Raw genomic sequence first — 72,089 nt, 5'->3', positions numbered from 1 at the left:
GGAAAGCACTCCCCTTAGGTAGAGCACCGCACCTTCTTCTTCAGGTACACCAAAAGCGCCAAACCACCAACTTCAGAGGCCCTCGTCCACCCATGACATCCAGTGAGCTGCTCCGACGAACATCATTCTTGAGCTTCCACAAGCACCTGAGTCTACATGTGGCCCTTACCCTTACACCAACGTCGAAGTGCCATGGGATTGGCACCCGTCTAGGGGGGGGGGTAATGTTAACCCCAAGTCGAGATGGCAGAAAAATGGAGGAAAAAGAGCAAAGACATGCAGGCGGCCTCTAAAGATGAACTGGGGCAAAAATCGCAACCTTGAATGAAAAAGTGCCTCAAAAAACTCGGAAAACTCTTGTAAAAGAGCGCCAGGCTCCCTTCTGTGCCAATTGTAAAATATTAGATGGGTATAGGCTAGAGGCACAAAGCTAGAAGAGGGAAATGGAAAAAGGACCTTGCCACAATGGCCGGTCATGTAAAAAAGGGATGGGTGCCCATGGGATTTTAGGGTTTGTATATATAAAGTTCAAAAAGTGAATAAGAGATCATTCTTTGGTGTGTGGCAACAAGAGTCTTCTCCTTCTTCTCTTCTTCTCATCTTCTTGCTTGTGTGTGCTCTTGAGAGAGGGAGTGTGAGAGTGTGAGGGAGTGAGTGTGTGAGAGTGAGGGATCAAGAGGGTGAAGCTCTTCACCATCTCCTCTTCTCTTCTTCCCTTCTCTTCTCTCTTCTTGTGCACATGGCTATGGAGGATGGAGCTTGGAGGTGGAGGAGGCTTGAGGATGCTTGAGCTAGCATCTAGGATCGTGGAGCTACCGGTGTGTATGAGAGAGGAGGCAACTCATATCGGCACTAAGGTAAGCTCACTACACTCGTAGGATCAAGGACGCGTCGGCTAGGTGAGAGATAGCCATTAGAGCTCACTTGGAACACTTGAAACAATAAGTGGTCCGTGGGTCTTGGCAGTTGAGTGAAAGCTCCCACAGATTCCCACCTTCTTACTTATTTCCTAACTTTCTCCAACACCCATTTAGCTTTGCAAGATTTAATTGCCCCCCCACCTAAGGGGAAATAAAAATTTCTAAACATATTACATCTCCTTATGATCTTGCCAATTGTTAATCCTCACAAAAGTGAGTTCAAGTAAAGTCTTGAAGAGAGATATCCTCCATACATAGATCTCAAGCACATTAATACCACAAGAAATTTCATAAACAAAGTAGATTGGGGTTTAGGTCGATTTTATATACAAGTTAAGGCCAATCGATGATCTAGAGACTAAAATCTAATGCCTTGTATGTTATGACAGCAAAGCATGAATATGATGATGTTAATAGTTGACAAACTCTAATTGATTCAAAACGTAAAAATTGAGCACCACATGACATGCTAAGATAGCTATTTATAGCCATTTAATTAAGCATAATTTTTTTAAGGCCATGGAGTAGTTGGCAACAACAAGGTCACCATGTAAGCTAATAGTAGCTATCTTAGGTTGGCAATAGAGTGGCATGCAGTAAGGAGAAAGACCTTGAAAGTGTGGACGATAGTCTTTAGTGATGGTGACTGATGAGGTAATGATAATGATAGAATATTGATGACTATACTATGGGATAGAGGGATGTAAGGGATAACTATGATGATATAGAAGATCTCATGCCTAACGTAAGTGACATCAAAGGAATAATACCTAATGTAAATGATGCAAGTGTGGAGTCTAATCCCAAGCTATTGAAAGCATAGAAAAGAGAAGCTAAATGATCACTTATTAGAGAGGGAGGGACTAGTAAATTTGAGAATGAGTGGCACCAATAACATGCTCATATGAAACAGAAGGTCATATAATAGGAATAACCAAAGATGCACATTTGACTCTAGAACCTTCTCTAATAGCATTAATATATTGACATTAATCATGGTCTCCATGGTGCTTTACAACTAGATCCTACATAATAGAAGGAGCAATCAAGAGGGGCTTTGATTCATATAAATCAAATAGAAAAATCAAATAGACAAATCAAATAGGCTATACAAACTTAACATTAAGCATATGGTTGAGATGAAGACAATCGTTCACAACTTATCCTAAAAGTGGTATGTTCTCCCTAAGTGGAGGCATGTCTAGCCTCACTAGTTGAATGCTCTAGCCAAGGTGCATCTATTACAAAGTGGACCACGTGGTGAGTCTAGCACTCAAAATATCAAACACAGACAATGTTATGAAGCATAAAAGAATTGAATAAGTTAACAAATTTAGAAATAATAAGAGAAAATACATGATAGGGCCTAACCTCCCCTGCGATTAAAGACATGTTTTTCCATCCTCTATTATGAAATATTGATTACATAGCTCTTCACATTCATACCATATATCTAATTGTGAAGATACTACAAATAGCAATCAAACTACAAAGCTTTAGATATGAAGAGGTTTCTTGTAGTTTGTTGCAATTGATGTATGCCAAATCATGATGTTTTCACATCACCATCGTGTTCGAAACATCCAAAACCTCCAAGGTGACTTCAAAAGCTTTGAATTCCAACTCCAGATGAGGGAGAAATGAAAAAACCAACTTTTTACCCTATTCTTTTATTTTGCATGCATTTCTGCTAGTTTTGTAAAGAAGACTAGGAAAGCTTTACCATATAAAGAAAATAACAAAGCATCCCACATAAAGAAAAAATATTATAATAAATTTATATCTTAAATATAATATTTGATAATATTTGCAATAACTATATTAAATTAAATAAAATGATAATATTAAAGATCAATAATCTAGTTAAAAGTATTATTAAAAAAGCTTAAACTTGTAATTCACAAATAAACTAATGAAAATAACATGTAAATATGTTCTTATATACTACACTTACTATATAGATTCACCTAAAGATCATTTATATTCAATAATTATTTAAAAATGTTAATTTACTTAAATTTGCCTAATAATCTACTCATTGCAACACTAACCATATTAGTTCCCTACCATCTATCTACTAAGCACAATGTGACTAGTGTCACATGTAGTACTTACATGTAACAAGTCACGATTATGTGACAAACATATAATGAGAATCTACAAATAAATAAATATGAAATCATATTATTATTATAGTATCTTCTATAACATCTATTCCATGATCCCATTATATAAGTTGATCTCGATTACATTTGTAGCCTTTTAACCTACAAAAAACCTCACAAAATGATAAGTTTGTTTTCCATAACATCACCGAGTGTATTTCATAGTTGGTATTTACACAATATATGATAAACAAAAGAAGACGATGAAGAGAATATGTTGTCCTTATTTGAGAGAAAATGTCATCTTAGGGTCTCCAATGAAGGAGTTGCATGAGAAGACACCATAGGCTCTCAAGAAAGAAGTATATGAGACATTATGGATTAGCATGCGTTAGTCATGCAACTTATGTGAACTAAGATTTTCATTGTAGCTGTGCAAGATACCTCCAGAGAGAATTAACTGAGCTAATACCATGTGAATATATGTAAAGGTTCACACAAAGAAATCTAACTATATGAACACGACCAAAAAACAATGAATTCACACAAGAACATAAAATGCAAAAGAGAGAGAGGAGATGTATTTGACAAATGAATGAATGTTGGAAATGAACAAATGAAGAAGAAGATACAAATGTGGATGCTCAAGGAGAAAATAAATCTAATAACCATTAACTCTTGTGGGAATAGTTTGAGGGAGATTCCAAGAGAGTGATGTCCTCTTTATATGGATCTTAGTGCAAACGTACTATGAAAACTGATGTAGAGAGGGTAGATTGGATCTAATGGTAGTGACTTGACATAGAGATCAAGGGCTTGTTCAATTATAAAGGCGTTCAGATACACATATGCAGATTGGGTTGATAGCATGTCTCAAAAAAAGATCTACCAGTGGATTCATGTTTTTCCTTAGTGTACTGCAACAATTACATGGAATACCCAAAGGCAACCTATAATTGCTTTTTTGAGTATAGAGCTTGAGTATAAAGGTGTTGCTATGGCAGCATATGAGGTGATATGGCTACAAAAGTTATTGGGTGATTTGGATGTGTAGGGAGATGGTCTAGTTGTCATTCACTGTGACCACATGAGTAACATACAATTATCTAGGAACCCAATGTTCCATGCTAGGACATAGTTGACATTTTCACAAAGGCATTGGGTAAAGAGAAGCTTAAAAAATGTTGAAGCTTACTTGGAGTTGTAGAGATACAATTGAGTTTGAGGGAGAGTGTTGAGATGACCACCTTAACATGTGTAGACATTGATGATATACCACCTAGTTAGATGGATCCATACATCTATACTTAGCATGTTAGTGGTCATTATGACTCTTACATGGCCACTGACTTATCACTTATTATATTTGGTTTACTGCACTTACCTATAGCTAATGATGTCTACCCTCAATTCTAATTTGCATGATGGAGGGAAACATAATCAAAATAGGAACTCCTCTCATGGCATTCCATGTCCCTACAAACAAACTAAAGTTGCTCAAAATCCTTGAGTACCTAAAGGGTGCACTAGACAAGAATCCTAGAGCTAACCTTAGACCCCTGGAAGAGTCATGGAATCACAAAAATGGAAGTGGACCAAGGTGCATAACGTATTGTATAATTGGGCCCTTCTATTTGCATTGACTCTATACCCCACCATTGCTTCCTCTCAACTGGTATTAGAGCAACATTCGTGGAGCTTGTCATTGGAGTGAGGAGCATGAGGAATCAAGTTTTATTGTGAGGTTGAGGATTTTGAGTTTCATTGTGTGACATTTGTGCTTTTACTATCCGAATTGAAAAGAGGTAGTAATCTCACTATTGATTGCTTCATTTGAGTCAAGTCAATGTTTTGGTTTGGGAAGCCATTGAGTCTCAATTTAGGGGTTTCCATAGTCCAATCAAGAAGCATTTGGGCCACCAATGGTGGTCAGATTTAAGTTTAAAAATCTTGGTATTAAAATGCTCAAAAAGAGGTTTTGGTTTATATATCCAATGTATGGTAGCATGGGGGTTGCTTAAGCTTAAGGGCAACTTGTTCTTTGTAAGTAGGGGGTTAGCTTGTGCTCATAAGTAGAGGCTACTTGCCCTTATGTTTGGAAGAATAGGGCATGAAACCTATAAACTAGCTATTTGAGAAGCTTCATTCACACTATAAGAAATCGGAACATGTCATGTTGTGAACGAGCTCTTCCTAAAAACATTTTCACATTGTTTAGAGACTAGAATTGGTTAGTTTGAAAATTGCTTAGCTATATTTTGTTCATATTGTGTATTTTAAACTAGTTACATTGGAGACATAAAGGGTTGTTCATAAATTCTTTTGAGGGCTACTTATGGATGAAAAACATCCCAAAATTCCAAAAAAAGTGTAAAAATGTCACAAGGATTGAGGAGTTCATAGAATATTTTGAATCAAATTTATGTTTTTTAAAATGTTGCCTCACATGCATTTGTTAATGGCCACTTGAAGAGAGGGTAGTTATAGTTTGATGGAAAATACAGCTTTTGTTCCATACACTAGCTAATATATTGTGGTTTTGTGGGAGGTTTTGTATGCTAGAGAGCCTCTTAAGTTGGTCATCCCATCATGGCGATGTATGACAATCATCCTTATTAGGATCGAACAAAGAATATGATCGAATCCTTATTAGGATCGAGCAAAGAATATGATTGGTGACTTTGACTTGACCATTGTTTATGGGATACTACGGTGTTGACTTTCAATGCTTGATCTTGTAGACTTCTACTCGCTCTTCCATGATCTTATTGAGAAATTGGGTCCCTCAATTGCTAACCAAATCCAAGGGACTACCAAAGTGAATGACAAAACAGGTGGGGCAAGGCCATTGGAGCATCGGCTGCTTTGTAGGTTGTCTAGCTAGCTGTATGGGAGCAAGAGGCTCCTCCAAAAAGATCACCTTGTGTATTGCAACCACTTTCTCAGGCTATTTATGCATCTTTTCCTCATGGAAAATGACATCGTGGTTGTAGATAGCCTTGTGGGCTCGCAAATCCCATAGATGATAGCCCATCTCACATGTATCCCCATAACCAAGAAATATGCATTTCACGGACTTAGGATCTAGCTTATTACTCTTGTCCTTGCAAAAATCATAGAATGCCTCACAATCAAAGACATGCACATGAGCATATGATGGAGGTTTCCCAGTTCAAACCTCCTCTACAATCTTGCAATAAATTGTAGCGCAATGGAACTAGTTAATCAAGTATGGGACTAGTTAATCAAGTGTACCATAGTAGTAATTGTCTCAGCCCAAAGGTGCTATGGTAAGCCTGCTTGACTAAGCATATTGCAGACTTAATCCTAAATCATCCTATTCATACGTTCAATAATACCATTCTGGGGAGGGGTATAAGGGGCAATTAACTAAGCTTTCTACCCTGCTCATCGAAAAATTGTTCAAAAGCTTTCAATACATACTTAGCCCCATTATTAGATCTTGGGCATTTTAGCCCATACCTAGACTGGTTCTTAACAAGAGCAAGCCAACATTGAAAGGTAGACAAGACATTCGATTCTTGTTTAAGAGGGTAAGCCTAGACCTTATGTGAGTAATCATTAATGAATGTGACAAAGTCCTTTACACCACCCGACTGACAAGGCATGGGACCACATGCATCCAAATGAACAAGAGCCAAAGGCTCACCCATGTGCTTCATGTGAGACTTCTTATGCATACTACTGTTTACCTGCCATATAAATAATGATCACAAGACTCAAAATACTTATAGTCTAGGGGTAGAAGAGACTTCAAAATGGTAAGCATTTTCATTCCTTTCAAAGACATGTGCCCAACGCAACAATGCCAAAGAGATACATGTGGCATTGCAACCACAACCAAAACATGGTTAACTAACCTACATGCAAACAAAGGATAGAGGGTGCTAGACTTAGCACCATGTGTAATAACAAGATTCCCACGGGAAATCTTCCATGAGAAATCACCAAAAGAGACAACATAACTTGCATCATCCATGGTGCCAATAGAGATAAGGCTCTTTGTGAAAGTCGGTACATGACATATATTATGAAGAGTGAATATGATACTTGAACCAAAACGTAGCTGGACATTACCAATACCAATGATCTCTAATGCCAAGTCATTATCCAAACATACAAATCTAGTCATACTACAATAGGAGTGAAACCACTCTCTATGAGGGGTCGCATAAAAGGAAGCCCCTAAATCTATCGACTAACACTAAGTATATCCTAACAAAGTATCAATGAGTTGTCAAGCATCCAAAGAAGAAGCTTCTAAGATAACATCATCAGATACATCAGGCTACACCACATTAATCTCCTCAATCTTGATACTAGACTTGCTAGGCACAATGATGTGATCATCATTCTTGTCTTGCACTTTACCCTTTTCCTTGCACTTTTCTTCATGCATTTTATGGCCCTATGACAGAGTATGACTTGCTTTCCACAATAATGACAAGTAAGGCTTGACTTATGGCTATGGAACTTACAGTGAGATAGTCCAAGTGTCCTAGACTAAGACCTCTTAGAGTCTTTTCTATGGCCATTTCCATCTTGTCGGCCTCTCACAATCATGCATAGGACGTAGGGAAGCATCCACATTCTTTCTGTTCACCTCTTCTATCGAGAGGGCACTCTCAACATCCTATAATTTCAGCCCACCATCCTTAGCATAGAGAGCCATACGAAAGGTGTCCCATGACTCAGGTAGAGTACCATGCAAAAATAAAGGATGAAAAGTATCCTTGAACTCAATATCCTATGAACCTAAATGGCTAATGATGGAGTGAAACTCGTTCAAGTGTGCAAACATGGAAGTCCCTTCCTTCATGCGAAGGTCCATCAATTGTTTCAACTATACATTTGAGATGCAGGACTCTACTTATCATAAAGATTCTTAATTTGTGTCCAAAGCTCATATGTGGTATGACTTCTAGTTACTACACTGTAGTGAACATGCTTAGAGAGTGATAAAATGGTCATGGACTTGCATAGCTCATCTAGTTCATCCCGATCCTCAGCTGCAATGTTTTCAAGTTTGGCATGCCCATGTTTGAGTGGTCTAATTCACAATTTTTATACTAAAACCTGCCATATCTAGGTCTTCCAATAGCTATAATTGGTCCCATATAGTTCCTCAAAAAATATTGAAGATAGCATTGTCATGAGAATCACTAGACATAATGAGACCAAGTAAGTACACAGAAGGGCAAGATATGCTACTATAATACCTTGCAAATCAGCCCCAAAACCACTGCTAAATTAAGCAAGAAAGAAGAGATACTACCAAAGTAATGAGCTATCCATAACCTGTAAGCAGAGAAGACTATCATGTCCAATTGACTGCCCTCAACTAGAATGCATAAAATTGAAATGACAGGTTGATGTAATCAATTGTAGTAATACACCAAAAACCAACTATGAGCAACCAAGAAGGAAGAAGTGAAGAACAATCGGCACTAAAGATTGTCACAATTGCAGTGTGTCAGTAACCATATATGTAATAGGTATATACATCATGCAGAGGGTAGATCTCAAGGGTAAATGAAGAGAATTGCCAAATACATAACCCACTAAGCAAAAGCTCAATACATAACCTACAAGTATATAAATACCACTGACAACACCCTCATAGACATAAGTACTAAAGAGATCGAATCAGCCCACGAAAGGGTAACTACATTCAATAAATATGGAGAGAGCATGTACATGTCACAATGAGTCCCACTGTCTCACTGTGATAAGCTCAAGCTTAATTGCATAAACCAAATTCTTTTTAGTACATCCAAGTGCCAATGTGGCTCAATACACAAAGACAAGTAGCTTCCACTGAAGCAAAAGTCAAATGCCAAATGAGCAAGCAAATCTCAAAACATAATGTGAATGACATCCAAACATCCAAGATCCATAGAGCATACATTTGGAAGCATAAAACCCAATTTATTCTTCAAGCCCATAACTGCATGAGTCACCGAAGTAACTAATACATGTAACCATAGCCAATATCAATGTAATAGAGCTCAAATCTCAGCTCAATTTAGCCTTGAGAAGATGCTTCACATTGTCAATCTCTGTCTCAATATCATCCATAATGATCAAATCATACACATATATAATAATGACCGCAATATCTACATCACTCTCACATACATAGAGTGAGTGATCACCTTGTCCTCTTTGTGAAATCCAATGCTGTCAATGTATTCTACAATCCTACCATGCCGTGCCCTAGGTGCTTGCTTCAGTCCATACAAGGCCTTACAACACCTACATACATAATCTAGATGATTCTCATTTACATAACCAGGTGGCTGCTCTAGATAAACTTTCTCTTGTAACTCCCCTGCAAGAAGTCATTTTTAACATCCATTTGATGCATGATCCAACCTATTGACGCATCTATCGTTATGACAACCCTTATAGTAGCCATTTCGGCCATTGGAGCAAAGTTCCCCTCATAATCAAACCCTGAGTTTGCACATATCCTTTGACAAGAAACTATACATTATAGTGCTCAATAGATCCATTTGATTTGTGTTTGACCTTGTAAACCTATTTGTAGCCAATAGCTTTCTTGCCTTCAAGTAAGGGCACTAACTTCCATGTATCATTATCCATAAATGCAGCCATTTCTTCATCCATAGCATGATCCCAACACTCATTACCTACTCCATCCTCAAAATAAATGGGTTCCACATATTGCACAACCTTAGCCGTATATGCATATGATGAGTGACATAGCTATCATATGTCAATCACTCTACTTGACCTACGTGGACCTCGATCACTACTAGGTGGTTTAGCATCCTCTTGTGCCTTCTGTACACCAAGTGTTTTAATAGATGGAAACCCAAACTCCTCATCCAAGCTCTGCTTAGAGCCATCTAAATCAACATAAACATGAGAGAAATCTGATGATACATCCGTCACAAGAGGCGCTTCCCCAACTTTCTCTTTATCTTCTTGACATCTGTGATGACTTGGTGGAGTAACCTGTGACCTCTATTTTCCACTCCAAGGTCGATCAATAGAACCATGACTAGGAGACTCTTGTGGTCCACTTAATGTTTGTAACTATTGACTTGTTTTGTGAATAGCCACACTCTCATGCTCATCAACCCCAATTGCATTCTGTCCATTACTATACCAACTACTCATTTCATAAAAAACAACATCCCTGCTAACTCTCAGATCACGTGTAATAGGGTTATAACATCTATATCCCTTTTGCTCAAGAGAATATCCAAAAAATATACAATTTTGGGATCTAATTTACTACACAACTCATGTGCACATAAGGAATACATCCAAATATTTTTAGATGGGACAAATTTAGCTTTCTTCCCTACAAACTTCTCTTCGGGTGTCATACCATATACAATAGCAATGGGTGTCTTGTTCATAATAGCCTAATGTGGATGTCACCTACAATGTTGCCAATGGTCTAGCTATTGAGGTGCATCTAGTGGAGAACCGATTGTATTCCTCTCTAAGGAAATGTTGAGGAGTGGGAGGAGTTGTATCAACAACATAAGGAACCTAAAAGTGGGTCCAAAGGTGAAAAACTAAGTGGATGAGGGAGTTGAAAACACATCACCCCTCAACGTAAGGGCTTTTTACGCCCTTATATTATACTTGGAAAAATCTTCATTTTTTGTGCAACCATATAGCTACCAAAATCATAAATGATGTCATAGATGACTTCCCTTTATGTGGCCATGCTCTAGGAACTCAAGGAACAAAAGATATAACCTGACAGGTCCTTGGAACTTGTGTACAAGAGCCTTGAAAACAAACCACGGTCCCTTCATTTGTCCCCTAATGGCATGCCCCATTGTGGTGCTTCATCATACATCAGGAGCAATTGCTTTAGCCCAATAGCAATGAGACAAGTTTGTTTCTTACATCAATGCACGAGCCACCTCTACAATATGCTTGTTTTTCCAATCAATAACTCCATTTTGTTATGGAGTATATCTAAATGTATACTGTCTATGTATACCATTTTTTTGCAAAAAATAAAAAAAATCATTGGAGAGATATTCTCCTCCTCCATCCGACCTTAGGCATTTAATATGTAGCCCTATCTCCTTCTCAACCAAAACCTTAAAGATTTTAAAGTGAGTAAACACCTCACTTTTCTCACACATGAAGTAAACTGGTACTTTGCGAGTATGATCATCAATGAAAGAAACATGATACTTTCAACTACTCAAAGTTGCAGTCTTTGTAGGACCCCATGCACTTTGTTTCTTCCCAAGCTCAAATAGTTCACATACTCTATGCATCCCATTGACTCTAAACTTAGGTAAGCCATACATAATTTGTTTTGATTGCATGTCTTTTAGTTGTTGCACATTCACATGACCAACTCTCTTATGCCAAATTTCAATATTAGCTGCAATACTTGAACCTTATGCAAATATGGCAGCATCCATTTCAAGTAGATTTAAATCAATAAAGAATCTGCTAGCACATCTGCCTTTTACAATCAACTTGCAATCTTTTTTTAGATCTTCTATATAACAACCATAAGATGTGAACTGAATCTGCAAACCCTGTTCTACTGTGTGATCAATACAAACTAAAGTTTTCATAATGTTTGGTACATGTAGTGAATTAGCCAAGTACTTAGTTTTGCCATGCATACTAAAAGGAATATCTCTAACATGAGTAATGGGGTGAGCTGTATCATCCCTTGTCTCCAACCGGAGACTTTGGACCACAATGCCAATATTCTCTGTTATCATTAGAATTTTGTAGCCTATTAGAATATGCAACTTGTCCTCTTTGACTCCTTATTCCTCGGGATTGTCCTTCTCTTATTTTGTTGTGCATCATAACCTTGACCACGATCAACACCTTGGCCTTTGCCATGACCTTTACCTACTAGTAGACTAAAACACCTATTCAAACTTATTTTTTCTTTGAGAAGAAGAGGAATAGAAACCAAGGTTTTTCTCCTCCAATATCAATATAGAAGTCGAGTTTGCAAAATTAGGGATATCATCCCTCGCATTCATAGATGACTTGAAGCTTTTGTATTCATCTCCAAGTCCATCTAAGCATGCACGCACAGCATCATCATCAGTAACTACCACACTGATAGATCCAAGAACTACCACAATACTCTTGATCTTCAAGGTATAATCATTAATGGACAGGTTCCCTCTTTTCACTTGGTTCAGCTCCCTCTGACTTGAGCTGTAGCTTTTTGGCCTTTGTATTTACTTCAAACATCCTTGCCAAATTATTTCTATGCAATAGTAAGAGTTTTAGATTCTTGCAAATAGCCCATCATAGCATCTTTGACATTGATAGACAACCAATATATGAATTTACTTTGTGTATGTTGCTAATCTTTCTTAGCCTTTAATTATTTTGTAGTAGCATTTCATGTAGGAACTTCAAGTGTTACTGCCATGTGTCCTTCAATGTAATTCCAAACACCTTTGCCCTTCAAGAAATTTGGCATCATGACATTTCATGAAGGATAATTGTTCTTATCAAGCTTCTCACTAACAATCTGGTTGAAGTTGTTAAACATTTTGACAAAATAGAAAACCTTGCAAAAACTCGAAATCTGCAAGTATACACAATCTTTTTCATTGACTACACAATAGTAACTGCAATTTGCAATTTGTATGCAAATGCCTTTTGTGTCTACAACCCAAAAAAAGCCTAAAATCTTACAGATTCAAAATTTGCAATTTATGTGTCTGCAAATGGCGGACATAGTCGAAATTGTAGCATATCAGAAACTGCTATTAGGACCACAGCGGGAGCCAAAATGACCTTGAATGGCAAATATCACAGTGAAGATAGAGCCCTAAAGGCCTATCTACAGTATATACACAGTTCATCTTGCTTATCAAGTTTCACTGCAATTGGAGACTGCAACCTTGCCAGCCTCAAGAGCCTCGTGTGGCTATAACCTAAGACAAAGTGAGCAAGGTGGAAGAGCTTCTTACTTGTTGCTTTCTTGCTTGCATTCGTGCTCCAATGCCTTCACCTCATCCTTCAATCAACCTCCCCAAAACCATAGGATAGCTCTAAGACCATGAAAATAGAAAAGAGGGGAGAGAGGTGAAGCACTCATCAGAGCACACAAAAAAAATAAATCAATGGAGACTTGAGCACACAGAGAGATAGGGTTGAAATCTTCTTCCCCTTCTTTTTTCTTCTTCACTCAAAAGAAGTAAGTCTACAACATGATAGACAGACTAATATGTAAAGTACCACAATGTTTGTACACACAGACATTAAGTGTGAATCCACCAAGAAAGAAGACGTGGCATAATAAATGTGCCATAACCAACCAATGATAGACTACGTGAGTGCACTCTAGCTATAGTATCCTTGGTGTATCCTCATGTTGGTCACCTGACATGCCAATGAATAATATCATGCCACATCACCAATGCATGTAGTGGATGCTAGCTCACATAGAGCTTGACATATCAATAGTAGCTCTCATGATGCTCTTCGTTGATAGCTCTAGAATGTATACATTCGATGCCGTATGCAAAAGTTATGGCCAAAATACATTAGTGCTATCAAGCTACCATAACTGTCCACAACTTCTATAAAACACTATGTATCTACTCAAAATGGATAAAATGGCTGCTCCTTAGCTCAATAAGCACTCAACAAGCCTCAGCTAAGCTAGAAGAAGGAATAAGCTAGAAGAAGGAAAGTCTCAATGCATACCTCGAGAGAAAGAAATAATGACTACCATGAAACCTTGAGTTGAAGCTTTAAATTTGGTCTGAAGTAAAGGATGAATAAGCTCCTTAAATGGTTGGCTTTGATACCTATTGAAGGGAGTGAGCTCAGAGTGGAAGCACATGAGTGGAAGCAAGAGCTATAGTAGCAGGTCATATTTATGACATTGAAGCACAAATTGGTTTTAAAAAGGGGAAATCTTGGTTGTGCACATAACACATGCTGTTTTTCGAATGTCACCAAAAGAATAAAGAATGAAGTGATGGTGATGGCCAATCGTCACCTGCAGTGTATAGGTGTGCGGGTATTATCATTGTAGTAATACACGGGCAGCTAGACACATGCGCCTTTACCCCCAACACTTATATGCATAGATACACCATTCTATGATGAAAGTTGTCTTGGACTGATCTTCTTCTATGATCTACACGATCATATTGACTGAATTTGTCTAGTAAGGAGTATATCTCATGTCCAACCACTATATCTAATAACTGATCTTTGAAAGGAATAGGGAAGTGATTGTTTTTTATTTTAGAATTGAGCTTTCAGAAGTCCACACAAATGCAAATATTTTGTTCCTTTTTGGCATAACTGTAATGGGTGAAATCCATGCACTATTGGCTATTGGGTATATGAAATCAACATCTAGTTGCTTGAGAAGCTATATATTTGTCAAGATGGAATAGTTAGGATTCATTCTAGATTGATGTTTCTAGACTGGCTTGGTACTATGGTCCAAGTTGATATGATGCTAACATATAGTGTTATCAATCCCCTTCAGATGCTTGTACAATCATGCAGACACATCTAGGCTCTTCTTCAATAGGTCACACAAGGACAATAGCTCCTTTTTGGAAAGCCCACTACCCAGTTTAAGATGACACTCAATTTCTTTTGCATCAACGAAGGTCAGTTGTTTCTCACCTTCCAGTTCTCTCAAGGGAGTTAGATCATCTTTTGATGCTCTAGTTTTTGTTGCATTGGGTTGCAACTCTTCTAATGCCTTTGGAGGTTAAAATGGAATGAGAGCCATTTTTTTTGTATCTTAAGTGAAACCATTTCTTGGCTAGATGATTTATCTTCTAATGATGCATCTAGAAATGTTGCATATAGAACAAAACCGAGTTCCTTTTCTTTTGAGAATTTGCTGCACTTTGGTATGGGTCATTGCCACCATCTTTTCTTGAAAAGGGTTGGTGGTTAGGGTGGCAAACAAGATATAAATGAAATCTTAGTTTGCTTAATCCACTTCTTGTACATCCTCCACATACTTTGAAAACCATTAATCAGTCCAAAGAGAATCATCATCATTCCATCCATCATCATGGGATGTTCAATTCTTGGGGTTACTGTAACTTCATTGTCATAGGATCATCTTTTGATTGTGTGGAATCTTTCTCGTCACTTTCATAATCATCCTCTTTAGACCCCATTTCTGCTTCTTGAGTGGCTTTGTAAGAGAAGAACATGCTTTCTATTTCAAGCTCTTCTTCAGTCTCCTACTCTAGGATTGCCATATAATAAGGAGGATAGTGCATCCATGCTTCAATCTCCATGTTAGGCCTCATTTCAAAAGTTATTCTTGAATTAGGCAAGATGACAATTTTCTTTGAAGGAGTTAGAAGAAATCTATGAAAATTTTGATCCATTAACTTTTTGATAACCATGCAGTTTTAGGACAATTTTATGGGCTCCTCTGTTGAGGGTTAGGGCTCCCTTGAACCAATCTACTTTCACCCTTTCTTTAAACAACCATGGTATTTCCAATAGGAGGGATAAGAGAACCCATATCTATCTTCTCTTCATCTTAAGTGCTCTTAGCAATTGAGTGCGTTGTACCACTTAAGTGCAGCCCACATGGTATTACTGAAGAACCTCCATTAAACAATGTATTTGCAATAGAACACCTTTCAATTCATAGACCAACCTCTAGAGTGCTAGGGTCCAAGAAGGCATTCACTTCCTCCATAGGATTTAGAGCTTTATTGGTCTTTGATGCATTTGCTAAATTGGCAATCCTCAATCCATGTCTTTTTGTCAAGATACCTTTGAATCCTTTTCTATAGATAGGGGACAACATTAATAGTTGATAGAATGTTAAGTTGGACTAGAATGTGTCAAGGTCCTCAATTAGGTAATATCCTTTATGGTTTTGATTGGCTTTTCTAGATGGCTTGGAAATGGGGTGATACCCATTTTCATTTTCCTTCTTTCTTTAAAAATACCCTATATTTCTACTTCTCATAGGGTTGGAGGCATGTCCACATCTTTTGACTCATGGACCCCCTAGTCCACTTCCTAGAAGGTCTTTGAAGTCCCTTGTTGCACTGGATTGCAATAGGGGACTCTAGAGACCTCTTAGTTCACCTCCTAGATGGTCTTTAGAGTCCCTTCTTGCATTGGATTGCTTTGCGTTGTACTATTATGTGAAGTATTATTCTAGGACTTTGTTGGGAGTTTGGATTTTATTATCTTTTTTGGGAGAAAATTCTCTTTTGGAAATGTTGCTTCTATCCTCTTGGCATGTGTAATAGCAGCTACTTCTAACTCCACTAAATTGGATGTGGATTATTGTACCTTTGGTTGGCTATTAGAAGTGTTGGCATTTATAGGGGTTGGGCTTAGGTAATCTTTTGCAATGTGGCTCTCCCTTTTGCAGCTGCCACACAATGGCCTATAGCCCATTGATTGTTTGAGATTAGAGCTAGGATTAGGGTAGTCTTGGAAAGTGTGGCCTTTCTCTCCACACTAATAATATTCAACTTCTAAGATTTGACTAGTGCAAGATTGTTGTCTTCTATGACTTTGGGATGGGAACCTTCTAGGGCCAAAGTTACACTCAAACTCTCTAGGATTTGGCCCAACGTCTCGGGTTCTCATCTTAGATTCCAACATATTAATCCTTGCTTCCTCTAGTCTCTTTCTCCTATCGCGCATCTTCTTCAAAGAGCAAATATCTTTTGTATGATTCTTGCTCAGGAAATAGGAACACAAGGCTCTTGGTTTTGTTAGTTTTTGGGTACATTCAGTGCCTAAATGTCGTGCTTGATGGTATTCTTTGCACCATGTGTTTGACATAATGGCATCTTTGGATGCTCCTATGAGGTTGGAAACACTAGCAATATTCACTTTCAAGGTTTGCAATTGTTATCTTATCACATCCATTAGCTCCTCTTTTGTATTGGCAATCATTTTGACACTTTCTAAATTTAGTCTTCATGCCACTACAAAAGGGGAGGGAATTGGTTTTGAAGTTCTTAAAATGCATCCATCTTAGGATAGCCGTTGTGCCATCATTGTGATAATACCCACTTCTAGGAGTTTCAATAGTGTAGGTTGTGAAGAAAACACAATCCACTAACTTTCAATGAGTTGCTAATTAAATGAATAGTAGGTTATCAATGCAATACACATCACACGTATCCTACTATTGGGCATTCACCAAAACATTCCAACTCTTCTCTTCCTTGTTTTTGTGAACTTCCAATTACCACGACTTGTGAAGTTTTTTCACAATCTCCCACTTGATGTTGTTTGGAAAATCCTCAATGAAAGTCAAATCTACTATTGCTAACCATTCTCCTTGCTTCTATTTCTTCAATTTTCTTTCAAATAGTTGGCTATAAAGGTGCAAGTTTCTTTAGCTTTTATTGAGAGTGGGAACAATTTGTTATACAAGCCGTGCATTAAGATGGCATTGTGTTTCCTCCATTGTAAAATGGATATTTTGTAGAAAGTGACCTTTGCTATGAATCTCTTCAATTGCTCCTTGGTTGTAAGGCTCCTACCATTTTCCATTACTTCTTTTTCTTCCAAATAATATCATTTTCTTCATTCTCAGTCTATTAGAGTGCTTGTTGATGGTGTTTTTCCCTAGCTATGTAGAAAAACATGGAGCTCCCAAGAGAACACCAAGAAATAAGGAAGACACTGTAAGAAAATGAATCTTAGAATATCAACGAGCATTTTCTTAATCTTTTGATAGTACCACACAAATAACATAAAATCAAAGGAAATAACTTCACATAGCATCATAGGGCAATTCTCCCACAGATTTATCTTCAATGAAGCATATAATCTTCTTCAGTATCATGAACCACAAAGCAAAGAACATATCCACAAGTCAATATTGAATGGAAAATAATCTCATAATTTTGCAATGATTTTCTTAAACACAACATTCATTGTTCTCTTCTCTCACAATCTCTCATAGATACAATATATTGATCTCAAATATAGCTCTCTCTCTCTCTTACAATCACTTTCTCACATTCTCTCAAATAGTGATACAATAGAATAATGATCCATAACTCTCTATTGGTTGTGGAGCTATCCTCCAAAGGGTATGTTTGATCTTCATTTGGGCTACCTAAAAAGAGCTTCAATTCTCCTCTTTCCAAAGAAGGAAAACATTCCCAAGCTACTAACCCACCTTATAGAACTCGTACAAATACATATAGAATGCTATAAAAGTATGCAGGAGCTCATAGAAGCTACAAAAGGTAAGCATAAGACAATGTACACAATGCATTTGCATTCCCTTGTTTTCAAGCCTATATAAGATCTACATTTGGAAGAATCATAACATGCAAATTTAATGGATCTGGGATGGGTTCTAGCTCTAGGTTAGTCCCCAATATCATCTCCAGAAGCTCATACGAATCAAGGATAGTTGTAATTTTAAACTTTCACAAAGTGTAGTTTGTACCATCTAACTTGTCTTTGTTGAAGGTTGGTGTATGAATCCTTAGTGTTTGAATTGATAATACAACAACACCACTACCTAATGTGCCAGATGACATTGCTCCTCTTCGTATTGAAGCCCTTATCTCTTGCATACTCTTCACTCCATAGAGCCTCTTGGGCTATGATATCATGTAAAACTTTCATGGTGTAGAAAACCTAATTTGAGCAAGGAATAGAGAATACACACTAGATATGAGAATAATAGAAACTTCTTTAAATCCAAAAAAACCGATTTAAATATTGGTTTATCCACTCATTCACTTCCATTGTGAAGCTTAGATGACAATTCAAACATATAATAGGAGAAGAGTTTAAGGCTAGCAGGAAGAACTTTGATTGGTGGGTGAAAGATAGATTGGTGATAGCTTTGAAAGGATCTTCCTTTTATAGCTCGAGAAGGTAGTTAGGTTTGCTTGTTCGACCGTATTAGTTAGCCAAAGAATATTCCCTTTGTTAGTCTAGCCTTTGGGTTAGATAGAATAGTTGGGTCAAAACACTAAAGATCTTTAAAATTTCTTTTTGGTAACCTTACAGTAGTTTGTGAGCTTAACTCAATGGTAGTTTGTGAGCTTAACCTTACAGTAGTTTGTGAGCTTAACTCAATGGTATTTTGAACTTTTGTTTCTTGCTACCTTTATGTGTAGAGTTCAAAATTGCATTAAGTTCATGTGGGGAATAATAAGAGAGGGTGGTGTGTTTATATATTACAAGAAGTAAGTTTAAGGTTTGGGGTATAGTTAATAGGGAAGGTGTTGTGAGAGAGAGGGAGGGAGGGGGGGAGAGAGGGAGGGGGTTAAACACCATCATTTTTCAAGTATCCTAATGACCCGTGCTTGTGGGGGTCCTAACGTGGGGGGGGATTAAACACCATCACTTTTCAAGTATCCTAATGACCCTTGCTTGTGGGGGTCCTAACGTGGAAGGTTAGTTTTAACAGTGGGGGCACACATGAACCTACGAGATCTTTTATATTCCAATTAAATAAAGTTTGCTAAGTGTGACATGCCTTTTTTTTCATTTCTTATTAAATTTTTAGTCACCTTTATTTTTGAATGCAAGTGGAGACTAAGTGTGTGGGGGCACTCTAATTATGGCAGATGTGCCGCTCACTTAGTGGAATTAACTTGGCCCGCAATGTTCATGAAAAACATTTTTTGTAGTAGATACAAAAACTTCTAACTCAAATTTTTGCAAGGATTTTTGAATCAAATTACATGTATTTGCCATTTTTATAACTAAAAATTTTCACGAGTTCGAGGTTTTAAACCTTCTTCTTTCAAATTTGAAGGTTATTTTAAAAATTTTACAATTCACTTTACATTAAACCTCGGTTTTTTGTGAACACTAAGTCTTGGGGTCGCATATGTTTTAAAGGCTGAGGAAAGAAGCTAAACAATCAAGCTCTCATGTGAAGCTAAACGAAAATGTCCGGGTGTATTGAAAAGGTAGTTGGAAAAGACTCTCTCTCTCTCTCTCTCTCTCTCTCTCTCTTTCTCTCTCTCTGTGTGCGTCTGCAGGCGCCGGCTGACATTCGTCTGCAACAGCATGAAGGCTTCGACTGGTGTGCTCTACTGCGTCCATGGCTGTGGCGCTCCCCGATATTTCCCTCTCCTGTTGCTGCTTCCTCTCTCCTTGCGCCTAACTCCAGATTACCAGTGTATAGCCTGCTAATGCCCAATCAGATCATGCCACAGGAGGCCGACTGCGACCTACACCATGTCTCCCTCGAGGCCCTCGGTCCTCGACATGGAGGCCCCTCCACAGAAACGAGCATCCCTCGGATGGGAAGGCGCAAGCTTCCCCCTCTCCAAACTCGATCTTACCAAGCTCGCAGTTGCGGATGTACGCCGCAAGGCCTCCCGGCGTGGCAGCAGCGGTGGCCCTGGTGGCCGCTCTGCTCCTGTCTCTGCAAGACGGCACAATTTGTCCACAGGGCCGGGCAGAAGTTCCCCCCGACGACATAGAGGGACTGTCATTATCCATAGCCCTAGGTCCAATCATGACCACCATGGGTCACGTGTATCTGGAAACATGCGGCTTGTTAGCAAAACAAGCTCTGGATGGAGCTGGCTCTCTGTCAAATTCAGGGAAATTAGGGCAAACAAAGCTATCAAGCTACCGAGGAAAGGAGAGCTTCCACAGGAGTTGGTGGAAGCTATTTGGGGAGCACATAATCTCAGGCACTGCCAACTGCCTGTTGATTCATTGAAGAATATGACACGGAAGAAGGTTTCCCTAGATCCAGATGCAGAAATTAAGAAGGTAACGGATAGGAGGAGATTCTATCAATGATTTGGTACGATGACAAGAAGATTTTGACAGTTTTACTTGTGGAAAAAGGTGTTGTTTTCCTATATGGTTCAGCATCACGAGCTTCTGCTTGAGAGGCACGGCATACCTAGCTTAGTAGCTAGGTGTGGCTGGGCGGCAGGGCACTACTGGCTAGCTGGCCGTGCCCTGCCCCCAGCCGCCGCACCTAGCTAGGTATGCAGCACCTCTCTCACAGAAGCTCATAATGTTGTTGTAATTGACAATGGGGGGATTTTAATGCGAATTCGTCTAAAACTTCTTGTGGATGTTCACATGAGCATGAGTGCAGATTGTGCATGGATTTGCATTTATCCATTCTCCAGCGTCCATGCATTGTATCTCTGCTGGTACATATCACATGTTTGTACCAACAGTTCCTTGTAAGTTGGTAGCAATGAGCATGTCATGTACTCCAACTGCAAATGTTTGCATATGTGCAAGTCAGTATGCATGTGCAAATACAATCTGAGCATGCTGACAGTACAAGTTACAACTTGATGGCATGATTGGTCCGGGCTCACTGTGTGTATGACATGCTTTCAGATCCATGATAAGAAACACGGGCAAAGTGGCCGAATAAAAACAGCAGAGAGCCTCATGGACATCCTTCTTCAAAACTGGACTTACTTTGAGCATGCCCATGCAAAGTTGGGTAAGGTAAGATACTGATTCATACAAAGGCTTACTCACAATGTGGGATATACAATAAAGGAGTTAGTGAAAGGGTTATGCCTACTGTAACTGATTTGCATGTGGCACGTGCAGACAGAGAAGCAGGTTCATGCTAAGTACTGTGAGAATGAATTTGGCCACTTTCTCCTTTCTGATGGCCAACAAATACATGGTCAGTTCACTGTTCATCTACATGTATTGATAAAAGCACTTCGCAAGCTTCTGACCAAATTGCGAAGCCAGATTCTTCCTACATACTATCAGGCAAGGCCACTTATGCAGCTATCTAAAAACACAAGATTCATACTTTAACACATAAAACTCAATACTCTATGGAGGGGAGAATGTCAGAGGGATTCATCAACCGGTGTGCTTCATTAATATGCAGGAGTTGCCTGCCTGGAAATCACCTAGGCTGGAAGAGGATCCAGAACTGGAGATACCAAGCATGCCTTTGATGCCCCAACTTTACCCAATTGAAGGGCTTGCTCCTATCCCATCTGAGGAGGAAGAATCCATACCAAATGACCTGCAACCACCCGTGTTCAAGTCACCCACACCAAAAGAGCAACCTCCTCTGGTGCTACCTGAGCCCTTGAAGGTACCTGCTTTAAAGCTTCCAATTATGCCTGCTTTCAGAGAGGATGAGTCCAGCATCAACTACGATGCATATAAGGAAGAGCCCATGCCTGTATTTTCCCTTCCACCCCAAGAACCAGTCCCTGTATGGGTGGAGCCTCAGCGTGCAGAATTTCCACCAGAACCAGAGTACATCATACCACAAGTCATCCCTCCGCCTGTTTTGGAATCAGTCCCACCATTTAAACAACCCTTGTTGGATCCAAGACCTTGTGAACGATCGTACTATGAGCTGGGGAAGGATGAGAGAGGCATTTGTGATGGTCTATGCAGCAAGCATGGCCACAAGCACCATTTTGTACCAGGACAACACAGACGTGAGCCATGTTTTGCTAAACCTCCTGCATTAATACCTCTCCCCCCACTTCCCTTTCCTGAAGCAGAAACTATCCAGATTGATGCAGACATGCAAATGCAAGAGCTTACTGACTCTCCTGCTGATGCGAATGCCAACTGCAACGATTTTCATCTACAAATCATTCCTGAACCAGTTTTTGTGCCACCACCTGAAGAATCGATTCCAATATACCAACCTCCTACACTGAAAGCAGAGCCTGTTTATGAGCCACTACCACCTGCTCACCTTCCAGCTTGGAAAGAGCCAAAGCCACCACAACCTATTGGTTGGATTGCTGGGCAACGTCCCATATTTTTGATTGACTGCAGTGCCACAATGGCTGGAGAAAGGATGGAAGCTGTTATAAAGTGCATAAAAACACTGTTCAGTCCTGGTGGCCAGGTGAGATTAAGTTTTCATCAAATCCTTCTCTCCACAAAGTTTTCAGGGTCGCTGAATGCAGAATGCATACCTACATATATATTCAGTGATAATATCATTGATGTGTGAGTCTTTGTAGTTGAGAGGTTTTTTGGTATAAATCAACAATTACTACATGTTACATACATTCCAAATTTACACGTTTCTTCTGATTTAGGTTGAAGTTGCAGTAACCCATTTTGATATTATTATGTACTCATTCGATGCTTGGAGCTTTGGAGACATAGAGAATTCCTATATCTACAAACAAGCATTGGGATCTCGTTACTTGAGACCATTGGAGGTAAGATGTCTTTTTATGAGAGAATTATAGCCTGCTGCGAGCCTGCACCTGCATCTAATGCAACAGTAACTATATGTTTAAAAAGTGTTTTTCTACATTGAGCAAGCCTTGTGCCTAATGAACAGTGATGGGCAGCCAAAGCACAAGGATTTTGGGGTAGGTAGGTGATTTTAGGTTGCTTATTGTGTTCTTGGCATTGGTGACCACTAAAGAAATTAACATCCCTGATTGGTTTCATAGTCCATTATAGTGCTGCATAAAACCCTTTTGGTCAAGTTATCAATTTCAAGTGTTGCCCTAGATGTTCCAACTTAGAGCATGCGGTCTTGTAAAAGCATTATGATCATCTTAAGTGCTATTTCATTGTGGCATTGAGGTTGCAATCTAGCCCCTAGGTTTTGGACCCATGCACCTTTTGAACTCAACCCACACTCAAACCACTTGGGCTAGAGCTAGTTCACTGCTGTTATAATCAATCTTTGACTGGATGTAGACAGCCCTCAAAAGATATACATTCTACAATGTTACATTCAAAAATCTCACACTAAAGTATGTCCATGAACGTTATGTCTGTACAGTGCTACCTATGCTGAGCATGAATGTATCATATCACCATGATAATGTCTGCTTAACTTAAGCATTGCATTTATGACAGCCAATGAGAGTTAAAAGTCCTGCTGTGCTTGAAGCTGCACTGAATTGGGTCACAAGATGGCGTCCTGCAGGAACAACAAATCTGTCAAAAGCAATAAACCTAGCTATGAGTCGAACCTTAGCAGATTGCATCTATCTTTTCAGTGAAGGGAAGTCTGACAAGCCAATTCTGGTAAAGTTAAACAAACTTTTCTCATTTATTTAATGTAATAATGCAGACATTTTCAGAATAGGCTTGTCTGCACTCAGGAATCTTTCACAAGTTTAGATGTATTGCATACCATTGATAACATCACATCATTTAATGATTCATGATCTTTGGAGAAGGACCATGCCATATTCTGAAATTTCCACATGCTTCTTGGAATACTAACACTGCACTGATGAGTATAGTGCACTAACAGCAGGACTTATAAAACAACCACGCCTGTGCACACATAACCCTACAAGGTATGCCATGTGATTCATGATCTTTTGAAACTATCCATAATGCTGTTTGCACTACCTATATTGTGAATTGATGATTATGGTGGCCTCTCACAGTATAGCTGTAATGTCTAGTTTGGCAAGAAGGCTTATTTATGAAGAAAGAGTTGGTATGTGCAAAGCACATCTATGCATCAAGTGTTTGCCATCCATGATCATTGAGAAACCCATATTGCAATTGAATTCGGCACCTGTCTTCTCTTCTTATGCACATGTGCTTTACATTAGCTGAACTGGTGCTTAGCCTATCTGCCAACCCAGTTTTTATCCTACAGAACTATTACATATCTCCGTTTAACATGCAGAAACAGCATTTCTCATCTGTCCGCCTTCCAATGTGTTGTATAGAAAGAGGAACGAGATGGAGAGAATTGGTTATTTGCTGTTGCATGGTCTCTGTTCTAAGGTTTACCATTTAAACAGCTGCAAAGCCACTAGGAACATTCTTCAGTGTATGCATTTTGTTAAAAAGAAAAATAAAATGTGGCTTCCTCAAAAACAGCAAAGAAGGCAAGGGCTCAACAACATAGATATAGCTGTAGGTCTACATCACATGAGTAGAAACCCTTCAAAGGTGGTTTAGTGGGGAAGGGGGAAAGTAGCCAAGCTGGTTGTGTGTGACAATCTGCCATCCTGCACTATGAAAAACAGACTATGGTAACACTAGATGTGAAGGAAGTGCTACTCCCAGTGCCCTCGAAGTGAGCGAATAATAGAAAACAGTAGGTCTGCCAAGGTGGCATATACTAAAGGGCTCTCCCAGCTGGCAATGGACCTGCCAAATTTGCCACCCTCTCAGGCTCCTAATGAGCTCCCACAGCTCCAAATGTGACACTAAGGACCCTAATTGTTAGCATAGTACATATCATGGCTGTACAAACACAATAGTTAGAGTGCATTTCATTTCTAAGCAGGTGGTATAATTATGGCTAGCTGATCTGCATTAATGACCTCATTAAGTGCTGGCTGACCTGGTCATCATTTTCTTTTATGTTTTAGCCTATTTAAAGGCTATCTCTTCTCCATCTCATTATCATCTTGTGCATGCACACTGCATCCTGCTGGAGAGAGGGAGTTTGGGAGTACTCTGCTGGTTGCCCACAGCCTATGCCTTTGCAAATTGTACACACTCATGCTTTGGTATATGGATTCCATTTCCTGAGCTCATTATTTATGAGTTCATGTGCTCATTTTCTTTTGTTGAGTGCTTTGTGTATATATCAGCTTCATTATTTTGCTTCCACTACTCTACATTCATCCGACATGGTATGAAAACCCAAGCATCTTGGTTCTAGTGCGGTCCTTTATTTCTAACTGTTGTTGGAGTTTTGGCCTAAGGAGGTGCATCTTTGCAAGGATTGCAAGAAGCTAGTAGTGTTGTAGAATGAGAAGGAGAAGAAAAAAGGCAAGGATTTCTCCAACTCTTTATCATCCTCGGATTTTGACATGGATTTTGGCCACGCACCGAAGGCCGTGCCAGCCCCAAAATCGTATTTCTAGCCCTAGTGACGCCACCATCCCTCACAACTCTCTAGTGCCACAGAGGAAGTGTAAACTCGTGGTGGTGGTGCAATATGTGAGTGTCATCCATATGCACATGTGGTGGGTCTTGAGCATGGCTCTTTGTAAGCATTGATTACCTCTGGTAGATTCAAATCCTGGGGTTGGTTTGCCTTTCAAGGTTATGATGGGCATTGGGAGGTGAGATGGAGAGCTAGCAGACTTGGGAGTTGGTTCTGTGTCCAAAGAAGCGGAAGGTGATTGGTGTGAATTGGGTCTATAAGACCAAGTATCTTGTAGATGGATCCTTGGACAAACATGAGGCATGGCTTGTTGCCAAGGTATTTGCTCAAAGAGCAGGATTGGATTACTCAAAGACCTTCGCATCTATAGCTCAGATATCTACTATTCAAGCTATCTTGGCTCTTGCAACTCATCACCATTGGCCTGTTTTTTAGATGGATGTAAATGTCAGAAGTGGTGCAGCAATGGAAGCGTGAAGAATATGCTGAAATAAATGCTGAAACACAAGACAGAAGAAAGAATGAACACAGTAGACAGATGAGAACTCAGATGTATGCTCGGGAAATAGAATCCATATCGAACACGAGACAGCAGCATACAACGGTGAGTCACTGGCTGCGTGGGCTCCTCAGCACCGGCTCCTCTCTCCCAGAAGGATCTCCACTGATGGCTGAAGTACCAAAGACTGTGGAGGAGGAGCCCTATAAATAGTCACAAAAAGTGGGGAGCATAAAATGCAGTCGGCCAGCATTTAATGCTGGTCGGCTAGCAATAAATGCTACAAATACATCATAAATGGCCACAAAAATGTGCCATAAAATACTGCATAAAATGCTACATAAAATGCCCAGCCTCTACACATAGACTCACACCATGAGCTGACTAATATCTGCTAACACCCTCTCTCAGATCATGTGTGATCTGATACAATAAAATAGTACAATGATGGAGAATCATAAACTACACAACAAAGAAACACCAGAAGGACCATGGATGTCCAAGCAGTGAGTGGCTAGCCCACCACCAAGATGCCTCGGAGAGTATCTGATGTCGATGTCGATCGTACCAACAACACCGGAAAATAGAGAAGACTCATAGCAGCTCTCTGTGTAATGTCACCTATGTCACTCAGGACATACAAAGCCAATCTTGCCAAACATGTCTCTGAACATGTGACCATGGATTCCCGCCTTTGGCCAAACCACCAAAGTGTCCCCTCATGTGAGCTCCAGACGAAAGCCTCTCGCTCTCTGTCAAGAAGAACAGCTCATCATGAACCCAGAAATCAACACCAGTCTCTAGGATTTCACTGTCAGATACCGTCGATGCGTCAGGGACATCCCTCTCTGGAACCTGTGCACCTGTATCAAAATATAGATGAGGCACTGCAGCCCCACCAACACCCGCTCACACTCCCTCTCTGGCACCGAGGAGTCGTGAGGGATGACCACATCACCACCACTAGAAAGCAGCCGAGGAAGGGGCCACCAAGCCCTTCCCGCGATCCGAAGAAGAGGATCCCTTCCGCGCCTTGGACTTCTCCTTGGTCGGAGGATCGGAGTCGGAGTCTGATGAAGGAGAGGACTCATCGGTAGAGTCAGCATCCCGCTTCGTCGTCTGTTCCTTCTTCCTGGAAGCCGCTAACTTCTTGCAGTCCTTCCGCAAATGTCCCTTCTTGCCACAGTGGTAACACTGGGCCTTCGACTTCTTCTTCCCGTCACCCCTCTCTGAAGCTACATAAGCCTCACCTCCATAATGTGCCGGAAGCCGCCCCTGTAATCTCAAGGATGCCTCATGCTCAAGAAGCATCGAGGTCATATGTGTAAAACTGACAGGAGTCGATGATGTCTGCGCCCGCAAAGCATTGGCCACTCCATCAAACTCCGGGGGGAGCTTGTAGGAAGTGCACGGAGGAGCCATATGGAGAGGATAAGAAGAGAAGTAGAAGAAAAGAAGGTCGTTTGGAGAGTGAGCACAGCCAAAACGCAACCAAAAACACCAAAAATAGTGAGTTCACATGCAATATAACCCAAAGGCTGACCAAAATAAGCCAAAAGCTGCTGCACAAAGTGAAAAAATCAGTCAAAAACTTCCAAAAACAGCAAAAACGGCCTGAATAATCAGAAAAACAGACAAAAATAATGCTGTAAACAGCAAAACGCAGGCTGCAAACTGAAGAAACAGGGTCTAAAGACTGTTGCCAGCAGGTTGATGAAGGAAACACAGGCAGCAAAGAGTGGAACAGCAGTAAACGCAAATCTGTCCAAAAAAAACGCAAAACGCAAATGCTGAAACAATGTCGCCAGCAGCAAATCAGCAGTCGCCAGCAAGAAGGACAGCTGGCTGATCAGCAAAAAGGGTGTAAATCCTGAAATCAGCAAGAAAACACAGCACGAATAGGTTGCAGCCTGAAATCTGATACCATGTCAGAAGTGGTGCAGCAATGGAAGCGTGAAGAATATGCTGAAATAAATGCTGAAACACAAGACAGAAGAAAGAATGAACACAGTAGACAGATGAGAACTCAGATGTATGCTCGGGAAATAGAATCCATATCGAACACGAGACAGCAGCATACAATGGTGAGTCACTGGCTGCGTGGGCTCCTCAGCACCGGCTCCTCTCTCCCAGAAGGATCTCCACTGATGGCTGAAGTACCAAAGACTGTGGAGGAGGAGCCCTATAAATAGCCACAAAAAGTGGGGAGCATAAAATGCAGTCGGCCAGCATTTAATGCTGGTCGGCCAGCAATAAATGCTACAAATACATCATAAATGGCCACAAAAATGTGCCATAAAATACTGCATAAAATGCTACATAAAATGCCCAGCCTCTGCACATAGACTCACACCATGAGCTGACTAATATCTGCTAACAGTAAAGTCTATCTTTTTGAATGGCGTCTTGGAGGGGGAGATTTATGTCTCACAGCCTCCTACATTTCTTGTGCAAGGGAAGGAGGACCATGTTTATAGGTTGCAAAAGGCCCTTTATGGCCTAAAGCAACCTCCTCAAGCTTGGTACTAGAGGATTGATCGATTCTTCTTACAGAGTGGCTTCATCGATGACTCCAACCTTTACTATAAGGTTGAGAGCGACAAGTGTGTGCTCGTCATCTTGTATGTGGATGACTTGATTATCATAGGGAGTGATTCACAGGAGGTTGATTGGACTTGCAAGATCTTGAGACAGGAGTTCAACATGATAGATCCAGGAATCCTACACTTCTTCCTTGGCTTGGAGATCTATCAAATGGCACAGGGCTTCTTTATATTCCAGCACAAGTACATCTCCGAGTTTCTCTTGGAGTTTGGTATTGCTGAGTGTAACCGTATTTCTTTCCCCATGGAACCCGAGTCCAAGCTTTTGATGATCAGTGATCCACTTCCAGATGCTACCTGGTATAGGTGTCTTGTTGGCTCATTGATTTGGCTTATTCACACTAGGTAATATATTTCCTTTGTAGTGACATTTTTCTTTTATGAAGACTTCTACTCACGTTCACTGGAGTGCCGCTTTGTGCATTCTACTCTATTTATAGGGGATTCGATCCTACGGGATCATGTATGGAGAGGGGGCCACTCTTTTTGCATGGATTGACTCATACTGGGTAGGTGATATGGATTTCAGACGATCCACTACAAGTGCTGCTTTCTCCCTTGGCTTGGGAGCTATCTTGTGGAGTAGTAAGAAGTAGCCTACTATGACACTTTCTTCTACAGAGGCTGACTATTGTGCCCTTTGTTCCATAGCTATGGAGGTAGTTTGGCTTTGCCGGATGCTAGTAGGGATTGGCTTTCAGTAGATGGGTCTCACTTAGCCGTGTGTGGATAACTAGAGCACCTTAGCTCTAGCTAAGAACCTTTTGTTTCATGTTCACGTGAAGCGCATGGAGGTTCAATATCATTATGTATGGGAGTGGATCGTGGATTTGGAGTTAGCGGTGGTCTATTGTTCTATAGTGGACAATGTGGCGGATCTCTTCACAAAGCCTTTGTCCAAGGCTTCTATGCTTCATCACATGAGATTGTTGGATTTTTAGACGCTCCCAGGATGCGAGAGGGGGGTGTTAACCTGCCTTATTTTGTCAATCTGTCATCTCCTAGATGTGAGCCCTAGTTAGAGTCTGATAGGGACATTTTGGAGCTCCGATTGTGTTTTTCTTCCTAGTCTTGGTGTGTTTGTTAGTTATGCTTCCTTGCTAGATGATTTCTAGCTCCCTAGGGTGACTTCATTTTGTTCCCAAGTGCTTGGATGCCACGTCAACATTTTTCATATTATTTTTACTGCTGCCAATTGCATCAAATGCAGTTGGCCAGCATCAGGTGGGCTATTTTTACTGATTTTCAGCTATATATAGCTGGTCACTTAGTTGGGGTAGTCATTCGCTTTCTTTCTCATAGGTGCTCCATTAGGTGGTTGCAGTCTTCTCCATCTCCCTCGTGGACAGCACTTAGTTGGGGTAGTCATTCGCTTTCTTTCTCATAGGTGCTCCATTAGGTGGTTGCAGTCTTCTCCATCTCCCTCGTGGACAGCAGGCTGCACCCTCTCCATTTCCGTCTCTGTCTCTATCACCATCATTGTCTGCATCATTGTTGAAGGTGCTATCATCATTATTCAGCCTGATTGGGTGCCCTCATTGATGCTTTGGGCTGGGTGTAGGGACTGATTAGTCCTCATTGTATTCAACCTTCTTCTTTGTTTAGTGCAAATCATTCTTCTCTTCTTGCTTTCTCTTCTTGTGTTTGCCTATTTCTTGCTCCATGTACCTTTAAGTCCTAGCTTTTGACAAATCGCGATCCCCTTTCACATGCTACTTGTTACAAGTGCCTGGTTGGTTCATTAATCTTGCTTATTCACACTTGGCCAGATATTTCCTTTGTGGCAGCATTACTTTCTTCTTTTATGAAGACTCCTACTCAGGCTTACTAGAGAGCCACTTTGCACGTTTTGCACTATTTATAAGGGACTCCATCCTACAAGATCATGTACGGAGAGGGGGCCACTCTTTTTGGATGGAGTGACTCAGTTGGGGCAAGTGATGTGGATTCGAGATGATCCACTACAAGTTATGCTTTTTCCCTTGGATTGGGAGCTATCTCGTGGAGCAGTAAGAAGTAGCCTGTTATGACATTTTCTTCTATAGAGATTGAGTACTATGCCCTTTGTTCCATAACTATGGAGGTAGTTTGGTTTTGTGGTATGTTGGTAGAGATTGGCTTTCCATAGATAGGTCCCACTCAGTTGTGCATATAGAGTGCTTTAGCTTTGGCAAAAAACCCCGTGTTTCATGCTCTCATGAAGCACATTGAGGTCCAGTACCATTATACACGGGAACGGATCATGGATTCAGAGTTAGCAATGGTCTACTGTCTTGCACTGGACAATGCGGTGGATCTCTTGACAAAGTTTTTGCCCAAGGCTTCTATGCTTCATCACATGAGATTGTTGGGTCTTTAGACTCTCCTTGGATCTAAGAGGGGCTGTTAGCCTGCCTTATTTTGTCAGTCTACCATCTCCTAGTTGTGAGCCCTAGTCAGAGTCTAATAGGGACATTTGGAGCTCTAATTGTCTTTTCTCCTAGTTTTTTGTGTCTGTTAGTTATCCTACCCTATTGGATGATTTCCAGCCCCCCTAGAGTGACTACGATGTTTCCCAGACTGCTAGAATGCCACATCAACATTTTTTCGAATGCATTAAATGCAGTTGTACTGCATTTGATGTAGTTTGCCAACTTTCCATTTTTTTGCTATTTATAGCAGATGTAGTCAGTGGGCAGATCACTTCATTCTTTGTCTGTCGGGTGGCTACAGTCTTTTCCGTCTCTGTTGTGGACAGCAGGCTGCACACTCTCTGTCTCACCATCACCATCATTGTCATGGGTGCTGTCATCTTTATTCAGCCTGATCGGGTGCCCTCACTAATGCCTTGGGTCGCATGCAGGGACTAATCAGTCCTCGTTGTCTTTAGCTTTCTTCTTTGTTTAGTGTAGATCATTCTTCTCTTCCTGCTTTCTCTTCTCCTCTCCTTTTCTCTCCGTGTTCATGATTCTCTTCCATTGCACACTCTCATAGAAGCTTGTTCTAGAGGGCATGGTGCTTGATAAATACTAGGCATAACATCAGAGATTAGCTTTCTGAGTACATGTAGTTTTGGGCTCTTATGGCTGCCTGGATGGATAGGACTACTTTAAGGTTGGCATAACCTTTTGGTGGAAGGTTTTCAGTCAAGTGGGCCAGAATTGAAGTTGTTCATTGTCTGTATATTGAAACAATTATGGACCTATATTCATTTTCCTCAAAGCGAGGCTTGGAATAGAAAAGGCAAATAATTTGGTTTTTGTAAATGCAAATCTAAGGATGCTAAGAACAAGTGTCATAGTGAAGGCTGATCCTTTGATCAGTAGGAGATGGAGTAGGAGGAAAATGCTTGTTCTAGGGAGACTTTTTTTGGTACTACTCTTTGCACTCGTGATCATTGGTGCTGTCACTTTGAGGGTTGTAGATGTTGATGCTCCTATATAGATATTAGTGTGAGGGATCCATATTATCCTCATGATGATAATGATGTTTGAGAGACTAAAGTGTAAAATATTACACGGCGCAGCGAACAGAATCTGAGAAAGAGATAGAGAGTACACAACAGATAAGAGGAGAATCAGTAAATTCTTTAACTCCAAACAACTGATACAAAGATGGCTCTGTCCACCCGTGCGCTTCCACTGTGTGAAGCTTAGATGGCGATCTAGACAGAAGATAGGTGAAGAGCTTAAGGCTAGCTGGAACAACAACTCTGACTGGGTGAAAGATGAGTGTAAGATGGCTGCGAAGGGGTTTAGCTTTTATAGCCCGCGAAGGTCGTTAGGTCGGCCTGCTGACCGACCTACCATATGAGCCTCCACTAGTCGGCCAGGGAATATTCCAGGGAATATTCCCTTTACCATCGGGCCGGGGGCGCTGCCCCCGGACCCCCGCCAGGGGGGCCGCTGGCCCCCCTGGGACCCCCCAGCCAGGGGCCGCTTCCGCGGCCCCCGGACCCCACAATAGGGGCCCCTTTTAACTCCCTTACCACGCAACTCAATGCAATGTGCCTCGAGTTGCTACCAGCTTAACCACTCCGTCTAACCCAAAGATTAGACCCACAACAGTCACCTTTTTGCCATCCGGTCACATAGACCTCATCTGATATACAAGTCAGGACTCAACCAATGTCCGGGCTCACATTTGGCTTCTCCTCATAATGGGGGCCTTACAACTTTGAGCACCATGGATCATTGGTAGCACCTAATGAGGGTGGTGCATTGATCATATCTAACACCCCCCCTCAATGTCCACCCATAGGTGAACTATCTCCTCGGCCCAATGCCGAGTCTCTGAAGATGAACTTGAAGCAGATCCTTCGTAAGTGCTTTGGTGAAGATATCTGCTCCATTCTCCTCTGTTGGACAGTAGACCAATTCCACTATCCCATCCTCCATCAAATCACGCACATAGTGATACTGGATCTCTATATGTTTGGTGCGTGCATGAAACACTGGATTTTTGGCAATGGCGATGCAACTCTGATTGTCACATCTCATCACAGTTGGTTCTTCATCCTGCACTCCCATATGCCATAGAATCCTTCTCAACCATACGGCCTCACATGCAGCAAAACAAGCTGCCTTGTACTCTGCTTCGGTAGAAGACAATGCCACTGTTGGTTGCTTCTTACTAATCCAAGAGAAAATTCCTGAACCCAAAGAGAAACAATAACCAGAAACTGACTTCCTGGAATCAATGTCTCCTGCCCAATCTGAGTCACAGTTCCCCACAAGAGAAGTTCCGAAACTGTATGTGATACCATAGTCAAGAGTTTTCTTCAAGTATCTGAGCACCCGCATCCCAGCCTTCCAATGACTCTCATGAGGTTTGTTTGAGAACCTGCTCAAAACACCAACAGCAAAACTGATATCTGGTCTGGTGTTACACAAGTAGATTAGACTGCCGACCAACCTCCTATACCTCCCAATGTCTGCTAGTGCTGATGTATCCTCAACGGATAACTTTACATTCACCTCCATAGGTGTAGCTATCTCCTTGCACTCGGTCATGCCAAATGCCTTCAAGATCTCCCATGCATACTTCTTCTGAGAGATGAAGATCTTTCCTGGCTCTTGCCAGACTTCAATCCCCAAACAATAGTGCAGCAAGCCCAAGTCTGTCATTTCAAACTCAAAACTCAAAGCCTTTCGAGTTTGGTTGATCATATCTTCATAGTCACCTGTAATAAGAAGGTCGTCCACATATAGGACAATCACTGCAGACTTTTTACCATCACTGTAAACATACAAGTTAGCATCTGAGGCACATCTTTTGAAGTTTAGGTTTAAAAAGAACCTATCTATCCGTTGGTACCATGCTCTGGGGGCTTGTTTCAGCCCATACAATGCCTTCTTCAGTTTACACACTTTGTTCTCAGAATGGGGGGCCTCAAACCCTGGTGGCTGAGCCACGTACACCTCCTCCTTGAGGTCACCATTTAAGAACGCTGACTTAACATCCATTTGGTACACTGGCCACTTCTTGTGGGCAGCCACTGCAAGTACCGTGCGAATAGTGGTCATTCTGGCAGTTGGGGCAAATGACTCTTGAAAATCAAACCCTTCAACTTGTGAAAATCCTTGGGCAACGAGTCTAGCTTTGTACTTTTCTAAGGTACCATCAGCCTTGTACTTTACCTTCCAGATCCACTTGGTGCCAATAATCTTCCGCTTTGCTGGCCGATCCACTAGCTCCCAAGTGTCATTCTTCATTATGCTGTCATACTCCGCCTGCATAGCAGCCTTCCATGATGGATCTGCAAGTGCTTCTTCTAAGTCAGTTGGCTCCTTTACTTCTCTCATAATCTCAACCATCAAGGCCATGTTGACTATGTGAGCAGAAGCCCTCCTTTGCTCCTCTATTCTCTGAGACCTCCTTGGTCCGTCTGCCTTCTCCTCAACAGATGCAGGCATAGGATTATTGTGGTCATAGAGCTGCTTCACCCAGCGCGGCAATGGCTTTTCCGGTGGGGTGATGTCAGGTTGGTGAACTTTTTCCTCATCATCTGAAGATGATGCTTCCTCCTCCTTAAGGATAGGGATAGCTCTCGGGACAGGTTCATAGTGGACTACTTCTTCGCTTGATGATAAAGTGGAAGACCTTGCCTTCTCCTCCTCCACTGTATGCGGCTCCTCCTTGAACACCACATCACGGCTCGCGATGATCTTCTTTGCCTCTTGGTCATATAACTTGTAAGCCTTCTGCTCATCACTATAACCCAAGAAGATACATTTTCTGCTTTTTGGTTGTAACTTGTTTCTCTTCTCATCTGGAACATGTGCATAACATTCACATCCAAAAATTCTGAAATGTGAGACAGATGGTTTCTTACCAGTGTAAGCCTCATGAGGTGTTTTTCCCTTGAGAGCCTTTGTATAGCTCCGATTTAGAATGTAGACTGCAGTATTAACAGCTTCAGCCCAAAAATGGTTAGGTAATCCCTTGCCCTTTAGCATGCATCTTGCCATCTCCACAATGGTGCGATTCCTGCGTTCCACAACACCGTTCTGCTGAGGTGTGTGAGGCGTTGTCAATTGACGCTTGATACCTTTGCTCTTGCAAAAGCCTTCAAACTCCTTTGAGTTGAACTCACCACCACCATCTGTTCTAAATTTCTTCACACTTTTCCCTGTTTCATTCTCAACAAGTATTAGCCATTCTTTAAACTTACCAAAAGCTTGAGCCTTATCACGAAGGAAGTACACCCACATCTTCCTACTGTAGTCGTCGACAATCAACATAAAATAAGAAGATCCCCCCAAGGCCTGTGTAGGCATCTTACCACACAAGTCAGCATGCACCAACTCTAGAGGAGCATGTGCTCTATTCTTGCTTTCTTGTGGAAATGCCTTTCTCTGTTGCTTGCCCATCATACAAGCTTCACATGGTTCCTTCAATTCAGTTATTGTAGGTAGGTGAGCAACCATACCTTGCTTTTGCATCTCCTTCAATACTGCAAATCCGATGTGTCCAAACCTTTCATGCCAAAGCTTACTTGTGCCCACTCCAGCGGTGGCTGTAAGAGCACTTAGCTCATACAGGTTGTTCCTCCTTTCTCCTTTGCCAACAATTGTGCCAGCACTATCAATAATTTCTGCACCTGTCTTCTTGAACCTCACTTCATGACCAAGATCAGTTATGGCAGCAACTGATAAGAGATTTCTTGTGATTTCGGGAACATACAACACATTTGAAAGCTTTTTGACTTCACCATTTGCAGCAACAAAAGAAATAGTACCTGTGCCCGCAGCAGGGCATTTGGCATCATTTCCAACCGTCACAGTGATGGATTCTTGTAGAGGCTGCATAGAACTGTATAGACCTTTCTTGTTGGTCATGTGACGGGAGGCCCCACTATCCAACACCCAAGAGTCAGTGGTAGATTCTTCTTGCGCCGAGGAGCACACTTCCTCAATGGTCGCCATGAATAATTCCAACTCTGCTTCAGCCGTATTGGCTGTCTCTTTCCCTTTACTTTTAAGGGTACCATTCTTTTCATCTGCCTTCTTGACACGACAATCTGCAATTGCATGTCCTTTCTTCTTACAGTAGAAGCACTCTCCTTGAAACTTCTTCTTGCCGCCCTTCTTCTTTTTGTCACCATCATTTTTGGTGGAGGAAACACCTTTGCCTTTTGCATTGGCAGAGAATGCAGCATCTCCATTGTTGCTTCCTTCTCGGGCTTTCAGCCTCAACTCCTCCTCCATTAATAATGCACAAAACTCCTCAAAAGTCAAAGCTTGAGGTCTCACCTGAGTATTAAGGGCAGTTACTAGTCCATCAAACTTTTGTGGACAAATCCGAAGACACCTCCGAGCTAGCTCTTCGCTAGTCTTTTGTATCCCAGCGCCAGCCATCTGGTCGCGCAGATTCTTAATCCGAGTGATGAATGCTTCAACCGTCTCTCCTTCAGCAAACTTCTCCGCTGCTAGTTGATTCTCCAAGTTTTGAATCCTTGTTTGGTTTCGTGTTTCATACTGACTCCTTAGTACATTCCAAGCCTCTGACGCTTTGGTTGTATGCTGAATCAGAGTCAAAACACTGTCAGAACAGCTTGTAACTAAGGCACACAATGCATCTGCATTCCTTCGTTTCCAAGCTCGTAGAAGATCTGCATTCGGAGGAATCATCACACTAGGATTTGATGGGTCGGGGGTAGGCTGTGGTTCTGCGTCAGTCCCCAGCACAGTCTCCAGAAGCTCATAAGAATCAAGGATAGTAGTAATTTTGAACTTCCACAAGGTGTAGTTTGTACCATCTAACTTGCCTTCGCTGAAGGTTGGTGGACGAATCCTCAGTGTTTGAATAGCCGGTACAGCAGCACCACCTCCTGCACCGCTTCCTGATGCGCCAGAACTGCTTCCCGGAGTCGACATCGTTTCTCTTTGCTGTTGAAGCCTTTGCCTCTTGCACTCTCTCCGATCTCTAGAGCCCCCTGGGCTCTGATACCATGTAAAATATTACACGGCGCAGCGAACAGAATCTGAGAAAGAGATAGAGAGTACACAACAGATAAGAGGAGAATCAGTAAATTCTTTAACTCCAAACAACTGATACAAAGATGGCTCTGTCCACCCGTGCGCTTCCACTGTGTGAAGCTTAGATGGCGATCTAGACAGAAGATAGGTGAAGAGCTTAAGGCTAGCTGGAACAACAACTCTGACTGGGTGAAAGATGAGTGTAAGATGGCTGCGAAGGGGTTTAGCTTTTATAGCCCGCGAAGGTCGTTAGGTCGGCCTGCTGACCGACCTACCATATGAGCCTCCACTAGTCGGCCAGGGAATATTCCAGGGAATATTCCCTTTACCATCGGGCCGGGGGCGCTGCCCCCGGACCCCCGCCAGGGGGGCCGCTGGCCCCCCTGGGACCCCCCAGCCAGGGGCCGCTTCCGCGGCCCCCGGACCCCACAATAGGGGCCCCTTTTAACTCCCTTACCACGCAACTCAATGCAATGTGCCTCGAGTTGCTACCAGCTTAACCACTCCGTCTAACCCAAAGATTAGACCCACAACAGTCACCTTTTTGCCATCCGGTCACATAGACCTCATCTGATATACAAGTCAGGACTCAACCAATGTCCGGGCTCACATTTGGCTTCTCCTCATAATGGGGGCCTTACAACTTTGAGCACCATGGATCATTGGTAGCACCTAATGAGGGTGGTGCATTGATCATATCTAACAAAGTTATCGGTTGCATTTGGTTGCTAGTCATGGATCTTGACAGTTGCTTTTGTCATCATTTTGTGCATTACTTTGTGATAGGCTACAACCTAGTTGTCTATAAATTTTGGTCTTGAGTCTTGAGTCTTTTGACCCTTCATGTTTACTTTTTTTGTAGTGCTTATGCCATTATCTATATGATAAGAACTTTGGGCAGCAATCTATACTTGCCATTTGGACATTGGTACACATTTTTCGTTGGGACTGCAGTATCTCATTTTGTGTGTGCACTTGTTTAGTACTTGACTCATATTCATTATTTGACATCTTACTAAACTTCAATGAAAATTGATATTTCAAAAATTTCAGATGTATTTCCTAAGGTATTTATCTTTATTATAATTTAGTATGAGCTGAAAACTATTTTTCAAGTTAAAAATGTTTCTTAATATGTCTTCCCCATGTTCCCCTTCCCTGTTTTTGGCTGTCCATGTTTCAATCCCCATCCCTATCCCCATCTCATATTATTATGCTAGGCAAAGTCCATAGATTTGTCCTGATAGAAGATTCAAGTTTTGGCTCACCTTGAATTGGAGATGGCACATTGATCCATGCCAATCACTGTTAAGAAGACTGCTAGGGTTTGCACTGAGGACACACAGAGTGTACGACCATGACAGAAACACAAAGACAGACACAGACACAGAGGGCAAAACTCAAACCCTAAACGCAAAACTCAAAACTCAAACCCTAAACGCAAAACTCAAAACTCAAACACAAACAGAAGAAGGGAGAGAGAGAACACAACTCTGAAGTGAATGAATGCTGTAAATGAATGTAAGAGTGTACAGTGTGCTCAAGGGCAGAGCAATGTCGGAGTGTGACGTCCACTGAAGACGGATCCCAAGTCTGTGACCACCAGTCGGAGTGTAGGAGTGCTGAATAGTGAATGGCAGCAGCCTGGTCACCAAAACGTAGCAGTCTAGAGGCTAGAAACTGGTAAACGCAGCAGTATACTACCGATCGGGGGCTGGAAACTGTGCATAGTCTGCTGTAAACAGCAGGCTGAAACAGTGTCTGAGTGTTAGGGCCTGCAATGCTGAAAACGCAGGCTGGCTGACTCTGGAGATGATGGACAGCAGGCTGAACAGCAGTCTGGGACAGTTTGGAGCAGTCGCCAGCAGCTAAGAGCTGTTGCCTACAGCAATGGACAGGCTGAAGATGATGTGGCTGCAGTCGATGATGGCTGGACAGCAGATGGAGGTGGGCTGCAGGCTAGAAACTGGGCGCCAACACCAACAGAGGGTGTGTGGGCTGGTGTAACCTGCAAAACAAGGATGATCACTGAATGGGGGCAGCCTGTCTATTTATAGATGTGGAAGGGCACCCAAAAAATTAGGGTTTTCACTAAACTTTCTCGAACCGCTCCTCGTTTTAGGATTTCCACTGAACTCTCTCGAATTGCTCCTCGTTTTAGGGTTTTACTCTAAAAGAGCATTTTCAGTGTGTTTTGGGGCTATTTAAGAGGCTAATCAACAAGTGATGCATATTTTAGCTCAACAATCACTTGCATGATGAATGGATTGATGGATGGAGACACTCTATGTATCAGAGGAATCCCTTACAAAGGTTACAGTGAAACCTAAGAGAATGGGTTTGGATATGCAGTGTGCCCTTCTTTGGGTACAAAACCATGTTAGGGAGGAGCATAAAAATAAGCACAATGAGAGCAAAACCAACTGCTACCCAACATGGTATTAGGCAAGGTATTCCTATGCCTTTCTTGGCTCACTTTTGGAGGAGATTGGATGATAGCTTAAGATCCAAAAGGATTTTTCTCTTCCTATGGGTAGAAGATTGGTAGTTGGCACATGCCTTGTGTATGATAGACTTGTCTATGCCTTTCTTGGCAAATTTTTGAAGGATATTGGTTTTAGATGTAGAAATATTTCATTCTTCCTGTGGCTAGAAGTTTGGCAATCAACACATGGCTTGGTTATGATGGACTTCTATCATACATGTGAGACTATTATGGTAATCTAGGGGGGCAATAGTCTGGGTCACGAACAAAGACTCAAAAGTGTGATTGTAGTAAACATTTTAGGGGAGTCACTCCTTTCTCATTGTTGGTCTTCACTTGAGCACAATTTATCATGATAGCCTTTTTCAAACAGAATGGACTGATGGGAACTGGCAAAAATGGGATCAGTTGATTGCTAGTAATATTGCTTGTTTCATTTAGACTATGCAATTGTACCATTGATCTAGACATTTCTACTATAGACTCTCTAGGATTTGGACAAAGCCATACGCTCTGCAGGAGACATGAGAGATTGCAGGTTGACTCTAAGTGCATGAGGAGGAGAAGAGATACCTTTATTCATACTTGGGATTGTGGTACCTTCTTCCCCTATCTGGAGTATGATATCCTATTTCAGACTCGACCACTGTTGGGGGGCGGAAATCACTAAAAAAAGCATCAAACTTGACAATTTTATGAAAATACAGGTGTCATATGCCTATAGACAGCATTGTATGGCAGCCACCTACCATCAGTGCTTTAATTGTGTCTTGACTCAAATGACTAGAAATCAAAGTCTGAATTTTATTTGGCAAATCAATGTTGTGTCTTGATCATTGAATGGCTTATTGGTAGTGACTATTTCATTGAATCTAAAGCTATTGAAATAATGAAATTCTAATATTTCATTCAGCTTATTATCTTAGTTACTCTAGATACATTTTTCTTGCTTTTTAAAATTGAAATCAGGGCAATGTATGATTCAGCCCTAGGGCCTGAATCATACTCCAATAATACTTTCATACCTGTTTGTGTATGATGTATGATTGATTGTATGGAAAAACTATGCTTCATATTCATTATGTATCTTTGTTGTCCTATACGGGGATTATTCATCAGAAAAGGTTTTTTTCTAAGGTTATTATTAATTAAAAGCTTTGTTCTTTGGGAACAAAGGCATAGGTGTGGAGCCAACCTCTGTACTAGCTTTCTTATGTATTTAATTTGAAAGAAAACAGGACTTGTACAAAGATTGCTAATGGGTTCTGTAATATTGGTTCCATGAGAATCAGACCAGCAGACACATATGCTGTGGTGAGCAATCAAAGAAAGATCCAAAGGATTTTTGAGAATTAATAAGCCCTACTTGATTTTTGCTGTTGTGCTAGGAGATTTGTCCAACTTTGTATCTTGTCTCAAACCTAACATAAAATAATAAAAGCTCTCCAAGGATGTTGGTGCTAGGAACGTGCTTGCATTTGGAGCAATCCTTGTGGCAATATTCTAGGGAAAAGTTAGACCACTGTTACGTAATCCATCTGATACAAGTCCTTAACTCAGGCCAACAAATGAATGGTTTGCCGTGATGAGCAATTAGAGAAAAAATTGACAATCTTGAATAGAGGAACAAGAAGTAATCCTGGCTGCAACTTCTGAACGCTTTTCCATTCCTTTGGCTTTGAACTCTGGTGTTTAGAAGGACAAATATGATGTTTGGCTTCATGAGAGGTGAAGATGAAGAAAACCTAGCCACAAGAGTGTCTTCTTTTAGGGCTGTTATAGCAGTGAAAAGTCTCATTTCTACTTTCCTCTTTGTGGTGCATGATCTTAGCCTTTTGAACTTTTGCGTGTTAAAAATGAACAGGCCTGAAATCTCTCGCCCTAATTTGACAGTGCTCTTTCACATGGGGCCATGTACGCACTCATGGGGCATGCCATGTGCCACCTGACAAAAGCAGTAATGCTTTAGTAGGTGGGCGCAGTGGCCTGCCCCCTGTTGCTTGACGTTCTAATCGTTTCGTGCAATCTGTTTCTTTGTCTGCACCTCGTATGCGCATAGAGGAGCCCTGAAAGTGGAAGACATACTCGTACTTGAATCGACATCATTCATGTAAGTTGCACATTCGTACATGAATTTCAAAGTTACGGTATATCTCTTCAATAATTCAATGCCATGGCAAGACCATCCATCACTCGCTTTAGTCTCACTCTCTTACTCGAAGCTTCCTAAATTCTGTAGCCTCTTTTGAATGTTTGAATATAAATTTGGGTAAGCTGCCTGCTTGTTATGGATACTGTCACGGCCGACACCATAGTGAGGAGGAAGCAAACCTCTGTTCATGCCTAGGACATGGATCTCGTGCCCAAGGATAGCTGTATTAGGATATAGGAGTACAAGTGATCCTGGAAAGCAGCAAGGACAAGTATCTATAGATACAACTCATGTTAGTTACCAGTGACCACCCCATGAGATAAACCAAAGGTCGCCAAAAGGGTGGCCACCCATTCCTTCTAAGTTGGACATACATGAGACACTAAAATGACCTCTAATACCCTCTCTGTTAGATCATAGGGCAATGGTGAAGAGGAACAAAGTGTACTCTGGACACTCCACAGTATAGGCCTAGATACACCTCGGAGAAGCACGACCAATAGGGCAATTATAGGATGAAGACATAATCAGTCGCACACCAAAATACTTGGAGACAACACGTGATTCAAGACTTCAGCCATAATCCCTTTATGCAGTACAGATCTGAAGAACCTATGGCCAAATATAGTGAACTTAGGTCCACAATCACAAGAAGAAACACTCTTAAGGAGAGCCAACAAGAAAAGGCCCTCTCTTGCTGTGGCAAGAGCATCCAGAATTGTCTCTTCTGAATGATATATCTACTCCTCCTTAAGTTTCTCTAGCCGGAATTGCTGCACAAAAGTGTGAATCTGAGCGAAAAGCAACCAAATCAGTTGAGCTACGACCCCACTGGCAAACATGCGATATTTAATAACAGATCTCACAAGCCAAAGATACATGCTTTACCAGCACCATAGACAAGTGCCTGTTAGTAGCTACACCTTACTTTCTCTCCACAAAAGTGAATCCATTCCATGCTTCACCACCACCTCAAACGAATATCTTTGCTAATAGTTACAAGTTACCTTGTGTTTAGAAAACGTGAATCCCTCAGTACACAACAGGCCATGACACATGTAATTTAACTGTTGCAAAAACGGCTAGAATTATCACCTTGGCAATCTACGTGAGCAGTTGAGAGATTGATTGTTGAGCATGCACTGTCATGTTCAAATTGTGGTTATTGACTCTCATGTTCAAATTCTGTAGAGGTTCTCCCTGAAGCTTCAAGATGTGCACCTCCATCAGCCTTCCTTCAGTATTTGTGTTTTAGAGCACTTTAACGATCATGATACTCTCCATGCAAATCGATAGAATTCATATGAATTCAAGACTTTAATCACAGTTTGTAAGATTATCAGACAGAGTTTCATATGTATTAATGACAGATGTTTTGCCAATGGTTTTTTCACAGCTATTAGAGTCTTTGAAAAGGCAGGCTCAGACACAGGGATATTCTGTTCCAATTTACAGTGTGGCTATGCATGCCAGCAAGCCAAAATGTCGCTTCCTGAAACGACTTTCAGCTGTAACTGGTGGACAATTCATGGACTATGACTATAAGAAAAATCAAAAGCTTCAAGAGGAGAAGGAAGAAGACTTAGCTGACATGCTTTGGGCACAAAGAATGGTAGAAGAATATCAAAGGAAGAATGCTCAGTCGGGTCAGAAAGAAGACATTAAAGAGATTATCAAGAGAGTAGAGGGACAATATATAACAACATGCCATGCAGCACATTTAGAGGCCTACAGGCAGAAGGTTAAAGAGCGAGAAGCTCTTTTCCAGAAGCAGCTACAAGCTGTTCGTGATGAGAACACACAGATTTTGTCACAAGCTCAGAGGGATTATGAAAGATTGACCATGGAAATCACAGAAAGGAACAAGCAAAGTCTGCAGACAGCCAAAGCACAATGGGAGGAAGAGCTTGAGAGGGTGAGACAGAAGAACAAGCAGATGACAGAAGAGCTTTTGCATTGGAAAAAAGAAACAGCCAGAATCAAGCAGCAAAATGAGAAAACCTGCAATGAAGCCAAACTGAGATTTGCACAAGACTTGAAAGAAATCGAAGATCGGAATGCCAGAATCATGGAGAAGGCCAAGCAGGACCACATGGCTGAGATCGAGAGGTTGAAGAAGAAGCATATGGATGGCCTAGATGATGTGGCCAGGAGGCAGAAGGAAATCAATGAGAAGGTTGCAGTGTTGAATAGAGCTTCTCGAGAAGAACATGAATCGCAGGTTACTGCTATTCGAGAATCCAATGCAGCCTTGCTGGCTAAAACACGAAAGCTGTATGAGGAGAAACTGGAATCAGTGAAAGTGCAAAACGCAAGAGCAATCCATGATGCACAGGTTCATTTTGACAAGAGATGTGAAGAAATAAGGCTCGATAACGCCCGGAAGAAAGCTGCCTTAGTGCAGAGATTAGAGGACATCAAACGTAGAAGAGAGGAGGCAGTGGCTGCACACAAATTGGATGTAACAAGAACAATTGCTCAGCATGAGGAGAAAATCAAACAGTACAATGCTTTGAATTTGGAGAATGAAGAGAGAGCAAGGCTCAGCTGGAAGAGGGCATGTGAGGAGATTGATAGAGAAAACATTGCAGCTGCCCAGAAAGCCATGAGGGATTTCGAGACCGAGCAGATCCGTGTTCAAGAAGAGAATGTGAAACTGGCTGAGAGGAGGCTAGACCTCAAGAGGCGCATAGCCGTGGTCGTGAAGGAGAATGATGGGATAGTGAAGAGGAAGAAAGTGGAATGGAGGGAGGCATGTGTGAAGCTGGAGAAGGAGTATGAGATTGAGGTGGCTAAAGCCAAGGAGAGGCACAAGGCACTGGTGGAGCAAGTGAAGCTGAGGAATGCTGAGAAGCTTCAAAACTCTTTACTTGAACACAAGGCCAAAGTGGCAGCTGTGGAGCAGTATAATGAGACAGTGAGGCCTTATGTGGAAGCATCCAATGCCATCCGGGTTGAGATCCAGCGCATAGAGGCCTTCCTGCAGTGCATTGCAGACAGCATTCTACCTCAGGACCGTCACATCCTCGAGAAGAACCCGATGAAGTCGCCACTCGAAAAGGACCTGGACCTTCTGGCTGTCTCTGATGCCACCCTCAACACACAGATACTCATTGAGGCACTGCGAAGCGCCTATGGAAAGAACTGGAAAACTGAGAAGAAGGGGGAGAAGAAACTGTCACAGAGGCTGGGCTCCATCACAGACAGTGCAGGCAACAAAACTAAACTCTCTGGGCTGATTCCCATTCACCCAACTCGTGCAATCCCACATAGTTGTCTTGAACCAGAGGAAACCCAACAGCAGAATAAAACAGGGAGTTGACAGAGATGACATCCTGAGAAAGTTCAGCTACCCAATGAGATCATCCTGCCAAATGAAACCTTGTTGAAAGCCCGAGTAAGTTTGTTGAAAAGCCCTGTTTAATCATGCCATTTGACTTGAAAAGCTGACATCTGATCGAAATTCTAATGTAACCACAAGCTGCTCTGCAAGTTATCAACATTGTGTCAATGGCCAAAAGGGTAAGGATACAAATCACGATGGCCGGGTGCTGCAAGTCATCCTTGTAAATACATTGGGATGGCCTTGTAGCAAGACCATGCTTATATAATCAATTTGTAACCTTATGAGAAGCTGTTGCTTGCAGTAACACGGATTCCTCATCTGAATTGTGTTATTGTTGCTGCAAAAGACATGGAGACATGGCCAATATAGCTGGTTGCCACAGTGTTTTACAGTCAAGGTTCCACCTAGATTGTTGTAAAGTTGAGGTCTTCTAAAAGAGAGGACTAATAAACAGAACTGTTTTCTGTTTCTATTTGTATAGAAACCTTACATTAAGTCATGGACTTCAAACTCATTATTCTATGTGCATCAGTCATCAATCTAATTTCATTGATTGCGTTTATAACGGAGAACTTCTATTTCATTATCATATCAGGCATTGGGTATCAAAGGATGCACCTTTAATAAGCCGTCCATAATAGTGCGTTCAGTGGGTATTAAAAAACCCTCTTTACTCACATGTTACAATGCAATAAAATGACCCCCTTTTCTTAGGAAACTTAATAATTTCTTTTAAACTGCAATATAAGATCCCTTTCTATAGATATGATCCTATAAACGTATCTAAATTTTGTCAATTAGAATAACTCTTGTTTATTACACATGGTAAATTTATATCTTTATCTTTAAGGTGCAATCCTCAAGCATTGGCTAGGTTGCATTGTGAAGCTATCCAACACAAGAGAGAGTCATTGTATCCTTGCAAGTATGCACTCTTCAACTATCGAACTATGCACTATCTAACTATGGAGCATTGCATCCTAGCAACTATAAGAGAGAGAGAGAGAGAGAGAGAGAGAGAGAATGGGAGTAGCTAAGTTGCTAAAGTTGAATGTGTTGTGACCAGAGGGTCTTGGGTTCAACTCTTGCATTCCACAATCATTCCGTATAGGTGTAGAAGAAATGAAGATTTGAAACCACATTAGTGGGTTAATAAAATAAGTGGCTTACCACTAGGGTAGCCACTTTGATTACCCACCCCCCCCCCCCCCACCACACACACACACACACACACACACACATTAATGTTTGCAAAAGGCCAAAATGGCCTATGAGACTTGAGCATACAACAAAACTACACTGAAGATAAAACACAAGTAAAAATAAAGTATGACCAAAAGGTAAATCAAATTGCAAAGACCTATGTCTACAAAGCAACTATGCACTTTCCAATATAGGAAAGAGTCACTGTATCCTTGCAATTGTGCCTTGCCTATCCAAGTATTTTTTTGAGTATGAGAGTGAGTCACTGTACCTTAGCAACTATGCAGAGAGAGAGAGAGAGAGAGAGAGAGATTAATGTCACATCTTGCCTGTCAGGGTTATGCAGCTAAGGATGCTTCTTGGGTTTTTGTGGTTAACGCCATGCTCCCCAAGTAACTTGTTTGATTCATGTGCATTTGACCTTTTGATAATATTACACATACTTTTCAATGCAAGGGTAAAGGGTTCTACTCTAAACCTCAACATCAATAATGTTGTGTGCTTGCAACTATAGTGGTTGGTAAAGGTGCTTTTGATTCTCATTCATAGTGAAGGTGAATCTTATGGTTGTGATTCACAGTGAAATGGATTGCATAGGGTGAATCTTGTGGATGTGATTCGTAGTGAAATGGAGAGATTTCACAATGCTAAATCTGTGGATGCAAAAGGGAAAGTGGTGATCCAATAGTTCTTACCCTCTTTGTTCATCATGAAACTTGCTTTATGGAATGTTTTCAAAGGGGTTACATCAGGCAGTAAGCAACGTAGGTTGTGGTTCGTGATAGGTTGATATATTGGAAATTTGTGTGGCTCAAAGTGTCTTAATCTATCATGACTAGTATGGGCTCTTATATTTACCCTTTCATCCTTAGACCAAGAAGTCTTGCTTGGAATTGGTGCAACCCATCCGTTTTATGTTGTGGAAAAAGAAAGGCAATAATTTGGGTTAGGTGTGGATATCTTTCACTACAAGGATTTAAGCTTATAGCGATGGCGGGTAGCGACGCGGGTATCGGCGTCGCTATTTGCATCGCAAAAGCAACACAAATAGCGATGCTCCATAGGGAAAAAAAACAGGCCGAAACCGAGCGCGGCTTTATTTCGCATTTTTGCGTTTTGTGTTTTGAGAGCGAGAGCGAGGGAGAGAGCGACCGTCATGAGAGGAGAGGAAGAAGACTTGCCACCGCCGCCGTTGTTCACGAAGGAGAGGAGGAGCCTTCATTGCGGAGAGGAGCTGCCCCACAGTCGCCATATCTCATCGGTGAGTCTCCCTCTCTCCTTCTTTTGCTTGTTTAAGGTTTAAATCACTTTCTCTTTTGCTTGTTTAGGAGAGGAAATGAGAGAGAAAGAGAGGGAGAGGGAGAGGGAGGGAGAGAGAGGGAGAGGGAGAGGGAGAGGGAGGGAGAGTGCATTCTCTCTCTCCCTCTCCCTTTTGCTTTTGGAGAGTGTTAGGATATATTGTGAGAGGGAGGGGAAATGAGAGAGAAAGAGAGGGAGAGGGAGAGGGAGAGGAAGGGAGAGAAAGAGAGAGAGGGAGGGAGAAAGAGAAAGAGAAAGAGAGGGAGAGGGAGGGGGAGGAAATGATAGAGGGAGAGAAAGAGAAAGAGAGGGAGAGGGAGAGGGAGAGGGAGGGAGAGTGCATTCTCTCTCTCCCTCTCCCTTTTGCTTTTGGAGAGTATTAGGATATATTGTGAGAGGGAGAGGAAATGAGAGAGAAAGAGAGGGAGAGGGAGAGAGAGGGGGAGGAAATGAGAGAGGGAGAGAAAGAGAAAGAGATGTATACTCAAATGGATAGCTTTATGGAGATGTATGTCTACTCAAATGGATAGCTTTTGTCTACTCAAGATGTAGTCCACCTGTGTGTGTATATATTGGAACGATAACATATCCATGATTATGGTAATGGTATGCACTTTGCTTTTTTTATGGGTACCATTACATCGACTCCTTAAGAGGGCTAAAAATTGGTCATACACTTTATAAAGTCTAATTAGGAGATTTAAGATGCACGATAATAGACTTATCGATAATGGTATGCAATGTGCTTTACCACGGGCCACGTACATTGGTGACTCTTTAAGATGACTTAAAATTGGTCATATCCTTCATAATGTCCAAGTAGGGAATCTAATTGTGATATGCATAATTCCTTGTTTTGTATTAACTTTATAGGAATAACAAATTAGTAATCATGCCAACTAGTCAACGGAAAGACTAAAAGAAAATGATCCCCTAGCTAATGGTCATTATGGTACTTCATCAAAATGAACCCAAAAGTATTGCCATAGAAGAAGATTCCCTTAAATTGAGCATAGGATATTTTCTTCAAATGTTATGACTATGAGTATAATTGAATGGAACAAATTTTATAACTATGGTACACACACACACACCCCCACACAGGCACAAACATTTTTACTATTTGATATTGTCTTTGATATGGTAACCTTGTATTACATTGTTGCATCTGACGTCTTCCAATCATTACAATAAAAGTTGATAAATTTCATAGATGGCATTAATTTTTATACATGGACCTAGGACAAAAAAACCACATTACTAAGATGCTTTTTGTTGAGACTGATTTATTATTAGACTAAGAGATCCTCAATGATACTCATAAATTTTGTTGACTAGGATTACTTATACTCAAAGCCCTCTAGTGCAATTGTATAAGTAATCCTAGTAGAGCCTCTCTAAGATACTCAAAGTACATAACCTAGAGACCGTAGCTAGGTATATAAGGTATAATGGCCATACAAGAAGACACCTCAATAATTGGTTGATCACCACTAAATCCCAAAGAAGAATCGTGTTCCATCCCCTTCAACTCTATATTCACCTCATGAAGAACTTCATTAATCATAGCATCCTTGTCACCAATCTTTTTGTTGCAATGATGAAGTAACATATTCATCACTTTTCCTTTTAACATCTAAGGCATTATCCAATCTTTTAGTCAAGTCCAAACATTTAGTCTTCAACTCATGAACCTCATGAACCAATGTTTTTTTTTTCTACAATAATGAATAATTATCTACCGGGACAAACAAATCCTTGAGCATGGTATATGGCCGAGATATAACATCAATAAATCTTCAACTACTATGTCCCATGCATTTTTTACATCAATCAGTAAAGCATTTTTTATATCTTGAAGTTTAGATTTCAACACCATGGATGCATCAATATCAACCTCAATGTTTTTCAAAATTTGCTTCTCAACCTCTTGCAGAGGCTAAAACCTCTCAAGCAAGAGCTTATGGTCAACTTGCAACTTGACATACATCTCCATAAAGCTATCCATTTGAGCCTCGTTTTCCCAAATTGTATTACAAGTCATTAAATTGTTTGTTGTAACGTAGACAAGATGGAAAACGAAGAAGGTCTTGTTGTTCAAGATTGCGAGGCATATCTTAATCAGCGTGTCCTATGTCCTTGCACTCAATGTAAGTTGGCAATTAGACGAAAACGCCGATTGTCTATAAAACACGTACGACGATTTGGCGAGTTTCAATCTGAGATCATTGATTAGGCGATTGCGGATTTTCAGCAAACGGTAATTTGAAGTTAATATCAATCATACATTGTACTCGCAAGCTAATTGAATACCATATACAATAAGATTGGGTCTTGCTGGCAAATTTTCTATCCAGGGAGGTGATGTCTCATCCCAAGGGGGAGTGCACCCTTTGTGGCCAATTAGAAGAGTTCGTGGGTGTGCGATGGATGGAGTGCAGGAGCCAATCCACCACTCGCAAGGCCAATCTATACCATCAATACCAGAGGCGACAGATAACCTTCCAAACCTACCTACAATCTTGGAGCCTGAGATGGAGGCAATGATCGATGCATTGATTCCCATGGATGTCGAGACTTCTGATTTGCTTAGAGAGGAAGCATCCATACCATTATATGATGGGTGCCGAGTATCTCGGTTGAAGACACTGCTTGCACTCTTGACTGTGCAAGCAAAATACGGGTGGAGCGATACGAGTGTGACCGAGTTATTCAGGTACCTTGTACATAGGCTTCATTGATTTTTTTTTTGACACTATTATTACAAACATTTGTGCTTTTTCAAGGTATTTTATGATTTTTTTAAAGGTTATTGAAATATCATATATTACCACCTGCAAATACCATGCCTGAGTCTCGTGATGATGCATGACATGTTTTACGGAAGCTTGGCATGGACTACAATAATATCCATGCATGTATCAACGATTGCATACTGTTTCGAGGAGAATACGAGACTATGGAGACATGTCCAAAGTGTGGTGCTCACAAGTATCGACAGGACTTGCAAGGGCAAACCATCCCTCAAAAAGTTCTCAGACACTTTCCGCTCATCCCCCGCATAAACCACATGTTTTATACATCCGGCATGGCAAGCTTGACAACGTAGCATGCGCAGAATAGGTCCACGGATGGAGTTCAATGAATATCAGCGGATTCGCGTGCATGGAGCCACATTGACTCTACCTTCCTAGGCTTTGTGCGAGAGCCAAGGAATCTTCGGCTCTGTCTCGCAATGGATGGCGTGAACCCATTCAGTTTGCACTCAACTTCTTACAGTGTGTGGCCTATAGTCCTTGTCAACTACAACATCCCTCCATGGCTTTCTACGAAGAAAGGGCATCTCATCCTTAGCTTGCTTGTCGCAAGCTGCTACAAAGTAAAAAATATGGACATGTATCTTCGTCCATTAGTCGACGAGCTTAAGATTTTAGGGGAGGAGGGGGTCACTGTCCAAGATATAAGCAGGCGCGATGGTCGGCGGTCAGCCAATATTCAAGCCATTCTCATGTGGACGATGCATGACTTTTCGGGATTGGGAGAGTGCTCAGGTGAGCAGGCCTTTGTTCTCACTGGTAATATCTATATTTTATCTCATTCAATCAAGTATTCACTAGGTCGTGGTGTTGGAACAGGTCTGGTTACCTCAGGTTATCATGCATGTCCATTGTGCGGGCCACAGTTAGAATCCCGAAGGTCACAAACCATGAAGAAGATGGTATATCAAGGACATGCTGCTTTCTTGTCGGAGGATCATGAACTCAGGGAAGGTTTCCTTGGACGACCTCCAACACATATGAACGCCTCAAGCTGGTATGAGCTAAAAATGGTCCACGCGGAATCACATCCAAATGGAATGTGGCAGTTCTCAATTTTCTACGAGTTGCCATATTGGACCCACTTACAGGTCAACCATTTGTTGGATCCCATGCATGTTTTCAAGAATGTGGGCAGCTTGCTATGGGACCACATCACAGGAAAGAGAGACACTATAGGGGCACGAATGGATTTGAAGGAGGTAGGTAAGATGGAGGCACTTTGGCCGCAGTCGAGTGTTGATGGTCGCATGCAGCTTCCTCGCGCTCCTTGGGTTTTGTCCACTAAAGAAGAGCGCATTGTGAAGCAAGTAATCAAGTCTATCCACACTCTGACGGGTATGATGCGTTCTCTCAGGTCCGCATTTTCTAAAGATGACCAATTGTCAGGGCTAAAATCCCATGATTGGCATAAGATATGTCAGGTTTGTGCTACGAATGGATTGTAATTAGCGTGGGTATTTTGCTATTTGGAATGTGGCCATTATTCCTAATGCTTTCTCATTTGTGGCAGTTTGTACTACCGATTGTGATCGCAGGATGCATTACTCCAGAAATTCGTGGGGCCATTTACAAGTTGTTGATTTTGGTGCAATGGATCTCACAGAAAGAGATTAAGACGTCCTCTATTGAATCCGTGAGGCGGGGAGTAGTGGAGACAGTCTGTCTCTTTGAGAAATACCTGCCCACCAGCATGCTCACGATACAAATCCACCTTCTTGTGCATCTTGTGGACGAAGTGGAGATTGCTGGATCTATCCATACACGATGGATGTTCTTCCTAGAGTGCTTCATGAAAACCCTGAAAGGCTTTGTGCGACAACGAGCTCAGCTAGAAGGTAGCATGGGCGAAGGTTGGTTTGGTGTCTGAGGCGTTAGTGCATATTTCACAATGGCTACCAACGGTGGAACCAGACAATGAAATGCTATGGTCGCTGAAGGACGATGATAGACTGACTGGAGATGTGGTGGTTGGAAATGGGGTAGAAAAAAGAATGGATGCCTCAATGGAAGAGAAGGTGAATCGCTTTTGTATGTTGCACCATGCCTCCATGGAGACGTGGCTTGCCAAGTACTAGATTGCAAGGCAAGATCGAGAGGAAGCACGAGCTGAATTCCGACGTAGTATGCGTCATTGACCGATTTGATATCCCGAAGGCATGGAGGAGATGCCGCGGTTTATGTCAACGCGATGGTTGCATGGAGCCTTGACCGCAGCATCTCGCGAAGGGACAGAGGTCTCAATGGAGGAGTGGGAATTCTCGAGGGGATGTAGTCCAAAGGTGATGAGGGGTTTAGAATCTGTCGTATCTAAATTTTATATGCGACATCTAATTTGAGTGTTTCAATGTATAGTATAAAATATATAGTGCAGCGTGGTCGCGTGGACGGCATTTTCGCGTGGAGCGTATTGACAAAATGCGCTCCACAATGGACTGTGGTGTCATGGCAAGGTTCGAGCAAGAGAGCCGGTGACGAGCAACAGATCCAAACACGGTTGTGGATGAGATGGAGTATTTTGGGAACTTGCAAAGTATTATTATGGTGGATTACCGTAGCTTCTCCATGATACTATTCGATGTGCAGTGGTCCAAAGTGGTACTTGGAGGAGCTGGAGCAACAGTTCGATGAGGTCCATCTGGATTTCTCGAAATAGATTCCAAAAAAGAATGGACGGATTTGTGCGACACCTTTGTGTTGCCGGCCCATTGTGAACAGGTGCATGGATTCATTTGCTTGCTAATTGTATTACGACATGGTTTATGTCACAATGGTTTGAACTCTCTTGTACGTGTTTGTGAACAGGTAATCTTCTATCCAAACCCCCGACAACCTCGATGGTGGTATGTTATACCTTCAACTCCCCGAAGTGCGAGAGTATATGATCAAAGCGATGTTCTGAGCATAGATGAAGATAATATGCAAATAGAGGGGTCGATATTGCAAGGGGTGGAGGCCGTCGAAAGCTTGGAGCCAGCATCGGCTAACAATGATGGAAATACAGGAGTCCAAGAATTTTTTGAGAACGAGGTGGACTCATTCTTTTGTGGTGACGTCTATCAACCTTCCAGGGTATGCAGAGTTGTGTCAGGAGATTAACATGGGACCATAGGATACTTTATACTTGGAGCATCCACTTACTCAATTCGTTGACCAATCTCTTATAAAGGTACATAAGATATGCATTTTAAGTGAGATTTTTTAAAAATGATTTATATTACTGTGCTTCGTATGATTTAAATTGATTATTCTAACATCATTTTTTTTCTATGCAGGTGACATTTTCAGGATGAGTCGAGGGATGAGCGATGAGGAGTTACATGATATCTTTGCACGCATGTCTCCAGACCAGATTTCCAGATTCAGAGAGATGGCAGACCAGGAGCTGTCTCGTTCTTCATCAGGGCGCTCTGCTAGATCTGCTTCAGCGTGATCGGATGCTTCGGCTTCGAGCAGACGATCTTGACGCTCACGACTTGGGCTAGAGGGAGGGAGTGCATCGGGATCAGGGGGATGCTACTGTGGAGACACGGATGTGGTGTCTCTGTCTCGTCATTCAGCTGGAGCTGCGTCACCTCCAGGATTTGTCACACCTGTGGGGATGTCTACTCCAGTTACTTCGGCTTTTGCGCAGCCGTTAGCAAGTGGCACCCCTTTGGGTGCCACTCCGAGAGAGATTACCTCCGTCGGTACACCGGATGCAGAGGGATCTCTTGGATATGCCCAGGAGCGTGGACGCAGATGGGAGAGGACCCATCTTAGGCAGACTCCTAGGGGTTATGGATATCTAGTCGATAGTAGGTCAGGAGCCATCATCATGAATGATGAGGGGAGGAGGGTGATGGCTCGCATGAGAGAGTTGTGCCAACAAGTTTTTCGGCATAACATCTTGGATCATTGGAAGAACATACCAGAGGGGAGCAAGGACTACATAGTAGCATCCTTGCACAAGGAGTTTCCGGTGCGAGCCGTAGTAGATAGACTCTCTATGGGCTGGATGATGGATTGCATGTGTGCATACATGTCACATAGACGATCCAACGCACGCAAGGCAATCAAAAGTGGGGTTGCAAAGCCCGAGTGGTTAGATGCAGATGATTGGCACCGCGACTGAGGGAGGAGGCTACAGATTCTCCAGGACGTTGGAGTCAGCAGCGCGAGGCGGCGAGGGCACGACTTGAGGCGGGAGTGGTCCATCATCTTGGGAGTGGCGGCCACATGACATATTTGGAGGACTTTGTAAGTTTTTCTTTTGTTTTGCTTGTTTGTTTTTTTGAAATATTCTTTGTACTGACAATCATGTTTCTAACAGTTAGCATTTTTTTTCTTTGCAACACTCCATTACAAATTGCGATCTGACTGGCCTTGAGACTCGATATGTAGAGAGGCACGGTCTCATTGCATTGATCGATCAATTGTATAGACGCGGCAACCCTGTAAGTCGCTCATCTTTCTTGTCCATAGTTACCATGAGATATTTGAATGCATTATTGTATGGTGGATTGATGTGTTGTTTCTTTTTTTGCAGAGTCTGTTCGATGCTCCTTTGCGGCGGGACGAGCTTTCGGGGAACGAGGATTTGTAGCTCGCCCTTGGATCCCTAGAGCTCACACACCTTTATTTTTGAGTCGCCTGATCTATGTAGACATTTTCTATGTATTAGTGATATCCTATCATGATTGTACCAATCGCTTTTTATGTGATCATGTATTTATTTCATGTATCAGTTTTATGATTTCAATATACATTCTTTTTGTTTGCAAGCGCTTTGTACACAGTAGTGCAGAAACTATTTTGTATAACTCTCATAAAGCACACTGTGGTATATGTGGCTGCCCTGCCACAAATTTTTTTAAATCCTTGTTACCATCACTATTAGCGTCGCAAATTTTACTGCTCGTGTCGCTATTGCCGTCGGTATGCGCGTCGCAAAACATCAGTATGCGACGCCAATAGCGACGCTAATAGTGATGCCAATACCGACGTTTCTATGGCGTCATTAATAACGACGCTTTTTGCGACGACGGGGGTAAATTTTGTTGTTTGTATTTTTGTCACTTTAAACGTCGGTATAAGGCCTATTTATATCTTATAGTGTTGGCAACATGTTATATAAAATGGTTGGGGAAAGCCACTTTGTTGGATGCCAATCTTCATATGATAGATTTGAGAATGGGACTTTTGCAAGCGCTATGTTTGTAGAGTCATCCTTGGATTGATGTTTCAAAAATTTATATCGAGGAGATTGGTATCTTCCATGGTTGCATGGTTATCCAAGCATCTTGGTGGCATCATGTACTGAATTCTACACGGCCTCTTAAAACTTCATGGTCATTTCTCCTTTCTCATTTGATTGCCTCCCAGAAATAGATTCTTCACTTTATATTTTGGCATCCTCCTGATCTCCAAAAGGAGGCTAATTCATTATAGGCAGAAGTGCTGGCCACTTCCAGGCTACTTAATTGGCCATATAAAGATTTACAATGGGATAAATTTAATCGGATGGCTTGATTGGGTTGCAAATGGTAAGTGATGTTGTAATTCTTGGGTAGTCTTGTCTTTATTCTTTCCATCATATATGCCAGTACTTTTGGGTTCCTAGAGGCTATAGCCACATTTGGTTGACCTTGCAAGAGTAGCTTCAACGATATAATGCATTACCTGCTTTTCAGCTTGCTTCCCCTTGGCAAGACTCGAAACCTAATGTCTTCCATGGTTTCAACATACCTAGTCCTCCTTGATGTGGATGCTTCTTGGCTAGATATTGTTCATTCTACTCCTATTGTGTTGTCAGCATCATGTTTGTGTGCTAGGTTTTGGTAGCCTTTTGACTTGACTTATGAATTGTTATGATTTTTATGGCTGGCTAGAAGGCATAATGCAAATACTTTTACTCATTTAATTTAAACTTTTTCATGAAAAGAAAGAGAGATATTAATGTCTTGCAAAAAGGCCAAAATGGCCTATGAGAATAAACCATTCAATAGAACTATAGTGATAATTAGACATATGTCTTGCAAAAACCAAAATGCCCTATGAGAATAAACCATTTAGTAGAACTATAGTGATAATAAGACATAAAGTAAAATCAAAGTACGACCAAAAGGTAAATCAAAGTGCATATGCCTATGTCTACAAAGCAAAGTTAAAAAAGCTAAAAGGAGCAATAAAATGTGGCATGATGATTTTGTAGTTACATTGTAAAAACCTTTGTATCCCATAGATACCTTAGGTATGAGTTGTATGCTATATCTTCCTTGTAATTTGTTACAATCAATTCTAACATTCTATTGTGATAAATACAAGATCTATATTAAGGATGGTTATGTATCGCCATGGGCACTCAAGAGTGTCCACTTTGTGGTGCACACATTTTGGTGGCAAGCTACCGTCTTGTCCATCATCCTTTATCCACAAGGTACTCATCAACTTCTTTATCTTAAAATGATAGGCGGGCTTGTGTCCAATAGTTTTGACAAAATGGTCACCTGCTAAGGAAAATTTTGGCCATTCTTATTTGTCGATTGTTAGAATTTATCCATGGACAAGGTCAAATTTAGGGGTGAATTTTGCTAAGAAACACGGATCTAGAGCATGGCAAATAGCTATGGCGGATGGAAGATGAAGACCAAACTCATGATGACATTGGCCAAGGACTGAAGACCAACTGTTACACAAGTGAATTAGGTTCCAAGATGGAAGCTTGGACTCATAAACACAATCTTGTGTAGTACTAACAAAGACAAGGCACTTAACTGAAAGTACAAAGCATCATTACATTGTATTCATTCCATATGAAAAAGTGGTAGTGAAGTACAATGCTTTATAGTTGTTGGATGGGTAGCAGTTTTCCCTTTCTGTGCATATGAGATTCAGTCTGCTTGCATGTCCTAAGCCCAAAACTACCTCATACAAAGAGGCTATAGTAGGTGTGATTGCAAATATCTCAACAAATTTTAGGCCGATGGCTATTTTCTAGAGTTTTTTTGGTCATGAGGCTAAATTTTTTAGCATAGAATTTTGATCCATTTTCTAAAATATTGGTCTCTCATCAAGAATAGGTTCGCCCACCTATTTACACTTAAGAAATTGTAGGGGTTCCTTAAATTGTATTGTCCATGGCCCTACCAAAAAGTGCACGGACAATATATGAGTAAGGAAGCTTCCTTGCAAAAAAAAAGGGAAAAAAAGGAAGAAAAAATGGGCAAGGGAGGTAATAAATGCAAACAAGAAAGCCAATGTGTGGTTTAGTCCTATGTGTGAAAGGAGGTGTATCAGACATGTAAAATAAAGGTTTTTCCTTGATTCTTTAATAGAGTAGCTGCCTAGTCCTATGTGAAGGGAGGTGTACTAGCCATGTAACATCAAGGTTTTCATTGAGTCTTTAATAGAGTAAGTAGCCCATCACCCTATGTGTAACCAACCTTGTGATTTCCTTTCAAGGTGTATATTACAACATGTCCTACTTCTTATGTTGCACTTCCTTTGGGTGTACATGTGAATGAAGCACTCTACAATGAGATGTTATGGAGCAAAACGATGTTAGCCCATGCAATGGGCTAGTGTGAGAAGCACTAATATTTTTAGAAGGCCCACTTAACCATGTAGAAAAAAATATCGATATAATTTGACATGTGCATATAGTCTTGTATCAAAGTAAAATTTTGATATGTATACATACACACATATATCTACACACATGTGAGCATGCATATATATCTATATGTATTCATGTATTTATGTGTGTGTGAGTTTGTACATACATACATATGCACGTGTGTGTGTGGGTGTGTACATACATACATACATACATACGTACGTACGTACGTACGTACATACATACATACATACATGTGCATGTATGTATGTGTATGTGCGTGATGTGTATGCTTGTACTCGAACCTATAGGCATTATGTATGTGTGTATGTGCTATAAATTTATTGTTTGATCATGTGTTATGTTACTTGTTTTTGTGCATTAATTGTACAAGCACGTGCGCACCTATATACATGTTATTCACATGAATACATGCACGTTTAAAGTATATATGTGTGTGTTTGTGATTGTGTCCTTGTACCATTTGTTGTCTTGCTTTAAATTATGCATAAAATGTGAAAAATATAAGAAATAAGATATCCTAGTGGGAAAACTAAAAAACCGTGGGCCTGCTAAGAAAATGGGAAAGCTCAATGGGCTTTATGTAGGTTTGTAGGTCACCCTTGACTTGCTTGTGACACAAATTTTCAATAGCTAGTTTTATTGTGTATTTGAGAAATCTTGTGTGGCTATGTTGTTGAAACATGCAAGTATAAAGGTCCCAATATTTCTCTTTGGTTTGCAACTAGCACTTTTTTAGTTTATTAGTATTGCTAACCACTATTAAAGGGACCTAGTACATTTTATTACTTGCCAAAAGATATTTAAGAGGTTAAACCTCAATTTTAACAAAGGTACTGGCCATCTTAAAACAACTTTAGGTCAAGCTTGTGTTATAATGTAGTTTTTGTTGATCTTAAGATGGCTCATGGTCTATTCCATAAGGAAATTAAGGTATAGAAGTATATGTGCAATTCTAATACACTAGATTGCTAAAACATCGAAGACATTAACAATAGCTTTTTTGTAATTGAATTAATGAATCACTCAACTATACAATGGTGGCAAGTAGTAGTGGCATGCTTTCTACTAACATTTCATTAAGCCAATCATTTCATTTGTGTCCTTTAAAGGAGTCCTCTTAACTAAGGTCAAAAGTTCTAAGGGAGGTAGGTAGTTATGTGGTTTGATAAGCCTAGGAGGTCTTGCCCTAGGAAGTTAAAAAAAAGTGATTGAGTGTAAGAAGCAAGATTGCAAATATTTGAAATTTATCATTTTTAATTCAATTTAGGATTGGTATTGTGAAAATTATAATAAGTTTGTGAATTGAGAGGATATTTCAATCACTATCTCCTTTGCTAGAGAGGCAAGGATTAGTGATGCACGGCTTCAAGATAGGATCTCTCAAAGACAAGCTATTTTAGGTGTTAAACATGCACATTATTAGATGTACTACTTTGCCAATTAGTAGGAACCAAGTCACTTTTTGGTCTAAGCCTTTGGTAATGTGCAATCAAGGAAGAACAAGGGGCACATTGTTTAAGAAATTTTGTAGCACCCCCTCATTTTTTATTCCATCTTACTACAATATTATTTTGGTTGTAGGTGGTCGGAAAGCCCCAAATCTCCAAAGGGCTTCCCGAATGTACCCCCTTTTTCAATTAAAACCCCCTCCCCTCCTCTCTCACTCACTTGTAATCTCTCATTTTCTCTTCCCCCTCCCCTTTTTAATTAAGAGCCCATTTCTCCTCCCCCACTCCTCTCTCTCATCGTAGGGCGTAGGCTCCTCTCTCTCTCTCTCTCTCTCTCTCTCTCTCTCTCTCTCTCTCTCTCTCTCTCTCTCTCTCTCTCTCTCTCTCTCTCTCTCTAATTAAAACCCCCTCCCCTCTCTCTCATGTATAATCTCTCCCTTTCTCTTCCCCCTTTCCTTTTTAATCAAATTCCTCCCCCCCTCCCCCCCCCTCCCCCCCCTCTCTCTCTCTCTCTCTCTCTCTCTTTTATTAAATCAAAATTTTTAAAAAATCAAAATTTTCACACACACACACACACACACACACACATAGAGTTAGATTAAACATTTTAATTTAAAATTTATTTTTAATTAAATATTTTATTTTTTTGAAAAAATTTAACGTTTTTTGGACATAGTTTTTCACACAATTTGAGAGGGAGATAGAAGAAAAAGAAGGAGAGAGAGAGAAGAAGAAGAAGAAGAAGAAGAAGAAGAAGAAGAAGAAAAAGAAGGATAAAAGAAGAAGAAGAAAGAGAAAAAGACAAAGAGATAGGGGAAAGAGGAAAGAGAATAGTCTTTTTTAAATTAAACATTTTTTGATATATTTTTTGACTTAGAGAGAGAGAGAGAGGAAATATATATAGGGGAGAGAAAGCGGAATAGAGGAAATAGAAAAATGGAGAGAAGAAAAAATATATAGAGAAAAAAGAGAGTGAGAGAAAAAAATTTGAAAGAGAAAGAGAGAGAAAAATAAAAATAAGGAGAGAGAGAGAGAGATAGAGCAAAAAAGAAAGAAGAGGAGAGAGAGGGGGAACAAAGAGAAAGAGAATTATAGAGGAAATATAAAATTTAAGAAAGAGAAAGAGCGAGGAAAAGAAAAAAGACAAAGAGAGGAGAGGGGGAGAAGAAAAGAGGGGAGTGAGACAAAGAGAAGAAAAGCTGGGAGAGAAGAAAAAGAGAGAGAGAAAAGAAGAAGAAAAAGAGAGAGAATTTGAACAAAGAGAGAGACCTATAAGAAAGAGAAAAGAAAAAAATTAAAGAGAGAATGAAGAGATAGAGAAGAAGAAAAAAAAGGAAAAAAGAGGGGGGAGAGAGAGAGAGAGAAGAAGAAGAAGAAGAAGAAGAATCTTACTACTATATTATTTTGGTTGTAGGTTCGGAAAGGCTCGAACCTCCATAGGGCTTCTCGAACTTAACCCTTTTTCTAGACCTCTATTTTTAAATTAAAACCCTCCCCCTTCCTCTCACTCTCACGTGCAATCTCTCCTTTTCTCTTCCCCCCTCCCCTTTTTAATTAAAAGCCTCTCTCCCCCCCCCCCTCCCTTCTCTCTCTCTCTCTCTCTCTCTCTCTCTCTCTCTCTCTCTCCCCTTTAGTTAAATCAAAAGTTTCTCACACACACACTCTCTCTTAAATTAAAATTTTTGATTTTTAATTTTTTAAATTAAATAGTTTAAAATATTTTTTGATTTAAAGTTTTTGGATAGTTTTTCACATACTTTGAGAGGGAGATAGAATTAAAAAAAAGAGAGAAATAGAGAAGAAGAATAATAGGAAAAATAAGGATAAAAAAGAAGAAGAAAGAGAAAAAGACGGAGAGAGGAGGGAAAGAAGAAAGAGAATAGTCTTTTTTAAATTAAATCTTTTTTTATATAATTTTTGACTTAGAGAGAGAGAGATAGAGAGGAAATATATAATTTGAAAGAGAGAGAAAATAGGGGGAGAGAAAGGGGAAGAGAGGAAAGAGAAAAAGAGAGAGAGAAGAAAAAATATATAGAGAGAAAAGAGAGTGAGAGAAAAAAACTTGAAAGAAAAAGAGAGAGGAAAAGAGAATTAAGGGGAGAGAGAGAGAGAGAGAGAGAGAGAGAGAGAGAGCAAAAAAGAAAGAAGTGAAGAGAGGGGGAATAGAGAGGACGAGAATTATATAGAGAAAAAATATAAAATTTAAAAGAGAGAGAGAGAGAGCAAGGAAAATAAAAAAGGAAAAGAGAGGAGAGAGGGTAGGGAGAGACAGAGAGAAGAAAAGTGGGGAGAGAAGAAAAGGAGAGAGAAAAGAAGAAGAAAAAGAGAGAATTTGAACACAGAGAGAGAGAATATACAATTTAAAAGAAAGAGAAAAGAAAAAAATAAAGAGAGAATGAAGAGAGAGAGAAGAAAAAAAGAAAAAAAAGAGGAGAGAGAGAGAGAGAGAGAGAGAAGAAGAAGAAGAAGAAGAAGAAGAAGAAGAAGAAGAAAAAGAAGGATAAAAAATAATAAGAAAGAGAAAAATACAGAGAGAGGGGGAAAGAGGAAAGAGAATAGTCTTTTTTAAATTAAACATTTTTGGATATAGTTTTTGACTTAGAGAGAGATAGTGAGGAAATATATAATTTGAAAGAGAGAGGAAATAGGGGGAGAGAAAGTAGAAGAGAGGAAATAGAAAACTAGAGAGAGAAGAAAAAATATATAGAGAGAAAAGAGAGAGAGAAAAAAACTTGAAAGAGAGAGAGAGTAAAAGAAAATAAGGGGGAGAGAGAGAGAGAGAGAGAGAGAGAGAAGAAGAAGAAGAAGGAGAGAGAATATAAACAGAGAGAGAGAATAATAGAGAGAAAAAATTTAAGAGAGAGAGAGAGAGAATATAAAAGTATTAAAAAGAGAATGAAGAGAGAGAGAAGAAGAAGAAGAAGGAAAAAAAGAAAAAAAGAGGAGAGGGAGAGAGAAGAAAAACAAGGAGAGGAAAAAAGGGGAGAGAGAGAGAGAGAGAGAGAGAGAGAGAGAGAGAGAGAATTGGCCAGGGGGAGAGAGATGGTGAAGAAAAAAAAAACACAGAGGGAAAAGAGGAGAGAGAAAGAGGAGAAATGGATTATCGCATGGCAACTTTGCTTGCTGCTTCGAGGCAGCCTTGCGTTTTGTGTATGCGAAGTGCGCACATAACACTAGTTTATTCTATTTGTTCTACCGTAACCACCACAATGACTTTATTGCTAGCACCTCCACCACCACCTCTGTGTGTGTGTGTGTGTGTGTGTTGCAAAAGTAGAGATTGTGCTGATTGTCTCTATAGGTAGATTGTTGGTCTACCCACTAGTACTTGTTTGTTGGCATGATTATTTGGGGAACTTGGCAATAACCCAAGATGAGGCCATGTACCAAAAGATGCAATTCATGGTTAGGGATGAAATAAATAGCATGAAATGTGAGGCAAAATGGGCATGCTCAAGGTCCTAAATGCTAGAAAAAAAACTAACATGCACACACAAGTGGTAGAGGAAGCTGTAATAATATGCTAAGTACTGTATGGATTGAGAGGTACTTTAAAGGAAAATTGCAAACATTACTACTCCTAGAGAGTTGTGTAATGGAAACATTGGTGAACAAGAAACTTACACAATGAATGACTTTAAAAATGAAAGTTTCTATGTTAAAATGCATGGTTGATAAGTGTGTTATGATTAATGAAAGAGTAACTCACATCTTGCAAGAAATGACTAGAGGGTAAGAAAGGATTGCTACACCCTAGTGGAAATATGGAAAAATAAATGTCCTTGACAATCCTTTTAGGTGAATGCTAAATTGATTATAGATTGTCGCATTAACCTTTATATCATGCACTTTCAAGGATTTACAAATGTAGATACATTTGATGGACTGTCTGTGTGTACAATACATAGATAATTTTGTTAGGCTAATTTTTGAAGTGCATGAAAGAAAGCTAAAGTAGAAAATTTGTACATTCTACCCCTACCATTATCCAAGTAAAGAATCAAAGGCACATGTAGAGTAAGAAACTAAATCATGTATAGAAGTAGTAAAACAAATAAAGATAGAAATAGAGGAGAAAAAGAGAAGGATACATGTGGCCAAAAAAGGAACACCCCTCCTTTAAAAAATAGAGGGTAGAAATAAGTCTTTAGAAGAGGCAGTAGAGGGCTATCATGTTAGCACATGGATATAGATGAGCATTCACCTACCAACAACAACCACAAAATGGAGGAGGTACTAGAAGATCTTGAGGAGTAGATGTGTCATTCCACAATAAGATAACGGATGCAGAATATATGTATAGGGATGAAGAAACAAGACACATTTGGATCACGTCATACATGGGGAGACACAATGTCATCATTGTTGTAGTATGATGCTATTGCTCACTCATGCCCTTTAGATGTGCATCATAAGGGAACCAATATATGCACCGCTATATGTATAGCTATATAATAATATCATGTGCTTTTCTAGCAAGGAAGATGACTTGCTAATAGGGGACTTTCATGCATGCACTAGTAGTCCATAAAGATCCATATATGATATAAGAGATTCTATCTACCAAAAGTTCCCAAAGAAAGAGGTGGACATGCAGATGACCTTACATGATAAGGTCGATGCAACATAGTATTGAACACAATTATTGGTTGGCACTAGGGAGTACTCATGTTTTAGTTATTTTTAATGTTCCTCCCCTTGGCTGTGGGATCAAGTTCCCTCACTTACCAAAAGTTCCCAAAGAAAGAGGTGGACATGTAGAGGACCTTACATGATAAGGGTGATGTAACATAGTATTGAACAAACTTATTGGTTGGCACTAGGGAGTACTCATGGTTTAGTTATTTTAATGCTCCATCCCCTTGGCTAGGATCAAGTTCCCTTACTTACTAGAACATTAGAGGAGATGTTGCTTGACACCCAATATAGGGAATTTTATGATATCCAACAGACTCATTGGAGTGGTAAGAGACCAAGCATACATTTCTTTCTCGGTTTCTTACCAAGATTAGCATAGGATTCTAACCCATATGCATGAAATATATAATGTCCAAAATATAATGTCACACAAGACGCCATTAGCATATAGAAGCATTGCAATCTATGGAGGACTATTGGCTATGAACCTACACATCTCTCTAGAAGTGCTTATATGATTCTTGATAGAAACCTTATACAATTTGGTAACACATTTTTTCCCACCCAAAAATGCCTTCCAAGGCTCACCACTATGTTAGGATCAAGTTCCCTCACTTACGAGAACATTAGAGGAGATGTTGCTTGACACCCAATATCAGGAGTCTTATGATGTCCACCAGACTCATTGGAGTGGTAATGGACCAAGCATACATTTCTTTCTCAGTTGTTTACCAAGCATTAGCCTAGGATTGTAACCCATATGTATGAAATATATTTTTTCCAAAATATATTATCGCATGAGACACAAGTATCATATAGAAGCGCTGCAATCTATGGAGGACTATTGGCTATGAACCTACACATCTCTCTAGAAGTGCTTATATGATTCTTGATAGAAACCTTATACAATTTGGTGACACATTTTTTCCCACCAAAAAATGCCTTCTAGGGCTCACCACTATGTTATACAATCCCTCAAAATAGTTGGCATGATGAGTAGTGTAGGGAACATGAGCACAATCACAACATAATATCTCACTTGGGATTTGCACACACAAGTATGTAAAGATGCCCTTAAAATGCCTACTATGGAGTAAGAAACAAGATGTTAAGCTTAAAAGAAGAAGGATGTGAAAGTCAAGTCAAGCCATAGTGGAAGTATGCAAATCAAAATGCCATAATTATTTTTGAAAGTATTACTTTTTTAGGTTGCATTATACTAATTTAGGTACTATCATAGACAATGTGCAACTACAATGTATTCCAATTATTTCTTGTGATTGTATTATTGTTTTGTAATGTTATTCAAGATCTAGGCTTGCTCACATGCAAATTTTAAATTACCTAGGAGTAGATAGGAAGACCTATATCAATGTGAGGTCATGGGCATGAACCATGTATTTAGTTTTGGGCAAGTTGATCCAACTAACATAAAGTGCATGGATGAATGTAAAGGGACTGATCAAGAGCCCACAAAATGAAAAGGATGCCCAACTTATGGAGAGAACACTAAATCCCAAACCCATTCATAAAATCCCAAAGTGAATAGAGGAGCTCATTCTTGTGTGAAAATTTGAGAGTTCCTTCTTCTTGCTCCCATCTTATATTCTTGTGTATCATGTTGAGAGTGAAGGAGAATGTGTGTGAGAGTGAGAGTGCAAGTGAAGGGCTTGGAGGGTGAGAGGTGGAGTTTTAAAGCTACCATATCCCTTCTTCTCTATGCTTTCTCTCCTTGTTGAAGCAGTTGGGAAGCTGATCAAGTGTGATGAAGTAGTTGAGTGGATCAAAGGAACCACACTTGGATCATAAGGCTACCATCAAGCCTTGAAAGGCATTTGAATTACAATGTGTAAAGGTGAGTCTACTATTAACTCTTGGTTGTTTGTTTTTTGCTCACTTGGGATAGTGAGGAGAGACTAGATGGTTGTGAGATTGGATTGTGAGCCAAGCATGTGAGAGGTGGTTGAGTCCAAGATCATTGAAGCTCTTGAAACAATAGCATCTAAACATGTCATGTGCAAAGCTTGACCTTTTTGGTTTCATTCCTAGGATACAAATGTAATCAATTCATCTAAGAAACTCACATTCCCATCATATGAAGGAATAGGATGCTCATGTGCTTGAGACTAGGATCAAGAAGTGAGGAACTCATCTCCCAATTTCACGTCGTGATGTTGCTTAATCCAAAACTAACATGGCTAGAATAGGTTCGAGTAGAAGATTGGATTGCTTTAATTTTCTGAGTGGACTAGGTAGAAAAATTTTGAAAAAAAAATTTAAAATCCAAAAATATAAACCATTGGTTTTGGCAAAATATTTTGATTGTGTCCACCATTAAGGGTTGCTACAATAGATTAGATGTGTTGTGAAACTAATTGATAGTTCGGACATTTTTCTATATGTGGGTCTTGTGTGGGCAAAAGAATTGGTTGGCTTGTGCAAGAGACAAGAGGCTAAGTAACTGAGGGGATAGTACCATGTGAGTTGCACTTAAGTGCAACTCGCTCAAGTGCTAAGAGCACTTGAGAGATAGATGAAGAGAAGAGAGATAAGAACTAGGATTTCTTGAGTATAAGGGAATGGGAAGAGAGAGAATTTCCATAAATACAATTTTAATAAAGGACTTGAATGTGCATTAACCCATTGAGAGGAATGTTGGTGTAACTCATCTAACAAGGGAGAACCACCTTGCCATAAAGGACCTACCACCACTAGATCCTTGTTAGAGAGAGCAAATAACATATTGTTTGCCACAAGGTGCTCGAAGGGTAGACCACTCATATTAGCACTTGAGGGATAGAACACTTCTATGGGGAGGCACTCAGATGTTGCTTGGCTTTTTACAATCAAAGGATGAATTAAGAAGGAGGCTTATGAGAGAGGTAGCTTTGCACTTGAGGCTTGGTAGAAGGAAGAAAAGGTGCAATTGTTTTAGTCATTACATTGGCAAGAGAAAGAGAGGTAGGCACACACAAGCAAGTCTTGAGGGAAAATTAAGGGCACTTTCTACTCCACAAATAGTAGGTTTCTCATATTGGGATTGATAGTAGCCGACATTGGCTCTAGATGTCTACATCATAATTATCTAGTTGGAGTACAAGTCTTCATGTCCACATCCGCCATGACACAGTCCATCTCTTTGCATTCCTTGAAATAGCCACCACCAAAGGTCTAATAGAAGAAGCGTTGAGTCCAAGGGCATATGATAGTGGGAATCATAGTGTTTGTGTTTCTAATTTGATAGAATTTTTAGGAAGGACAAGAAAAGAGAAAAGCTATAGTAATGTACAAAATAATTGTACCAATAGACTCCAGGCAAAGACCTAGCCAGCCATTTGCTATGTTATTGTTGAAATCCACCTTCATGTTCATATTAATAGGTAATATTATTGACATTTGGCTGAGATAAATATTTGTGCTTTGTAAAATATGGAATGGTCTAAATGCCTACAAGGGTGCTGTGAGAAAATAACAAATAGCAAATAAAAAATGGTAAAGGAGGGGTGCTTTGGTTATAACATTGAGTCCTATAATCTCCCATGATGGTGCCATGACAACCCATCAGTCATGCCACCACCTAGTTATCATATTGCCACATATATAGCTTCCCACACTTAGTAGTGTTGATCAACATACAGATCGTCTTCGCTATCCCACCTTGATCATCATCTTCAACATTGGTATCACCAACATTACCTCATAGGCCACATGGCCACAAGCATGTGATCTGTTGTCCAAGTCACATGTCATTGACTCTATTGCCTTGAGTCTCAAACTATTGAGTGGGCCATATGCCTAAGTTGGTAGCACTGCTAATTGGCTAACTCAACTCCACTCGTGACTTAGTTAGACAAGTTAGATGCCTCCTCAATCACTTGTTCAGTCATATCTTTTACCAACCATTAGAAATAAACATTAATTTGCTCCATCAATCCATCCACCTTGTGAGAGTTGATCCACATCCAATTGTACTCATGACCTAAGGGGGGTCTTAGAATCATCCAAATGTGTCTTAGCTAGAGGACCATTGGGCTTACATATCACATGCATAGTAGTTCTTCAAAAAGTTGTCAAACATCTTCAAAAGTGATCGGCATGTCCCATAGACAAGTGGAATGTTGGCCTACTCAAGCGTGAGAGAGTTTTGTACTTACAACATGTGGTAATAAAATGTCAAATTATGTGAAAACACCATCATCCTATTTTTGAAGAACCTCATTGGACGTCCACCCTGGTCTATAATGGGTTTAAGGTTCAATTGGATGACCATCATTTTAATCTTGGGTTGTCACGTTGCATGGCCACTTAAAGGCCACAGTACATCAACTTGGTCAAGTGAAGTGACAACCAAATTAAGTGATTGGATGCCTTGGTTTGGTTCACCTTGATCAACTATCATCATCAACCATCATCACATCTCACATGTGGCTGAAGAGCTTAGCATCAATAGGGTGAGAAACCAACCAATCAAAATGTGGGCAAGCTTGGATAGCACCCTAAGACTTGATTGGTAACTCTAGACTTGTATGGCACTTGAATAGGAAAATCAATGAGCCTTTGATTCAATGGTGGTCTCAACAATTGAGATTTATCCACCTAGAAGAACAAGGTGTAATGTTTGATAGTTAGTTGCTTATCCTACATGACACAACTCAAATCCCATGGAAATCATGGGCTTAGTCACTTAGGTCACTTTTGGGTCTACCTAGCAGGGGAAGAACCTAGCTTTGACCCACGAGGACCGACCTAGGGTTCTTAATGACCCAATTATGGTTTCCTAAAAGCAATCTAGCATCAAGACAAGAGAGTGACTTGTGCAATTAGTCAAATATCAAAGCAACCAAGAACCACATTTGGTTCAAGGAGGGTGAGAAATAACGGGGAGTAAAATATTGACCCCTCTTCCCATAAGGCATAGTCTCATCCTAGCCTTCTAAAATAGTGCTATGCTAGTTTTAAGACATGAACTAAGAATGGTTAGCCCTAGTAAAATAGTTCCTATTCTAGAAGCACCCAATCAATCGGGTCTAGCAGGGGAGTAGTCCACTTGCTTTCCATGCACACACATGAGGCATTCTAAAATTACCTAATTATGTGGCATAGTTTGTGGATACATTTACAATCCACTTTTTAAATTAACACATTAAGAATTGGGTTTGTTCATAATACAATAGATACAATCCTTTATTGCAACCAAGGAGGAAGCACATCTTATTTTTGGCCATTGACCATATCCATATTCTATGCAAATAATGTGTAGAAAATATGACAAAACTCAATCCACCAAAAATGAAGTGCATGATGCCCAATCAAGAGTGGACATAAAGCAATCGCAATCACAATTTGTGACTATACTTGTCACATCCAACAAGGAATAAGTCTTGGTAGCTACAATGCATTAGAATAACCATGAGAACCTCAAACATACAAGCAAGGCTACACATGATCAATCATGTTGATCTCGTTGCAAACCTCTAGTTGAACTAAAGCCCATGTCAATGATTTAAACTCTAAAGGAAATGGTAGTGAAGCAAGCTTGCATTTAGAATAGAAATGTTGCAAAGTGCCCTTTTCAATTAAATGTTAAGGTGAGAGAAATGGCATGTGTCTACAAGGTTCCAAATTGCACCCATCCTTAAAACACATCTCTAGACACACTTAGGATAGCCTCTATAAGGACATTGCATTTATCATCAATAAATCCCTAAGAGAACCTAGCAACAGATTGAACCTTAACACCACACTTTGTCACAAAACTATAGGGTTAGACCTTCTAGGGTAACATGTGTCCACATAGGTCCCAACCCATTAAAGCACTTAGGATACATGAACACACCTCTCACATCACATGAGTGCATTTATGTGGAGTGCACACTCCCCACGAGGGGTTCATCTTTGATAGCATTTTTTTAAAAAAGAGAGGAAAACATAGTCGAGTCACCCACACATGTATGTCATGAATTTAGGAATAATAGAGAAAAAAATCAAGATGCTAGCAATTGCATAAGGTATACGTCAAGCATGATAAATAATGCATAGTCAATTAGATAAGTTCATTAATTCATATCCTAGATTGTTATTATTTTTAAAATCTCATCTCATAAAATATGAAATAAATGTACTCATTCTATGATTAATAATCATGAGGCCTAAATAGTCAAATTTTTGGTAAAAGCATGTGATTCTAGCTAGTGATGCAAGGACTGAATAGTCAAATTTTTGGTCGATTTTGTTAAAAGAGAGATAGAGAGAAGGATTGAAGCAATATTTAAGAGCTGTATGCTCATTTCACTATTTTCTTCATATTCCATAATCCATATAACTAATGTGAATACAACACTCTAAGGTCCAAGGTTTGTAAGACCATTCACACCAAGTACAGAGACTGACTTATTTAATGTTCACATGTGGTACAATTGGACAAGCTAAATGTCAGGTACACACAACCTAAAGATAGTAGAGCTAAGCTTGAAGTCTTAACACTCCCCCTCAAGCTCAAGATAGCATTTGTACACCAAGCAACTGTCTAAAAACACTAAACTTATCTTTACCCAAAGACTTGGTAAAGATATCTGCAACCTGCTCATCCATCTTCACATGCATAAGGTCTACTTTCCCTGCAAGAACCATCTCTCTAATAAAATGGTAGTGAACCTCAATGTGTTTAGTCATGGCATGGTACACTAGAATTGTTGCCAAGAGTACACTATTGAGATTTTTGCATAGCAAAGTCATTGGAACATCCACTTGTATGTCCAGATTAGCCATAAGCTTGAGCAACCATGCAATCTCACATGCTGCCAATGCAGGACCCCTGTACTCTGTCTCAGTGCTAGACAATGCAACCGTTGGTTGCTTCTTACTGCTCCAGCTTATCATTCCACTTCCAAATCCAAAGGCATAACCACTTGTAGATCTACGATCATATGAGCATCCTGCCCAAATCGCATCTGTGCAACCAATGAGTTTCATGACCTTATCCTTCTCATAGAACAACCCATGATCTACAGTGAACTTTACATACTGCATAATCTGTCTAACAACATCCAAATGCGGCTTTCTAGGCTTCTGCATGAATTGACTTATGAGCCCAACAGCATAACTCAAGTCAGCAACCTGGTGATGCTTAAGTAAATCAAGCTTCCAACCATCTGCCTATACATAGTCACATCATCATGTTGGGCATATCCCTTTGAGATCAGCCTGGCTTTGTATCTCTCTGCACTGCCATCCAACTTGTATTTAATCTTATAGACCCATTTGTAGCCAATGGTCTTCTTTCCTTTTGGTAGTGGCACAAGATCCCAAGTACTATTTTTAGCCAAAGCATCTATCTCCTCATCCATAGATGTGCACCATTTTTTATCCATTACTGCTTCAGCAAATGTAGTAGGCTCTTTGACCTCTGAGTCGTATAAGAAAAATGCTTCATAGAAAAACCACTGTAAGTCAGCCTCTCCACAAGATACATGACTCTCTGCGATTGTCTAAGCTGTGGTGCACTACTCGATTCCCCTCTCTCACGAGGCAGAATGTGCTTGTTTTGCCTAGTGCCAGGCGTATACACAATTGGAATACCAACTTCATTGTCTAGATTGTCAGCTGAGTCATAACCTGAGGTCATCTTGCTAAGTGTCATCATACTAGATGCATCCTCAAGGACTTTT

The 72,089-nt window shown here is 40.6% G+C and overlaps 1 protein-coding gene across 1 annotated transcript; it reads left to right on the top strand.

The window, feature by feature from the left end:
- Positions 1–20,209: 20,209 nt before the first annotated feature.
- Positions 20,210–45,373, top strand: LOC148017187 (uncharacterized). Its single transcript, XM_087662887.1, has 7 exons — positions 20,210–20,770; positions 21,362–21,475; positions 21,584–21,754; positions 21,879–22,868; positions 23,065–23,190; positions 23,846–24,016; positions 43,448–45,373. The coding sequence occupies exons 1-7, from the start codon at positions 20,225–20,227 to the stop codon at positions 45,371–45,373; spliced, it is 4,044 nt and encodes a 1,347-aa protein (XP_087519013.1). The 5' UTR covers positions 20,210–20,224.
- The last annotated feature ends 26,716 nt before the right edge of the window (positions 45,374–72,089 follow it).

This window comes from Lygodium microphyllum, chromosome 22 (assembly GCF_053477565.2).
Source record: "Lygodium microphyllum isolate KBCC chromosome 22, Lygodium_microphyllum_v1.1.10, whole genome shotgun sequence".
Classification (NCBI taxonomy): domain Eukaryota; kingdom Viridiplantae; phylum Streptophyta; class Polypodiopsida; order Schizaeales; family Lygodiaceae; genus Lygodium; species Lygodium microphyllum.
Note: the sequence above shows the minus strand (reverse complement) of the source record. Positions and strands in the feature narration are given on the sequence as shown.

Excerpts from the sequence above, each read along its gene's own strand:
- LOC148017187 (XM_087662887.1), top strand. The coding sequence starts at position 20,225 with ATGTCTCCCTCGAGGCCCTCGGTCCTCGACATGGAGGCCCCTCCACAG. Across the intron at positions 21,476-21,583 it reads CCCATGCAAAGTTGGGTAAG|ACAGAGAAGCAGGTTCATGC; the intron begins GTAAGATACTGA and ends TGGCACGTGCAG. Across the intron at positions 21,755-21,878 it reads TTCTTCCTACATACTATCAG|GAGTTGCCTGCCTGGAAATC; the intron begins GCAAGGCCACTT and ends ATTAATATGCAG.